The following is a 72,089-nucleotide window of genomic DNA, read 5'->3' as shown; positions in this document are numbered from 1 at the left end:
TTAGCTAAAATACTGTGATTGATGAGTGGAGAGGTGGCTTAGGTGCATCTCTGGTGGAATGTTTAGGCATGTTTGAGTTCTTGGTGTAGCATTCTTACATTTTTTGAATAGCCTTGTTGGAATTTCGACTTTCGGATGCGCCTCTACAATTGAGATTTATTAGAGTGCAATTCCTAAAAGTTGAACCAGTCAAATTTAAACTCTAGATTCACCTCTTTTAATGTGAGGTCTTCTTTTCTTTTTTGCGCAAGTATTTGAGACGAGTCTCGAGTCCTTTCCACAGGATAAAAATGTTGAAGCTCTGTGCTTGAATGATGAATAGTACTGCAAGAGGTAAGCAAAATCCAATTAAATAGCACTTTGGAGGGTTTGATTTTGTGATATTGTAGTATGAGGGGATATTGGGAAAAGATGGAAAAGCATTATGTGAATATGGAGTGGATTGATACATAGCATGAGCTATTGGGGCACAGATGCATTATAGAAAAGCACATTGACTTCTCATAAAGGTGATGTAAACAGAGAGCAGAAAGTATTAGCTCAAAATGGCACAACTTTAGCCATGCAATACTAAGCCAAAGGTGTCCACATGCATATGCATATGACTACACTTCCTTCTATGACTTTTTTTTACTTCCTTTTTTCGAGATATCGGTGAATCCACGAAGGTCTACTAAAAATAGACCATATTTTAGGCATGTTATGACATACATTTGTTATTTTTTAATGTTTTCGGGTATAAGAATCTGTATTTAGGCACAATAACTTCAACTCTAGTTCATGTACCAAGAACACCTATGAAGTTGCTTAACACCTTCAACATAAGATTAAGAATAATCTTTCCAAGAAGTATGTTGATTTTCAGAAATAAGATGAAATAAAATTTTTAAGGCCAAGTCCCCCGACTTCACAGAGTGTCCTTAAGGAATAATTCTCCTCACTGTATCCAAGGTTATAGAATCTTCCTCCCAGGATAAAATGACCTTCAATTCAACAGTAGCGGTACCTCAAATTGCTGGATTCTTCGAACTCACTCAACGGTTAATGATCACACAGAGTTTTTTTGTAAAATAGAAAAGCGTTTATGCTGTCAAAAATCATATTAATACCTGAGGAATACGTCAGATATTTACGGTCTTTAAGTGTCCTTTCAGAAATGATGCGTTGGTTCAGCAAAAAGGCACATATTCAGTACAGTCACGTCACTTGCCCCCAGTCTGTGCTGGACCTGCGCCTGATCTGCGGCCGCAGGTGACACTGTCCGAATTCCAGTGAGCAACTGCGCTGCACCTGCGCCCGCAGGTTCTCGAAGTGCGTGCACAGATTGCTTAACAGCGCGAAACAGTGTGCCTTTTACCTCGAAGGGTCGCATCCCTTCGAGATGTGTTGCGTACAAAATGTGCCCGCACATCAAGAAAAACAATTCCATCAGATTTTTGGATTAAAATTTCACTTGTTCATCTAGATTCAAATAAATTTTGTCTAAAAAGTAGATCTCATTGATCAAACAAGCCAAAGCAACAACAACAGCACAAGACACCTCTTGGTTCTTGCCTCACTTATTTTATGGAGTAAGTGTTCCACAGTATAAACACCTTAAAACTTCTTTCTCCCACCAATATGGGAGAATTTAGTAAGCTTTCCAATAAGAGTACACTTTTCATTTTAGTGTCTTTCTTTCCCTCCACTATTTTTCCTCCATTTTCCATTCACATACACATAGATTAAGGCCTATATATTTTCGGAGATTTATATATACGCCTGTAGAAAATATGAAGAAGTTCTAGTGTTTGTTTTGTATAATATTTGTTTGATATGAAGCTAAATGAATTGACATTGTCAGTGATTGAAATTCATATATCCAACTTCAACTTGTTTGAAATAGAGGCGTAATTGATTGTTGTTGTTGATGATGATGATGGGGTGGTGAAGAATGTTTCATCGAGTACTTGCTATCTCCCAGTAACACGATCCCTAGATAATTTTGTTGCCCAATTATGTTTACGTAAATGAGAAGGAATCACGTAGCATTTTTCATTTCTTTTAAGATTTGAAACTCTATCTTTTATGATTTTCACCGACTTCATTGACGGATGGCAGCATGTTAATAAGGTGCACTAGTGTTGGCTCTATGGTTGATGTAACATGTTAGATATGTAGTAAATTAGGTATCATATTAGTGCAACTTTGACTTATTGTTTGTGGCGTATAGGTATTGCAACTCATCATGATTGTATACCCCTAATGGGTGGGATGCACCATCAACACACCCCCTCCCCTCCCCTCCCCTCCCCTCTTCAAAACTCACAATAAAAAGCCCTTCACTACTCTCACTCCAATTCTCAACTTCTATTCTATTCTACTAATTTAGCTAAGTCAGCTCATAGTAGAAACTGAATAAGCACACAACCATGAAATCCACTTCCAAAGCTTTTGTTCTACTTGTTTTATTTCTCATCTTTGTGTCATCAGGTAATTTAGATACTCCTTCCGTTTCAATTAGTTGGACCTTACTTTTCTTTTTAGTCCGTTTAAAAGATCCCTTTATCCACTTAAGCAACTCTTCGATCCAACTTTCCACGTGACATGTTTACGGCCACAAGATTAAATGTCATTTTAGTACATTGGACATATCTTTAAATTAGGACTACAAGATTCAAAAGTATTCTATATTTTCGACCAAACAAATTAAAATGTAGGGAGTATACATATATTAAGATGTTATTTTGCTAAAAATGACAATTAACCTTTAATTTCCCCACTAGCATGTAGCTTAAAATGTAGTATTATATAATTTCGATTAATCTTGTTTCCTTTTGCATTATTTAGGTACTGTTGAAGGCTTGGGAACTGACGTAAACCGTATTCACAAATTTCAAAAGGTATTAGAGATTTTGTACGACGGAAGTCATTTTTTGTGAAATATATTTCATATGAGGAACTAATTTTTGAGTGTTTGGTTATGAGGAAAAAAAAATTCTATACATAAGGGGAAAAAAACAAAGACGGAATGGAAGTCATTTTTAGTACAACTATACTAATTCTTCACATCATATATATTACTTGCTCCAACCAATATTTAGACGTATCATCGATTTTAAACACTCAAAAGTTTCATTAAGACACTCTTCGATTTTCTAATATATTTAAAAGTTAAAAACTTGTATTTCTCACAGCTTATATATAATTTTTTTTCCTTCGTATGTTTTTTCCTCGTTTCGTTTTTGAATTTGTCAATATAACAAGAGAATAGAAGATTGCTTAGATTCATATGCTTCTTTAACCTTAATATTATTGTTAGTACATATATAGTATATACATAGAAAATATATTTTCAGGACAAAAATTCACTACTAGAAACACAGACTTTTCCCACCGCGAATCAATAGAAAATTTGTGTTATAAAACATGATTTTTCCATCCATTTCCTATATAACAAATCAGCTCACTGGGAAAATGCATGGTGAAAAACAGATTCTCATTGAAACACTGAGAAGCTTCCTATTTTTTCCTTGTGAAAACACATCTATTTTTCTTTTCTCCCTAAATCAAAATATCTGTACGAATTGCCACTGAAGATACAATTCAAGGAAAGGCCATTTTGCTGAGTAGTTAAAATTATTTTTTGTTGCAAAATTTGTTCAGAAGATGAGAGAAATACCAAGAAAGTTGATGGGGGTGGATGCAGTGTTAGATTATGACTATGCAGGACCTAATCCCAGGCATGATCCAAGAAAGAGAGGTGGCAATCACCCTTGAAGAATATTACTCTACTACTTTAGTGTATGGAAATTTTGATCAAAACATCAAATTCCAATATTAGAATATTTTGCAATGTCTTTGTTGCCCCTCTTGGGCATAATAATAATTGCAACACTCCCTTAGAGATAATGTTGCTTGAGTTTTGGCTAGTGCATGCCTCTGTTATGTAAGCTAGATATATATATATATATATATATATGTAGTACTATACGTTATACTATATATGCTGTTTGAATTTTGAAAAAAGTTGAAGAGTTGCATTCTATTCTACTGAAATAAAAAAGTTGTTAAGCTTTATTTACATATATCAAACCGAATATCATGATTATACTTCGGCCCTTATATATATCAAACCGAATATCATGATTATAATTCTATTCTACTCATCTTTCTATTGATAAACCCTAGCTTGCTTCGACGATTTCAATTTACTATAGAACCTCCAAGCTTTCCTAAATACTATAGATTTTTTTCTTTTAAATCTTCTTTGTCTGAAAATAAATTTGATTTGCTTCACTAATACAATTTCTACCAATTCTTCTTTTATTCATCAGAAGTTTGATGATGTCCACTCGAACTATGTGAGATGTTTGTGGATTAAGGATATCTTTGATATGACGGAAGTCATTTTCGTAAAAAAGTAGGAGTACCTTTTTTTTTTTTTTTACAATTTTGAAGATTATTTATTACCAAACTTTTGCCTGCCCTAAGAACATATTGCTTAACATGTCAATAGTCAGACAACATTAATTCCATGATTAATGAGACAACTATTAGTCTATAAATTATAAATTATAAATTATGCACAAAGGAAATATGCTAACTGCAAAAGCTAGCTAGTAGCTTTTGTGTTTTGATAGTAGTAACTCTGGTACTAGCTATTACTGGAGCATTCGGTCGAATGATTGTTATTCCTTTGTTTTTTTACGAATTTAAGTAAATAGTGTATCTAGGTAGGCCTTATCTTAACAATCCTATTGAGGTAACAATGTTTTTATCTAAACCAAGCTACCGATGTACTTAAAGTCTGACGAAAGATCATGTGAATTATGTAGAAATCGAGAATTGACCCTCACTTTCACAGTTACATTGGATTTTTACGCGTTCAGAATATTTCCAGAATGCTCCATAATTTGATTACCTTGACCAACAAATGTACAAGGTATAGTTGAAGCTTCTGTTCCTTTCATATGTAAAAATATATACAATTAATAAATACTATCAAACTTCTAAGGGGAAATCATGGTTGATAACCATATTCCAATTGACACAAAACTGATTGTGACTAAAGCCTGTCCCAGTTCTAACACAACATTTTGTTTCTGCACAGGTAAATTTCTCCAGTCCGTCCTCCTGTTGATATGTCAAAACAAATATAAAGCAAGTATATAATCACTGTGATACATGGTGCTAAAATTATTAGAAAAAGAAAGTATAACATCAAAATCTTGTGGATATGTAGACCACTAACTACTATAAGAGACTGAAAAAAGTCAAATCTTTACAGTTCTGCCTAACACATAAATGAAAAAGAAGATCAGCCACTACAACTTGAGTCAAATTGCTTATGGCCTTTCTTAATGGTGTGTAATCACATCACTTGATGTCTTCATCAGAAACTTTTTTGTATTCCCACTATGACTTATATGACTTTCTTGTAGTTGACAATGATGATTAAAAGGAATTTTATAGCTAAATAAGTTTGATCATACAGGCAGGGGCAGAACTAGGGGCGCAAGGGGTTCATCTGAGTTTGATCATACAGGCAAGGGCAGAACTAGGGGCGCAAGGGGTTCATCTGATCCTTTTCCGCTGGAAGATCAAACTGTATATAGGTCGAAATTATTTTTTATGTATTTGTGGTAGATGTTGAATTCCCATGGATTATTCCTGTGTCTACTATACTTTTGAGTTCCCTCAGTGAAAGTCCTAGTCCTGCTACCTTTACTCGGGGGCAGATGGATGATAGGTACAAAAAACTATCTAGCCTAAAAGAAAGTATTGCGACTTTCTCCATGAGCAAATTTCAGAAACTATTAATTCCATTCTCAGGTCACCTGCCAACACCTTAGGTTTCTCAAATAGCAGTAAAATCACATTGGTCGCAAAAGGTCAAGTGCATACCCCAAATCAGCAATGACAATGCTGACATTATCTTGTGTACGTCGGTCCTGAAATGCAAAATCAAAATGTTAAGCATTTATACTTGTATGTGTGTCTAGAGATCATTAAAGTACAGAATGTAGAATATTTTCTTACCAAGGCGGTCCGTGCAAGAGCTTCACAGGCCATCTGTTGGGGAAAAAAAGAATCAGGTTATATATGGTGCCGCAACTTTGCACCAAAGCTAATTAGGCAGAGGATTAAAAAAAAAAACCTGAACATTGCCATGCTCTCGAAGCTGGTTCCTAACGAAATCTACTATTTCAGCGCTGAAATAGTAAGAAAAACTCTAATGAGATCATGATCTTTGTTAGATTCAATTGGCTGTAGTATGTAATAATCCTTTTCTCAGACCTTTTCATGCAATCCCATAATCCATCAGATGCTAATACTACAAATTCGGCGTCTGATCCAAGAGTCACCTGTAAAACATCTGGAGATGCTGTGACCAAGTCTCCCCTGAACTGAATCCTAGCAAAGTAGAAAAAGATATTACATTTACTTTCAAGAAACCATAATGATGTACTGTGCTGTTTACTTAGTTGAGTTCCCTAATTCTAACTAGACAGGCTAATCTGCTATATAAAATTCACAATTAAAATCTCATAATCAACAAATCTAGCATGGAGGATAAATTAGCTAAGTAAATTTTACTTAATATCAAAGCACTGCTGCCAATGAGGAGTTAAACCATTACTATGCTCTTCTAGATCCTAGTGTTTGTTGGCTGTAGCTAATGCATAAAACAAAGTTGAAAGCATATTTTTTCAAGCACCATTAGAAACAGCATTCATAAGATTGTCTGAGTCACCTAATCAGTGTGATCCATTCTAGGTGCACAAGTTGTAGTGTGAGGACATCCACTGATTTCTTGCTTATGATTATAAGGTGAGAGTTTCTGTCACTAATATTTATATGTTATTTGTCCATTAGGTCAAATGCGGTTTGTGAAACTTATCGCTGTAAAATCAGTGAATTCTTGCAAACCTCTTCAAATTTCTTAAATCTGATTGTACAATATTGAGAATAGACAGCTTGTACTGCTCGGTGATGCATGTGCTAGCTAGTGCAGCCTTATCATCAGTAGGATTTGCAGCTCAAGCAAGAAATGGAAATTACCGAGAAATAAACTTTTCAGACCATCTGCCCTCTTTAAACCCTTTCTCCAGCATCCTAGTAAGCAATGATCAGAATGAGCAAGTTATTTTATTTTTCCAGGGCAACTAAGAAACGCAAATGAATAAAGCATATGCTTCCAATCAGTTCAACAGAAAATCAGAAAGAACATACTCATTCTTCTTTGTCTTAAATCTCGTATCACCAAAAGCACGGGATACTGAAATATCTCCACAAATTCTTCCATTGACAATCTGCGGACATAATATACATCCTATGTCAACACGGATGCTGACCAATGTTCATCCTGAAAGCAATAGTACTGTAACTCCTAATTTGCTCTTTCTCATGTATATTTCTCGGCAAGCCATTTACTTGTTGCATTTATAGATATTGAGTTTTTGACCAGCATTTCAAGAAAGAACTCTGAATAGAAGCAGACGAATAAAACAATCGACTATTCTTGGGGACGCTGGGAGGGGTCAAGTATAGGAAACACACCCATCCACCTGCTTCATTGATTCTTCTGATTTCTTGGAGAGAAACCTTGTTGTTTCCATATGGCCTGTGTGAATTGGTCAATGCTTCTGCTTTTCCAGACCTTGACAACACCTGCATTAACATACAAGGCTCCGGGGGTTAAAAAACACCTATCACCCTCGAAGAACATCTCAACAACAATCATTTCATTGTCAGTAGGAATGGATGGTCATGTACCACAGATGAATCTCCAACATGTGCGATAATCAATGTATCAGTCCCAACAAATAGAGCAGTAGCTGTCGAACCGGATTCATCTTCCTTTTCGCTACTCTCAAGCCTTTTCCAAAATGAAACAGCATCTAAACCTCTAATACAATCATATAGAGTATGAAACCACATGGATTCTATTTCTTCTTATTTACATGCTGCAGTAGCTTACCAGTTCAAGAGTTTCCTATCCGCATTTTCAAAAGCTTCTTGTAGTGACTTCCTGATTGCATTTAGGTCTTTTCTGTTCAATAGCTGCCCACCTTGTAATGCTGTAACGCATTCTTTATACAGCTCTTCCCTATTGATATTACATGCATTATCCAACTATACAGAACTTCAAAAGTAAATCTTTCTTTAAGAAGTAAACCACATAGAAACTACATAAATCTCTCTACCAAGTAAAAGACGGTCAAAAACTAAAGGAAACGACATAACTTGTGTTGAATCGTATAATACCTTTATATAAAAGCTTATACTGTTAGAGAGAGTCACTTTTATTTACTTAATCATATCTTTAACACACACCTCATGTGCGGATTTGATTCTGTAACAAACTAAGGTCTTTATTGATCAAAAAAGGAACTTACAAGCAGATCAAAGAACAAAAGGAAAATAGAAAACGGAGATGCCACACTGCTTTTATAAAATAGCTAGTGAAAAGAAAATAACATATTAACTCTTAGCAATAACCCTAAAGGTATAGTTCATCTACTATATATACGCAACTTAAATGCACAAGATCATTCCTTTAACCGATTCTACTGGGGGATCTCTACAATGAAGACGGGCCTTTCTCACTGAGGCAGTAAAATCCGTACTACCAGAGTCCCAAATGTAATTTAACAGTATATCAATTGGGTCCTCCACCGTGGCTAGATTTGTAACAGATTCTTTCTTTTAGGCTAACCACGCGATTCCTCTTTTTACTACTGCGCGGCAGTGAGACTTGAATCTAGGACCTTTCTTTATCTGCATTGATACCATATTGAGTTGTGTGATCATCTCAATTAAAGGGGCATAAAGCTTAAAACTTTTGGGCGAGACAGAAGGGCCTAAAGCTTAAAACTTTTAGACGAGATAGTCACACAATTCAACAGCTCAACAACAAAAGGCCTAAAGCTTCAAACTTTTAGATGAGACAGTCACACAATTCAACAGCTCGATAATAAAGGGCCTAAAGCTTAAAACTTTTAGGCAAGGCAGCCACACAATTCAACACCTCAACAACAAAAGAGACTAAAGCTTAAAACTTTTAGACGAGATAGTCACACAATTCAACAGCTCAACAAGAGAAGAACCTACTACATATGCTGCTACAATATTGAAATACCTAAGGAACTTGACAGAGGAGAAGCCAGCATGGCCATCAAAAACAGCAGCATAAGTAAAGCCATCAAGATCATCGGATTGAACGATGACAGCATCATCTTCCATCTCTTCACGTGGACCTTGGATCATAGTTGAGCCCCATCTTATGCCAGAAACACTGGTTAAAGGAGCCGGCGCATCAATTGCAATTGCAGAACAGCATCTTCCTCTGCCTTCTCCACCTCCACCAGCAGTCTTTTGTATTATGTTCTTTTTGTAGCCATAGTTGCAGCAAATTTTGTTTAATAGAAGAATTTTTTGCAAGTGGGGATTAGATAAGGCCATTGATGAAATAAGGGGAGTCTTGGTTCTCAACAAGACTGGAGTTAGTGTAAGATTTTTCCTCAAGTCAGCAGAAAATTTGCTTGGTTAAGGTTAACCAAGGATAAGAAAACTTCCAAGGCAGAATCCAATAACTGATTTTAACCAATTATTGATTGACAGTTGGGTGCTTTTTGTAGATTCTGGGCCAGAGAATTTGGGCTGAAATTTTTGTTAACAAAGCCCGTGGAACTTTAATGGTTAACAGGTTAAGGATGTTTACCAGGATCAAAAGACATATTTTCTTCAATTATTGTGCACTGAAAGAAGACCAGACTCCAGCATCAGAAGCTATATGCATCCAGTAGTGGTCCTATGATTGGAGTATTGTGCCACAATATTACATTAAGTTTTAAGGAATTCTTTATGTATATTGTATATACCCCCACCCCCACCTCTACACCCCCTTTCAAATTATCTATCATGATTCTTTTTAACGACACCCTTAAGAAACATTAATTAGGAGAGATTGAAGGGTTTGTAGTCTTTAATTACTACTAAGGGTAAAATAGGAAAAAGATAAGTTTATCTTGGAACTTCTAAAAGACAAATAATTTGACACAACTACTTGTAGCAATCACAATAGATAATAGACGGGAGGAGTATTATGTTTTACATACTGATAAACCAGATATCTGTCTTAGCTGCTATGGAAATGAATATGGATCCAGATAGAATGAAATAGATGTAAAATAAGCTTTGGTGGTGCAGTTCTGACTACTTTTTGCAGTGCATAATTAAACACTGTGGGTCGTTTGGTAGAGTGTATTTAAAAAAATAATGTCCGCTAATACCTTATTTGATATACTTTTTCTTTTTATGTATCAGTAATGCTTGCATTAGTTCTACACTCTATTTGGTATAAAGGAGTGTATTACTAATGCATAGAAGTTCATGTTATTAGTAATGCAATGGATTCTAATGCATGCATTAGTATCATTAGTATGATTAAAACTACAATTGTCCCTCAAAATCTTTTTCACATCCAGCACACTTATTGGAGGGCATTTTTGTAAAATAAAAATATTTTCATTTAGAAATTATGTAATTCATGTTAGTTAAGAAAAATGTAAGCATAACTAATGTAAGCATTAATAACGCAATCATTACTAATGCATGTATTACTAATACATAATATTTTGCATTATTCTTATACACCCTCTCAAACGACCGTATTCTACCTTAGAAAAAAGATTTTTTTTTTTTGGAAGTGCTATGGTTGATTTTTACCTCTACTAATTTGACATTGAACCCCGGATAAGTGTGTACATAGTGCCTACCAAGTAGAGAAACTCTATAGGAATACAGAAAGTATGGCTAACTAATCATCTACAGTAGTTCGTCTTTCAAATATCCAGGGCCAGGCTTGAAGGGGTCAGATTCCATGTATGCCTCTGCGCGATAAACTCCAGCATCATTCATACGATTACTAAGCACATGAAGGATAGCCTTCTTTGCACCATATTCATCTCGGTTGTTCTCAACATATTGTTTGGCCTCTGCTGCAATCTCATTGACAAAATCAAACCTATTGTCCTCGTTCAGTAATAGTCTATGAATGTCCATTGTCAATAGTTTACCACCATCCCTAATCTTCCTCACTTGTTCCTCAAGAAATGGAATCCTTTCCATTTTGGCATCTAATGTTTCATCCTTTTTCATCTGAAACCAAAAATAGAATAAGTAAATATACATTGAGCCCAACAGTCCATAAATATAATGGATAATGAGTTTTCAGCATGATTCAAAACAAACATTAACGATGAAGACTAGATTCTTTTCTCCTTAGTCCAGGTTTGCTGACCTTCCAACAAAGGCTAAAAGCTTTTAAATCCTAAATCTACAAAGGTACCAAGTTTTACTTTGACAAGTTTAACCACTGGAATTATTATTTTCAACAAAATAATTAGTATACCCCTCTCCATAAGTATGCAATCTGGCCGCAATCATTTTAACCAATATCAAGGAATAGTACTGTTGTGTTGATATTATAGGGGCTTGGAGGAAGTTAATGTTTTGCCTAAAGAGTACCAGCTGAGAAAAGCTACATAACACGCTTGCACACAAAGCTTAGAGATGTTGGAGCTAAAGATTCCATCCTGACAAAGATTGAAATCAACCAATCAGCAGTGCAAATTAAGATAAAGCCCCGAGTGACAGGTCCATCAAGAGTCACGACTTGAAAAACAACCCATTATAATTGGAAGGTATTGACACATACAAAATTCCATGATCATATAGTTCTTTGAATTGCAGAGAGTTCACCTTTTAATTAAAGAAAATCAAAAGTTATAACTTACAGGTTATCTTGAGTTCCATAAGTTTGATTAAAGGGATTAGCTATAGTTGGAAGTCGAAATAGTCAAAGTACTTATTTGTAATTACCTTAATATATATTAACTTTAAGAGTTAGTTTCATGGATTAGTAACAGCTCAGTGTTAGTACTACAAAGCTTAGAGACGCAGGTGTGTTACTCAGGTTTTCAAAAATAGAAAATACCTATTTCTCCATAACTTTCTCTGAGCTATCCCCTTTTTCATGAACTCAAATATTCTATTTAAGAGCTATAAAGATGTTCAATTAGACAACAAACCCAGCTGTTCACTTTCAACGCATGCTTTCAAAGTAAAATACACCCTATTCCTAGTGATGACCATAGGAGATCACCAAAGGTTAGTGGATCCACTTGAGATGGTTCACTGTATTAAGTGAGAAAAACCAAGAGATGATGGCTAGTTTGCGGAAGGGAACAAAATATGACAAACCCCAGAAGTTGTGCAAATAGAACTTGACAGACAAAAAGGAAAATTTTAGTAAGGCCTAAAAGAATTATGTGTTTGCCTCAAGAATCTAGAATTATGTGTTTGCCTCGAGAATCTAACTTTGAAAAATCCAGGTAAAAGGCTCGGAGACGTTTGGTTCACACATAAAACCTTTTTGGGTTCACATGCTATGAAAACCTAATAGCAGGTAAAAATGCGAGACAGAACCATCCACCAAGGAATGGCTTCTACTAAATACAGATTACTGCTTAAATTCATTTACAGATTGTAAAATATTTTGCCTTGGCAGCAACCACAATACCAGAATATTTGAGTATGGACATGATCAACTGTAAAAAGAACCCAGCCAGGACTTAGCCGCATACATTCAAAGACCACTGCCAGATCAGATGACTTAATCTTGACATCTAGAGCCGCAGATTAACTCAGTCAGGATGACATGACAGTACAACTTGGTATGATCTACTTCCAGGGTCCAAACAAGATTAGCACGTAATGCAATACAGTTAGTTCATCATTTCCCCTGCCTTTAATTTCTAGTGGGTCAAGTTTTGCATTAGGCATCAAGACAGAAGTGATGTACTGACACAAAACTTGAACCCCTGATATGGGAGACCTAATAGGTTTCAACATCTATCACTTTGTCTACAGTGGTTAGTAGTTAATGAATACATAAAACCCAAGCAAAAAGGAAAGATGACTAGCTTGATATGCCAAATAAAGAGGATGAAAGGAATCAAGGATCCTACTCAGATCAAACGTGGATATGATCTTTATTCTAAAGATGATACAATCAAGCTCAAGTAACAATTCTAAGAATTCAAAAACTAATTAGCCAAGAAACTTCGTGCAAATCAAGGCATTCAAAATGAAAAAAAAATAAAAATAAATACAAGTCCAAACTTTAAAACAAAAACAAGAAGCAAGAGAAAAGTGTTATCAATCTATAATATTAGATCAAGCGTAGTCTAATATGTCTACCACAAATATGGTTTTCACTAGAGTTATACTAAACACAGTAACGGTGTAAGAAATACAATAGCATACCCAGTATAATCCCACAAGTGGGGTTGGAGGAGGGTTGTACGCAACCTTACCCTTACCTTTAGAAGGTAGAAAGATTGTTTCCGATAGACCCTCAACTGAAGTAAGCATGTTACAAATCAAGTATCACAGAAAATACAATAGAAAAGAAGTCATGTCCAGAACAATTAAGAAGAGAGCAAGTACCAACACAAATCATATGATAATTGAAGCAAAGGAAACAACCGATACTAACACATGAACTAGACAACACTCAACTACCTACTTTCTATCCCAATCTTTGACTTCCGTATCTTCTCATCGAGGGTCATGTCCTCGGACACCTGTAGGTGAGTCATGTCTTGTCTAATCAACTCTATCAAGACTTGCTCACCTCTACCTCTCCTAATACCCACTTTAGCCAGCACCTCACACCTTCTCATCGGCACATAGTACATCTTCTCTTCACATTCATCTTCTAGAATGCCCACACATTCCATCTCAAAACTATTTATGCAATTTAATCACTTAAAATCCAACTACAAACAATCGTCTATGTCTATGACTCTACAGCAAGCATTACTTCACATAAGTAACCTACCGAAATCAGTGAAACTGAGCACAAAATTGACTCGGCATATAAGGTTAAATCCTTTCAACTATAGCTATACAAGGCAAACACAACACTTCCGAAACTAGATACTCTTAACATCTAATTCCAATAATGCTAAACAGAATGAAACGAGAAAGAAAAAGCACGAATAAAATTCCTTCACTTACCAATTTTCTTCGCCTCCATATTCGCCTTTGTCCACGGCCTTCATTTTTCGAATTCGACGCACTCTGCACATCAAACTAAAACAAAATTCACAAACACTTGTGTTAAATTTTTTTTACAGCTGCTCAAACGGATAGAATAGCAAAGTGTTACCTGCGACCGAACGGAGAAGTTCACGCGTTTTGTATTTTCAACTGCTGCAATTCTCTGCATTAAAAACAAATTATCATTCTCTTTATACACAAAATAAGAACAAAGCCACTTTAAAAAGACGGCGACTCAAACTACAAAACCGGCGAATACAAAGAGACAAAAAATAGATGGAAGACTTTACGGGGAAAGTTTGTAGAGTAGAAAAGGTACTGAAGGTGAGTGTTGATGCTGCCATTGTTTTCGCCCTTCGATTGAACTATGATGGAAGGGGATAAGAAAGGGACCAATTATGGCATTCAACTAGTATAAATGGTCATCCTTTATAAGTTTGAATTATAGGAGTGTCAATTATCACTAACTTGTCACCCCGTTTATTTGTGGTACACTTCAACTTTGACTACTCCAAACTTATTCTTTTAGTACGGTATATTAGCTCTTTTTTTATTGACATAACAAAATATTTGGTTTTACACTGCTCACGTGTGTGATAGAGTGATTTTTCGGCAAAAGTAATATTTTCAATGGTTAAAATACGAAAAACAAAATCCATTTCTCTTTATTTTTTTCAAAATATTCAACTACCCCTTTTCCTATTTAACTTTCAATCTAACAAAAAATAAATCATTCTATTACTTTTACTTTATCTATTTATTTTTAACTCTATGAATGATAATAGGAGACTTGTTTGTGTATGTGAGTCTCCTTCAATTGTGAAAATTTCATGGTCGGATCATAATTTCGAACGTAGATTCCTCGGTTGTATACATTATGGTGTATGTAGTTATATTGGTTAACCATTTTTAGTCCCTAACGATTTGATTTTCGATTTCACCGATAAAAAATACTCATAAAATAGAAAAAGTAGTAACCAACAGGAAAAGAAACCGAATCTTAGTTGCAACCAAAATCCTACTTGTTGTGTAAAATAATAATTTAGCATAAACTTATTGGGTTATCGATTTACCCAATAACCCAATAAAAAGAAATCAAAATCGAATCAATAAACCAATAGTTTTTTTATAAAATCAATACAAAATCATTAATCCAATAACTATAAATCAATAACATTTTTATCAATTCAATTTTTGTACACCCCTAACTTAAATTGTAATTTCTTACTCCATTAATTATAATAAGATACGTATTTGTGCATGTAAGTTTCCTCAAAATCCTAATCGAAACACTAATCGGAAACTACTATGAAACGCTAACCGAAAAAAATAATTTTATATTTTTAACACAAAAAAAATATATAACTTTTTCAGATAATAACTTACTTGATTGACGAAAATTTAATCTTTCACTATTTCGGAGTAAAAGAAAACTAAAAAATATATTTTTTTTAGAGAGAAATCGGATAATTAAGGGTAGAAGTGGGTTATTTTTTAATATAAGATCAATATAAGGGAAGTGGATGGTATTTATCCACGTGGACAGACACATAGGCATTATTTTTCAGGTGTACACACGTGTATTACACGTTGTGGTCCATCAACAAAAAAGGGTCATGTGATGTTGCAAAACAACAAGTTCGGGGGTACTTAGGACAAGTCAAAGTTCAGGTGTACCATGAATAAAATATGACAAGTTCAAGGGGTAATCGATACTTCTCTCTATTGTTTTTGAAAGTTTGACTCGTGGTTATAAAAAACTCATTCGCACTATTTATATCTACTAGTCAAGTGTGCGTGCTTTGCACGTGTATATGAAGATAATAATAAGTGTATATAAAAGAATAAATTACTATTTATATCGAATAATATAATTGATCTGCCTTTAAAAGTTCCACTATTATGAATCAGATCTATTTAAAGTCACTTAAGGCTAATTTCTTGATAGAGAAAAACTTACCCTTCAAAAGATCTTCCATTTCTCTCTTTCCATACCACCCACGTCAAGGCAAGTAAAATCATATTTCATGCCATGTGTCTTCATATCCAAGACTAATAATTATAAATTATGAAATAAATATATAAATATATGAACAGACAATTTAAAAAATAAATATGTTGAAATATCAATTATTTAATATTATACTTTCAAAGGAAAAATATATTTTAGAGTCTTGATGACGACAGTAAAACATAAATCGAGCGATGCAAATTATCTTTAGTGTCTATCTCTAAGTACCTGATGGAAAAATGAAATAGGCTATAAATTTGATTTGCTAACTCATGAAATCTCTAATCCCCGTTTTGTTTATCTTCTAGCTAATTAAAGACTTTGTATTGATACTTGGTTGACACTATAATTTGTCTATTATGATGACAAATTACAATTTTCAGTTATATTTTTGTTTCAATAGTTTTTTTTATGTAAGTATGATTCTGACAAAAGTGTATTTACTTGAATTACGCCTTAATAAGAAATATAACTAACATGAATAAGAAATAAAATTTAGAATAGGAAAAACATACCTTAAATTCACTCGTAATCGGCATGAAGTCTCGTTTGCACGTTTTACATAAATCTTTCTTCATCTGCACAAACATATTAAAGAATAAATCAATAGTGATCAACCAATAATGATTTATTTTACAGAGGAAATAATTTAAGATTATGAAAAAAATATCTTATAAGTTAAAGGATATTCAATTTTGCTATGGCTAATTTAAACCAACAACAAAAGAATATAAACGTATCTTGAAAGTAAATTTAAACAACGATGAAAAGACATCAAACATAAGCTTAAAGCCCGGCCTCATAGAGAAAAGCTCACATTTGTAAAAAAGAGAAAAAAAAATAAAACATAAAAAAGAATTTGGATATAGGGGTTGGAACATATATAGGGGTGTGCAAAACCCGAACCGACCGATAAACCGAACTGATAAAAATGTTATTGGGTTAACGGTTTTTTATTGATTTTATAAAAAATTTCATTGGGTAAACGGTTTGGTTTTGATTTTAACTTATTGGGTTATCAGTTTAACCGATAACCCAATAAGGATACACTAAGTTATTGTTTTACTCCTATCTGTGTTATATATATAAATATTTATATTACTAATACACGCACACACACACACATACACACACTACTTATTCACGATTCAGAGATTCACAAAGTATTAACCTATTCAGGGCAATAAAGGCACAATACAAAGCTCAGGTATTGTCGTATTGGAAAGCTTGAAGCATTTAGTAGTTTCCAACAATTAGGATTCAGTTTTTTTCCGAACTAACATTCAGTTCAAGTTTGAAGATTCTTGTAAACTACAACGCATTGCGTATGATTTTGGCGGCAACTAAGATTTCATTTTTTTATTTTAGTTGTTACTATTTTTATTTTATGAGTATTTTCTTATTGGTTAAACCGAAAATCGAACCGTTATGCACCGAAAATTGATAAACCGAAAACTGATAAGAAAATATCTTATTGGTTGGTTATTGGTTTTGCATATTTAAAAATCGAAAACCGATAAACCAAACCAATAACACAAAAAACTGAACCGAACCGATCGATGCACACCCCTAAACGTATATGTCAAGCCTATATATTTAATTAAAATAAAATATAATTCTTTACATATATTTTAGGACCGTTAATTTCTTTCCATATATTTTAGGATTCATATGTATTTTAGAATTCGTATATTTTAAGTAGTTTAGGAGTCATAATTTCTTTCCATATATTTATTTTATTAGGATTCTTTCCATATATTTTAAGAGTTCTTAATTTAATAATATAATAATTGGAGAAAAAAGGTGAAAAGACGATTTTATCTATTGCAAGGCGTCTTAACGGAGGGTAAAAAGTTTAAATCACTTTTCTAAGGGTCTTTACACTTTTAATATATTATAGATATTTATATTTATAATATATTAAGGGATTTAGAAATATTGTTTGAATTTTTTATTCTTTATTAAAAATTTTACTTTAGACACAATCATCATCTTACTATTCTTTCCTAATATTTAAGAATTGAAAATTAATTAAATATATTTATGATAAAAACTTTTCTTATTCGAAGTCATCAAAATTAATGACAATTAATATTTTTTTATCAGTTTAATAATTTTAAATCAACTAAATTTGATTTTAAGAAGATCTAAAAAATCTAAAAATAAATATAAAAGCTTTAGAATAAGAAAAAATTAAGAAGTATCAAAGTTTTAATTATGTAATACGAATGTAATAAATGATTTTATAAAGATTTGACTTTAAAAACAAGAAAAGATTTTAAATATAGAAAAAAATAAGCATGTCATAGATGTGATTCAAATTGATGTGTCTCTCTTGGTCTCTGAAAGCAGGAAAAAGAGATACTGCATGGCAAACGCAAAAGTGATGATCTATCAACCACTTAAAACTTCTGGCGGTAAATATATATCTATGCCTAGACTAAAATATATATGTTTATTTTTACATTATTATATTAAAGTTTGAAGGATTTGTTGAAAAGTGATTTGAGCTTTTTACACTTTATTAAAAAATTCTGCAATAAATAAAATTATTTAATTTTAAAAATCAAACGTTATATGTGTGAGACATGTGTGGTTAAACTAGTACCATATTAAAAGTGTGAAGCACTTAGAAATATTGTTTGAAATTTTTGTCCTTCATTAAAAGTCACTACTTTAAACAAAATTGTTATAAATGTACCATATATAGTGAATATCTACTTTACCATATATAGTAAATACCTACTTTACCATATATTGTGTATGTCTATTTATGAAAAAGTTACAAACCCCAAGGTTAGTTTTTCCCTATAAATATAGGGGTTTTCCTTCATTATAATTCATCCCTCAAGAGAAATAAGAATTACTATCTATTCTCTCTCTATTCTTCTTCTTTATTCTTTATTAGTTTATAACACGTTATCAACACGAGATTCTGCCAAATAAGGTGACATTATAAATCTAAAGTAATTTCAAGGTTAGTAATTCGTTATGTTATTTGTCTTTTGCTACTAATAATATAATTATTGTTGGATTTGAGGAAAAATAATTCGTTTGGAACCATTTATGTTTTAAATTTATTCCTCAAGAATAATATTATCAAAAGGAATGATAATATGTTGGGTTCAAGTCGATTGATTTATGCCTAAGATGTCTTTATATGGATAAAACGTTGAGTTTGAATCTCAATGCACCATATTGGTGATATAATGATGGCTAAGGCAAAATAATGTGGTTTTTATGAAAAGTTATGAAAACATGTCCCATTGAATATGCTCCATTCCAAGAAGTGAATGTGGTAGCAATATATGATAAGTCTGAAAGATGACAAATTGCTCTATTCTTGAAGTGAATGTTGTAGCAATGTATGATCTAAAGAGATTATAAGCTATCATAATTTGATACGCTTAATGCACGATTATATTTCATTTTTGGAGAATAAGAATTTTAATTATTATAAATACAGATCTATACCCTGGGGGTGAATGTGACTGTATATAAATACAAGCGTGCACTTGATTGTGATGGTATCATAACTCACCTCCGAAAGAGGTTGAATAACTGAGAAAAGTTATTTTGAAATCTACTTCTAAAGTAGTAAAATCTGAAATTTATTCATATAATAGTAAATCTGAAATTTTCTAAAGAAAAAAAAGTATATGTCATGTTAAAACTTGGAGTTTGCTAGAATAAAAGTTCATAAATTGACATGAATAATTGCGACATCCAAAGATGTGCATACTGAGTATTGAACATATATTGAAGAATTAGAAAATTCTTCATTACTTTTAATGTTGCTTGTTTTCATGATAATTGGTTGGACCAACTAATTTTGGGATTGGTTCCCTTAAAATCTGAAAAAGGACCCGTTCACCTATTATGTGATATGTTGAAAAGATGCATCAATAAGATGATCACATGTACATTCATTGTCAACCTGCGTTTGACATTCATAAAGTTGCTTGCTCAATAAAATTGAGTTAAGAGCATAACTTTAAGATTGTGTAATCAAGACAATTCATCTTGATGATGATGATTTAGCATTAAATGCCTTCGATAAATACCTAAACCATTACTAATGAGAACAAAGTTTCATGTGTTGTTCTGAAATATGATATGTTGTATACAATAGCACTTGTATGCATTAGACCAATAAATTATGATTATTTCTTTCCTCTAAATTGGTTCAAGGTTAGAAACCAACTATTCCATCTAATAGTTTTGATGTGCGGTATACGATTAATGAATATACCATGATGCAAAAAGATGGATTCCTCAAAGAAGATGGAGGATGTATATTAGTTTTCCTAACATAAGGAGGAGATTATAAGCAGCTATGAAATATGTTAGGAATTATCATCAGATTCTCATTCAAAAGATAATTCAACTCAAATGCCGAACGCATCTCATATTTAAGCTGCAAATGCTCCTATTTTGTGTTCATAAATGACAGTCTATGCATGCGTGAAGCGTGGTAGATCAATCGATTTCAAATGAAATAATTCTTGAAAAGGATAAGGAGCAAATAATCATAATAAGAAAATAATGTGCTCTTGAAGAGCCTACAAAATAACACTTTATGAAACCTTATGAGAGGTTCAGGTACCTGAAAATAATGAAGTGATGAGATCTCAAAATGTTATGTCACATTATGAACCGATACGAAATGATATATCATCAATATCTTTCATACAATATTAGCAAAATATTGTGAAAGATTATGAGGATTTGAATTCTACGTTTATTTAAGCATGCTGACGTAGAAACATTTATCAAGTGGCATAAAAGGATGCATCTTGGTAAGTATAAAACTTATTTGATTTGCAGTCCAGACACTTGAAGATGTCACATATAAAATGTTGAATATTGTCACTTGACAAAATTTATATGAAACTTTCTAATGATTCAAAATGTTTGAAGTTTCTGGGAAACTTATTTAGAATCCTTATATTGTATAAGCTTATAGCTTGAAAATTATTGGAACTCTTGGAGAGTTTTTGAAAACAATAGATTATTTGCTGAAATGAGAAATATACCGAATTAGATTGGTTATGAAGTGTCATATCTCAGTGCAAGTGGTGCACTCATGTATCTTGCGAATATTACAAGGCCTGGTATAGTCCTTTCAGTCAATTTGTTAGCAAGAGATAATGCAACATGCATAGCACATCTTAATGGAGGATTCATAAAAGGAGATAGAACGAAGCACACTTCATCAAAGCTTTTCTACATACATGAGCTTCAAAAGAATGGTGATATTAACATGCAACAGATTCGTTCAAGTGACAATGTGGCTGATTTATTCACCAAGTCTCCTTCAATTACAACTTAGAAGATGGTGCATAAGATCGAGATGCAAACGTTCAAGGATGTTCTCATTAGGGGGAGTTAATACGCGTTGTACTCTTTTTTCCTTACGAGATTTTTTCCCACTGAGTTTTCCTTGTAAGATTTTTAACGAGGCAGCCTATATGCGTATTGTTAGAGATGTGTACTCTTTTTCCTTCACTAGATTTTTTTCCACTAGGTTTTTTCTAGTAAGGTTTTAATGAGGCACATTATCTATCAATTAGACATTCAAGGGGGAGTGTTATAAATGTACCATATATAGTGAATGTCTATTTTACTATATATAGTAAATACCTACTTTACCATATATTGTGTATGTTTATTTATGGAAAAGTTACAAACCCCAAGGTTAGTTTTTTTCTATAAATAAAGGGATTTTCCTTCATTGTAATTCACCCCTCAAGATAAATAAGAATTAATATTTATTCTCTCTCTACTCTTCTTCTTTATTCTTTATTAGTTTATAACAAAAATCGTCTTTTCACTATTTTCTAATATTTAGGAGTTGAGTAAAATCTTTTCTTATTAGAAGTCATCAGAATTAATGGTAGGCAAAATGGTTCGATGGACTCCTGTACTATGTCCTTTTTATAAGTTGGACACTTCTACTTACATGTTTGTCATCTGGATCCTTGAACCCATTAAAAGGCAACATTTTAAACTCTTTTTTCGGTCTACTCTGCTGTACGTGTTGCACAATCACGGACACATCATTAAATATTTGTAAAATAATTTCTACGTATGAAATGACGTGTCTAGAGTATAAATAGTAAATTTTGATCGAAATTTATGCCATTTGAGACCCTTCTTCTTCGCCCTTCGTCTCTCTCATCCGAAACTCGAAATTACCCCCATTTTATGTTAATTTAGGCCAATTGTTGTTGATGTTCTTGCAATCTGTGTAAGTATTTAATATTTTGGTGTAGTTGTACTATTTGGTAGTTTATTTTGAAGCTTCTTGTCGATTTAGTGGAATCCGTTTTAGTGGTTTTAGGGTTTTTGCAATTATGAACTTTTTTCTTCAATTTTTTGGGTAGTTTTGCTCTGTTTTGTATGTAGTGTTGTTGTAGGTAGTGTTTGTAGTGGTGATATGCCTTCAATGGCATATATCGGGATTTTGATTAGAATTTTGGATTTTTTCGTAAAATGATAATTGGATTCGAAAATTTTAGGACTTTTGATTTATTTTTTGTCTAATGCTCCTATTATGGCTATATATTGTAGTTTTATGTCTTCAATGGCATGTTTTGTTATTTCGATTACATTTTATGATTTTTTTGGTAAATTCAGAATTGGGTTCAAAATTTTGGGGCTTTTAATTTTTTTTTTTTTGGTTTAATGCTCTTATTAAACATATGTATAGCATTTTTGTGCCTTCAATGGCACGTTTTGTTATTTCGATTACATTTTAGGGTTTTTTTTGGTAAAATCAGAATTGATTTTTTTGTTTCTTTATTTTTTCTTTAAAAATTAGGGTTTTGTGGATAATTGACTAATGTATATGTTATCTTGTCATTGTAGTAATTGTAACACTTCAATTCACCTATGGAGGTGTCTTTTTGTTAGACCCTGATCTAAGGTATGCAAATGGAGTTCGTATTCCTGATAAAATTAGAGTAGATGTTGATGAGCTTTATGTTATGTTGTTTCATAACTTAGCAGCAGATTTTGATGTGGAAAAAATTGAAACCTTTTGATGTAGAGTAAACAAAAAGGGCTATTATTACAAGTTATAAAATGATGTTGATGTTTTAATACTTATCAGTAGTTTAAAACATGGAGATTTGGTTGATGTATATGTTGTTCACCAAATTAGTGAAGCTATAGTTGGTAATGATGAGTGGCAGCCACTCCACCATTATTACTACTTAGTAATGGTGATGTGGCAGCCTTTTTTAAAACTAATAGGGTTGATGTGTCTTCATCTCATCCATTGGATATAAATGAAGATGACTATTTAAATGAAAATTAGCCTCCTAGGGCAGGCAAAAGAAAAGCTACGATTTCTTGTGAAGACTTAGGTGAAGGTCAATTTAATGATTTCTCTACATACCATCTTCAAATATCTGATTCTGAATTAAATTTTGATATCACTGATTCTGATGGTGATTTACTTTATGATATTGATGAAAACATTGAAGAGTTGAGTGATTTTGATGAAGAGTTGCTTCAAGCTAGGAAGTCTAACATTGAAAAACAAGCAAAAGAAAAGGCTGATAGGGTGAATCTAGATGAGATATCATCTATATCAATAGGTATAGATGCTGGTTTTGAGGATATTTCTAAGAACAAGAGGGTTAGATATGAAGGTAAACTAGGTGGGGATGTCCCTTATTTTGATAGTTCAAATCCGGATAGTAACATTAGTGATGAAGAGGAAGGAGATCATGTTGATGATGATGAAGTGTTAGATCCACTACCTAGAACTTCATCTAGCAAGATCTACTTTGATAAAACTACAAAGAAGGTATGTTTTTAGTTGTATATGGTTTTTTTGAATGCTATTGAGTTTAAAGAGGCACTGAAGAGTTACTCTATTAAAAAAGGTGTGAACCTTAAGTTGAAACCTAATGAGAAGGAAAGGGTAAGGGCTAAGTGTAAGCATAAGGGTTGTTCTAGGGTTATTCTTGGAAGTGTTGATAACACAGGAAATTTTAGTGTGAAAACTTACTTTCCTGTACACAAGTGTTATAAAAGAACAAGAAATAAGATGTGTAACCCTTTGTGAATTAGTAAGCATTACAAGGATAGAATTATGAGTGATCCATCAATAAAATTGCATCAGATTCAAGCACTTTTAAGAAAGGACTATGGGTTGTATGTTAGTAAAACAACCTATAGAAAGGAAAAAATCAGAATTGAGAAGGAACATTTTTGTGATTTTGTTGAAGAGTTTGCTAGGTTGTATGACTATGCTGAATAGTTGACGACCACCAATCCTAGTACCATTGTATATATTAGGACATCTAAGAATGCAATTCCAGGAAAAAAGGTGTTTATGGGCATTTACATTTGTCTTGGGACCTTAAAAAGTGAATGGAAAAAGGGTTGTAGAAGAATAATTGATTTAGATGGTGCCTTTCTCAAGGGTGTATGTAAAGGTATCTTGTTATCTTACATTTTCAAAGCTGGAAATAATCAAATGTACCCTGCAGCATGGGTTGTAGTTGATAAAGAAACCAAGGACACATGGTCTTGGTTTCTTAGGTGCATCAGCCATGATTTGGAACTTGAAGAAAATGGGGGTGAAGGTTTAACAATAATGTCTGATATACATAAGGTATGACTATTCATATATTTATATTTTTTAGTTATTTATCTTTTAGTTTGTTGTAGTGATGTCATTAATGTTTAACTATTGTTTTACATGTTTTGATAGGGTCTTGATTTGACACTTACTAATCTACTGCCAAATGCTGAGCATAGATGGTGTGCTAGACATATATGGGCCAACTGGAAGCAAGTTTGGAGTGGTGAGAAAAGGAGAAAAAAATTCAGGCAGGTTGCAAGGGCCTCATTTGAAGTATATTTGCAAAAGAAACTTAATGAAATGAGTGAGTTGGGTGTTGGAATTGTGGAAGATTTGCTCAAGTACAACAAAGAGGCATGGTGTAGGGCCTTTTTTAAGGAACATAGTAGGTGTGATGTGGTTGAGAACAACATATGTGAGACTTTCAATAGTTGTATTTTAGCTGCTAGGTTCAAGACAATTATCACTATGTTGGAGGAAATAAGATGCAAAGTCATGGAAAGAATGATTCAAATAAGAGATTATTCTAAAAAATGGATCAGTGATGTATCACCAATGGCTATGGAAGTTTTTGCAGAGAATGGTGAATCACCAATATTGGCGATCCACCTTATACACATATTGTTAATGTAAAGAGGAGGCAATGTAGTTATAGGTCATGGCAACTAAAGGGAATTCCTTGTGCATATGCAATTGCTGCAATGCATTACAAGGGATGGAATGTGGAGTCATTTTTTGATCATTAGTATCAAAGGGAAACATACCTGAAGGCATATGATAAGTATATTCAACCAATGACAAATATTAAGATGTGTCCAAGAAGCACAAGACCTCCAATTGAGCCACCTGAGATTACTCTCATGCCAGGAAGGCCAGGTAAAAATAGAAAGAAAGCTAAGGATGAACCTGTTAAGAAGAAGTTTGAAAAGGATACAAGAAAGGAAAGAAAAATGACATGTTATGTGTGCAAGTCTATTGGACACAACAAGAAAGGATGTCCAACTTTGGTAAGCTAAATCTTTTCTTATTGATGAATTTTACTCTTTTTGAATGTGTTTTTGACCTTTCCATATTTTTTTGTAGAAAAAAGATTTCAATAGTAGCTGTGGCAGTCAACCAAGTGTGTAAGGCAACACTAGTACTGCAGTTGCTGAGAGAGATGCAAATGCTTCAACAGAAGAAGAGATGCCTACAAATGCTTAATCAAGCAACAGAAGGCCTGTAGGAAGGCCTTCAAATGCTCACAGTGTACCAAGAGGTGCAAGAAGGCCTGCACATGCTCATAATGCACCGAGAGTTGCAGGAAGACCTGCAAATGCTGCATCAGTTGGTGGTGTGAGGCCTGCAAGTATGTCAACAACTGATATAAGGCCTGCAGTTGTTGTCAAGCCCACTACCACTTCAGCAGTAGGTGATACTGCTACACAATCTACAACTCAGTAGTCTACTAGTGGTGTTGGTGCCCAAAAGAGGAAGACTAGTACAACTTTGAGAGGTGGTGCAAATCTGACATATAAAAGACCAAGGCAAAAGAAGCTGGTTTTAGTGTGCTGTTTGGACCAAGTCGCAGTGTGGTCGAAAGGGTAAGTTTCAGATAATGTAATTTATATTTAATTGGTATTAATTAGTGCATCTATAACTGTTTTTTTTTATTTTTAAAGTCTGGAAGTACTAATAGAGTGTTGCATAGTCCAACACTTTTTAGTTCAGTTCTAACCAATATTGACTTGGGTTTCAAACAAAATGGACTAAGGTGGAAAGGTGGAGCTGCAGTAACTCAAAGACAACTACAAGAATAGAGTTACAAAAGATCAAAGACAAAATTATCTACAACCACTCAAGCCACATCAAGCACTCAAGCTAATAAGAATCTGTCCACAACAAGAACTCAAGGAACACATTAGTATAATTCTCTTTCTGTATTGACCCCAAGTGTTGTTAAGATAATTTTTTTAAGACTTCTGGTGTTGTTCTCATTTAAGATGTTGTTAAGACAAGCTTTTTGATGACAACTCTTGTTAAGACATTATAGATTACAGATTTCTATGTTGGAAAAATGGTATTTGTCATTAAATTTGAATTTTATTTTCATTGCCCATAGCAACTATATAGATCAAACCATCTTAAATAATACAACAGATAGAAACCAAATGATAACAATAATGATAACAGTGATATCAATACTAATGCTTGATCTTTCATGTCTTCTGTTCCTTCCATATCTTCCCAGTCCTTGTTGTCTTCATTGCCTTCAATGTCTACCTTTATATTGTTCATTTTCATCAGCCCATTGAAAGAATCCACAACCAGTACCAACTTCATATTTTTGACAGCCCCAAAACATTCTTCCGGGGTTGGTTGGTGTTCTTGACATCTTAAGTTCCGTGTAAAGTCCACAATAACGAGTTCGAACTGTCATGGTATTGCAAAAAATTAACTTTCCAATATTACAAACATAGCAGGAAAAAAATATTAAAGACCAAGAACTTAGAGAGAAAAAAATGGAGAAGAAGAGAGAAAAAAAGCTCAAATTGCTCGAACAATGGTGTTGGAAGCAAATGAGGAAGAAGGACCATTTATAATGTCCGTTTTGACCGTTGAGGGCCCTTTTTTGATGGCTGACGCGCACTAGGAGCCTAGGATACACACTCCTATGTGGTCGATGCCACATAAAAAATGTGTTTAAAATGTTTCTTTTTAGTGGGTTTAGGGGTCCAGATGACAAACATGTAAGTAGAAGTGTCCAACTTACAAAACAGGCATAGTACAGGGGTCCATCGAAACATTTTGCCTTAATGGTAACTAACACATTTTTAATTAGTTTATGAATTCTAAATCAACTTTAAGTTGATTTTAAGAAGATTTGAATAATCTAGAAATAAATTTGAAAGTGTTAGAATAAGAAAAATATAAGAATTACCAAACTTTTAAAAGTTTTAAGCAAGTAATCAAAGATTTTCTATAGATTTAACTTTAAAAATAAGGAAAGATTATAAATATTGAAAAAAAATAATAATCTATATCTATAATCTATAATATATATAATATATTAAAAGTGGAAAGACCCTTAAAAAAATTATTTGAACTTTTTGCCCTTTATTAAAAGATTCTTTTTTAGACAAAACTGTCTTTTCACTTTTTTTTTTTAATTTAATAGTTAATTATTTTTTATTATATTAACTAGACTTTCTAAAATACATGAGACTCCTAAAATATATGGTAGGAAAATTAGTTAATATTTTTCTTTTTCTACTAGACTTTCTAAAATATATGGGACTCCTAAAATATATGATAGGAGAATTAATTAATATTTTCTTTTCTACTGTTCAATTAGAAAAATACTCCTAAAATAAGACTCTATTAAGAAAATACTTCTATAAATATTGATATATCAGTTGAACTAGAGAACAAACTGGTTTGCCTATTGAGAGAATATGTTTGATGATCATCTAACTAGATTCGATTGCATGTCAGATTGGTGGATGCTTGATTTTCTAACCCTCAACTTTTTCACTGTTTTTATCAGCATATAGAATTCAATATGTGTGTATATATATCTCTTCTTTGTTTTCATTCAAAATCATTCTTTAGGTCAAAATTTTCGCTCAGACAAGAATTAGTTGGATCAAAACCAAAGCTTTGTGATCACTATTATATTTTTTTAATAGTTTACAGGTCGTAGATGAATGTCGGTTGGCTTTAAAGAATTTTTTGTGTAAAGGTCAAGTTTAATTGTATTGTTTTGATATCTTTATTATCTTATTATTTTATTTTAATTTACAGATGAAGCTTCTGGAGTTCAGAGTGTGTACCATTTGTTTACTTTCCTATTTGATAAAAGTACACATACTATTCGTTCACTTTCCTATTTAATTTTGCCATCTGTTTAATTTATTTGGGCCGAGACGGGTTTAGGCCATATCAATGACGAGTTTGGGTCTATATTATATGTATGAAATGTTTGAAATTTAGTATAAAATTGTACTCTGTACTTATAACTTATCAAGTGTTTTAAATATGTACAAAATTTTAAAACGAATGATTACAATTTATGTTTTAAATTAAGTTATATATTTTCTATTATTATCAATCATCTCATTACAAGTGAAATAGAAATTTTAATTTATTACTAAAGTACATAAATGACTAAATTTCTCTTTAATCAACTATACTTTTTTAACTTGAAAAATTATACTCTGTTTTTTTTTTTAATTTTTGTACTTAATAAAATAACAGACGCACAACTAATGCATTTTTTATACGTTTATTCTTAAAAATGCATGATACACGTGCAACGCACGTACACTATTCTAGTGCTATAAATATGGTTGAATCGATGTGTTCTCTCTGAGTGGGGCTTTGGGCTACAGGTGACAAAAAAGTTTTAAAATGAGGTGTAGGTGATACAAGTCTTAATAATTGAGTGGATGTGACAATTACTTAATTATGGATTAAGAAATTTTAAAAAATTTTAAAATAACCCATAAGTTTTTAAATTTACACTTTGATCCAAATGTTAGTTAATATAACGGAAAACAAAGGGAAAAAAGATGCGTTTTTCTCTCTTCTCATCCATTGTTATTTCTCTCTCTACGCGATATTTGTTTTTCATTGTTGTTGTTGCTTTATTCATCATCTTTTGATTTATTATCATCATCTTATACTTCATTATCATCTTCATATTCTTCTTGTTGACCATTGTTGTTGTTGTTACCGCAACTGCTGCTCTTTGACCTATTTTCTATGTCAATTTTTTTTTCGTACATCACTTTCAACTTTGGCATTTACTTGAGAGGAGACTTTGGTAAGTCAAATTATGTTTTTTGGTAAAATTTGTCATCTGGCCATTAGTAAGTCAAATTATGCTTTTTAATTTAGTCAAATTATGCTTAAATTTGACCATTGGTAAGTCAAATTATGGTTTTTAAAGTAGTATGTTGTTTTTCAACAATAGTTAGCACGCGAACATGAATGCAATATAAGGGCAACCTGTTTAAACAGATCCATCATCTGTGGCACTAGATAAGTATTCTATTGCAACAGTAGATTCATGTTGGATTCATTTTTATGGTTCTAGGTGCCCGTAATGTGAATCGAATAGATGGGTATTCTGTTGCAACAGATTAATAATCTATTGCACTAGATTAGTTATCTGTTTTAATAGATTAATAATCTGTTACACTAGATTAGTAATTTATTTCAACAGATAAATAATCTGTTGCACCAGATTAGTTAGTTGTTCCAACAGACAAGTAATCTGTTGCAACCGAATATATATCTGTTGTAAAAGAATATTTATATATTGCAACAGATAATTATTCTATTGCAACAGATGAATAATCTATTTTGAACAACAAAATACAGCTCCTGTCACAAACCCTACAGATAACTCAACCCATATGTTGATCTCTTGCTATTGATACTGGATTTAAATTATTTCTTAATTATAGACATGCCATTTGTTGAGAAAAAGAAATAGACAACATGAAAATTAAAACGTCAAATGCATCAAACATAAATTTTTTATTAAATAAAAAAATTTGAAATACATAGGTAAAAAAAAAGCTTAATTATTATTAATATCATTATTATTTGTATGGTCAGCCGGCCAATTTTCAACCGGCAGTAGCAACGCCCTTCTCAGCTTGCAGATCTCCCGCAGCATCCTTACTCTGACGGCGGCCAACTCCCACTGCAGGTCATGAACCTCCTTCTGCAGTTCCTGCATGGCTCTAGTAAAATAGCGACATCCCATACTGGATCAGCCATATCTAGAAAACACATAAGTTGACAAAACACGCACGTAAAAATAAAAGTAAAGAAAAGAAAGAATTCGAATGTATAAAACAACGTATATTTACACAAACATCAAGAAAAAAACTTACCAGAGACAGGAGAAAGCTATCAAGTCCTTGAAGAGAAAGTAGTTGAAGGTGTAACAAGAGAAAGGAATAAATAGAGTGTAGTAGAATGAATGATTGAGTAAGAAGAGACCTATTTATAGAGAATTGAACTTGAATATGTTAGGCAAAAAGTCACAACTGTTCACCTCTATTTATTAATGACATTTTTTTCTTACTGTGAAAAGTTATGACTTAATTAAATTAAACAATATTGTAATAAGTTGTGACTTTTCAAGTTATTATTATTAATAATTAGTTCTTTCCAGGAACTGTTTTTATATTGAGTTATGACAACAGATAATATATCTGTTGCATCAGATAACTTATTTGTAACAACAAATATATCCTCTGTTGCAACAAATATATAACCTGTTGCATCAGATAATGTATCTATTGCAACATATAATCTATATATCTTTTTTTTAAACTTATCATCATGACACCTAATTTTTTTGACTTTTTAATTATATAAATTAATAAAACAGATTTAAAGGCACAACTGTTCACCTCCATTTATTAATGACATTCTTGATTACTTTAAAAAGTTATGACTTAATTAAATTAAGCAATATTGTGATAAGTCATGACTTTTAAACTTATTATTATTAATAATTAGTTCTTTCCAGGGTTCTTTCCAGGAACCGTTTTACATTGCAACAAATTATATATCTGTTGCATCAGATAACTCATCTGTGACAACAAATATATCATTCGTTGCAACAATAGATAACCTGTTGCATTAGATAATCTATCTGTTGCAACATATAATCTATTTTATTTCAAAAAAAATTATCATCATATCATTAATTCAAATTTACTGACTTTTTTATTATATAAATTAATAAAACAGATTTAAAAACAAAAATATTTTTGGTGTACTTTTTACGGTTTAAATTGTGTTTATCATTTATTTTCTTATTGTTTTCTTTGAAAAGAAATGACTTAATTAAATCAAGCTGGTGAGATTTTTTATTATTGTGACAAGTCATGACTTTTCAGCTTATTATTATTAGTTAGTTCTTAAATTTAATAACTTTTTTCTCAATTTAAAAATAGAAGACACCAGATTTTCAATAATTGTTTCTTTAATAAAATAATAACCATTTTTTATTGAGTTATGGCAACAGATTGATATCTGTTGCATCAGATAACCCATCTGTTGCAACAGATATACTATTATAACAAATCGACCATCTATTTTAGGAACTTTTTTTATTTCTTCTAACAACTGATTCATCAGTCGCAACAAATGAGAAATTTGATGCATCAGCAGCATTGTTTGTTTTTGTTTGTTGAATGTGTTTAGACAAAAAGTTAGAGTCACGACTATTCACCTTTTTCTTAAAAATCATCATATAACTTAATTAATCCAATGTTGTGACATTTTTTAAACTAAATAATCTTTCTTTTACGGTTATAAATTGTGTATATCATTAAGTTCCTTATTATTTATTAATGAACCATTTTTAGGAGAATCATGACTTTTCACCTCCCTATGTTGCCACAAGTGGTCATTCCCTACCTCCAACCATCAACATGTTGAGAATAGGGAATAAATAGAATGATAATTAAATATTAAATAAGAATTAAAAATTTAAAGTCGACCAAACCCAATATATACATAGATTTTTGAATTCCTTATAGGTAAATCCGATATAAAAAAGAAAGATACATACGCTAAAAAAAAGAAAAAACATAACCTAATTATTATTATTACTATTATTATTATCAATACTATTATTATTGTCAACCGGACAATTTTCATCCGGCATCAGCAGGGCCCTCCTCAGTCTTGCTCCGAAGTCTGCCAAATCCCTTTGGAGTTCATCATACTGCCTTTGAAGTTCCTGTAAGGACTCGATATGAATCTTCTAGTAAGAATCTGGATCAGCCATATTTGTATTGTAAGTGTAGTAGAATGAACGAGTGAGAGTAAGGAAAGGAGGCCAGAGGGACCTATTTATAAATGATTGAATTGGAAGGGTGACTTAGTCAAATAAAAAGCCACGACTGTTCATATCCCTTAATTAAATAAAACTGGTGACTTTTCAAATATGTAAATGAAAAAAATGGATCTAAATACAACATTTTATCTTTTTATTGTATTTCGGAAAGAAAAGAAAATTGCTTTAAAATAAATCTAACAGATGGGTAATCTATTGCAAAATATATTTCATCTGTCAGATAACTTACAACATATTGAAAATCTGTTGCAACAGATGGATATATCAGTTTTCTTTTCCAATAGATGTGACGTCTATTACAATTTGCTAGTCATCTGTTTATTCAATTTAAGCCATGGATGGGCTAGGAAGAATAAGGTGTGTGCAGATGAATCCACTATCATATGTGTGGGAGTTAAGAAGTATTACTGATAAGGTCATTCGGACAACACACATAAAGTATAATATTTTGTGAATACAACTTTTAACCGATTAGACACAGATGATTCAAATAAGATTCTGCATTGTACAGTTAAGTTTGATGGATTCGAATTGATAAGGCTGAGGGCCTCATGAAGATGGTGCAGATACCCTGTTACCAATTACTGACGGTTATTGCTCGTGTTTATGCGTGTCAAGTTTTGAGAAGGGATCAATATTTGGTGTCATTGCAGAGAACCAATAGCGATTGGACTTAACTTTAAGTGTGCATTGGACTCTGAGAACACCTTCGAAGCCTCGCACTACATCAAACAAGAATAAAAAATAAATAGAAATTCCCCTGGCCTAAATTTATATGGAAGGGTTGATCGAGAAAATAATAATATGCCAGAAGGAGTCGAAGGAGAATGCCTATGAGAAAAAGGGGAGTTGATGGAAGACTATATCATCTGAAAGCTAATTGAAGAAGAGACATAGGGTAGCAAGGAAATTCTAGTGAATTTGACCGATGAAACTATCTTAAAACATGAGAAATCTGTATCAAGTGCAAATATGAAATTTTATTCGGTAATGAAACATCCGTCTGTAGTCTCTCTAAAAGAAAAATAGTGCAGATGAACACTTTGCTAGGGAGCTGCGACTAAGTAGCGTGGTCGGGATTGTCACCTTTATAGAAATTAGAAGAAGACCAAGAAAGCAGCCTCACGAGCATCGAGGGTTGAAATGATGTACAACAAGTCTAGAAAACTTAGTCCAACAACGACTACATTTAAAATAAGAAATCTAAGTAAAGGTAGTAATTTCTGAATTTTAAATTGCATCTCATGCCTTCTTGTTTGGGGTTCTGATCAGGTCCACTGCTTTGACCTGATCGAAACCACAAACGAGATTGAAAGATAGATTGAGTGTCATTACTAGGGTGGGCGTTCGGTTTCGGTTTTTTCGGTTTTTGGTTTTCAATATAGGTGTACCTAAAATTGAACCAAAATAATTTGGTTCGGTTCGGTTCGGTATAATAAGCTCGGTTTTTCAGTTTTGGACATCTTTAATGGGATAATTTCTAATTGGGCCTGCTAACTCTGAGATTCAGCATCTCAGTCAATTTGTATTTCCTGTACCTGTTTAACGGGCTAATTTCTAATTGGGCCTGCTAACTCTGAGATTCAGTAGCTTAATCAATTTGTATTTCCTGTATCTAATATTCTAATTGAGACGAGGCATTTAATCTTAATACTTAATAGTTAATAGGTCACATTTAGAGAACGAAATTATATGCTTTCTTTTTCCATTTACAGATTCTTGGTTGGATTTCTCTAAAAGACTTCTTCAAGCTTAGTCTCAATTCACCATAAACATCATAGCAATCTCTTGTTATTGTTCTACGAGAAGGAATTCGAAACAAAGGTTGGGATTTACTCATAAACTTCTTAAAGCCTTCATTTTCTACGAAGCTAAATGGTAGTTCATCTACAATTATCATCTCAACTAAAGCTCTCCTAACTACCCCTTGCTCAAATTTCCAATATTCTCCTGATGAATCCTTTGTTTGAAAGTTTAACAATGTTTGACCACCACTAGACGGGGTGGGCGGGGGCTTATACATTTTGCATCTACCCAAATGTTGTCTCAATCCATTTGTTCCATTTCTAGTTGTATTAGCAGCATAATTCTGATGGCAATGCAAACATCTTGCTTTAACTAATTTACCATTTTCAAATATCTTTTTGAAATGTTCCCAAATAGTAGATCTACTTTCCATTTCTTTCCTTTTCTTTGCATCCGTAGTGTCAACTGAGTTGTCATTACTATTATCAGGTACACTATCAGTTGAACCATCCACACTAAATCTACTTTCATCAGCCATCTATGTAAAATTTGAAAGAAAAAACTAAATTAAAAGTGTTTACTATTTAACAATCGACCATATTTCAGAAAATCATAAAAATTAATCTACTGAATCACGCAATCAAAAAATCAACAAAAAATATCAAAAAGAAGAATAAAAATAAAAAAAGAAAATAATACCTGATTCACCCTGAGTTGCTGCCTATCAGTCGTTCATCGCTCCGGTGGGTTCGCTGTTCGTCGCTCATTGTCTGGTGTCCGCCGTTCGTCGCTCGCTGTCCGATTTCTGCAGTCGTCGCTAACTGCTGCTAAGTTCTAAATTCTAATGCTGCTAGTGCTAATTGATAAGTGAAGTTGTGACTTATGAATTGAGACCTAGATGGCTAGACTAAATACATTTGGGAATTTGGGCTGGGGTACATCAGGTGGATGATTGGGCCTAAACTAATTGGGCCAGTGTAAATTATTAATACTAAATAATATATGGGTTGTATATAGGCCCTGAAAATTGTATACTAATTCAGTTTAACCGAATACCAAATTATACATGCTCCATAACTGAAACCCGAACCGAATACCGAACTTATATAAAAAAATAAACCGAACACCGAACCGAAAAACCAAATTAAATCAGTTCGGTTTGGTGTTTCGGTTTTTGGTTATAATTGATTGTGTTTTCTAGCCTTAGAATGCTTTCAACATTTCTTGGAGAAGATTAGAGGCTTGATTTAGTATGCGAATTTTGATAATTTTCAAACCTTTCTCTAGCTTGCTAATTTGGTATTCAAGCTTGTCGTTGCCATCTTTGAAGTTGGTATAGAGTTCTTGATCTCTTGTGAGCTCGACTAGGAACACTACCTTTAAAGTTGTGGCATTGTAGAAGCCCTTCAAAACACCTTTTTCAGAAGCCTTAAAGGATACATGAAGAGTCGTTGTGTATATTTTAAGATCAAAATATGTTGATGAACTGTGAACATGTGGTCCCAACAGTTGAATAGCTCATTTTTATCGAGCGTTGCTCAACTACCCTTCAAGGGATTTGATAAATTAATAAGCAAGGAGTTAGTAATGTTTGATCTAAACTGACTCTACCAAGCCTATCAAACGTTACGTAACTCCAGGCTCATTACCCTATCAAAAAACTTTGCTCGAGTTGGTGGAAAAATCAAACAAGCTCAATCTCTCAGCCTTTCTACTGATCGCTCTTCTCCAATTATTGATGACAAGATATCCTCCATCCAAAAGTCTACACCGTCAGCAGAAATACGTGCCACAACGAAAGTCTTCAGAAGGCATGACTAGTAATCTCTCAAAACTAAGTGATATTGAGAGACTATTAGTCATGCCTTTTAAAGACTTTCACTCAGGCAAGAATCTCTGCTAATGACAAGATATCCTCCATGCAAAAGTCTACACCGTCAACAGAAATGCTTGCCACAGCGAAAGTCTTTAGAAGGAATGACTAGTAATATCTCAATATAGAAGAATTGCAAATCCTTTGTCTTGCACTATTGAGCAATGTACAAAGGCCACAGAAGAACAACATGTGAGTTGAAGAAAGTGAGAAGATTAAAAGGGAAAGAATCTGCATTCAGTTTCTCCTTTATATTCCTCTCCTTTTTATCTTCTCACTTTTTTCAACTCACATGTTGTTCTTTTGTGGCCTTTGTACATTGCTCAATAGTGCAAGACAGAGGAGTTGCAATTTTTCTGTCTTGAGAGATTACTAGTCATGCCTTCTGAAGACTTTTGCTGTGGCAAAGCATTTCTGTTGATGGTGTAGACTTTTGCATGGTGGATATCTTATCATCAGCAGAGATTCTTGACAGAGTGAAAGTCTTTAGAAAGCATGACTAATAGTCTCTCAATATCACTTAGTTTTGAGAGATTACAAGTCATTCCTTCTGAAGACTTTTGCTGTGGCAAGTATTTTTACTGACGGTGTAGACTTTTGGATGGCGGATATCTTGTCATTAATAATTGGAGAAGAGCGATCAGCAGAAAGGCAGAGAGATTGAGCTTGTTTGAATTGTCCACCAACTCGGGCAAAGTTTTTTTATAGGGTAATGAGTCTAGAGTTACGTAACATTTGATAGGCTTGGTAGAGTCAGATTAGATCAAACGTTACTAACTCCTTGCTTATTAATTTATCAAATCCCTTGAAGGGTTGTTGAGCAACGCTCGATAAAAGTGAGCTATTTAACTATTGGGACCACATCCACACAGTACATCGACATATTTTGACCTAAAAACATACATAGCGACCCTTTATGTATCCTGTAAGGCTTCTGAAGAAAGTGTTTTGAAGGACTTCAATAATGCCACAACTTCGAAGATAGTGTTCTTAATCGAGCTCATAAGAGATCAGGAACTCTATACCAACTTCAAAGATGGCAACGACAAGCTTGAAAACCAAATCAACAAGCTGGAGGAAAGCTTGAAAATTATCAAAATTCACATACTATAGCAAGCCTCTGATCTTCTCCAAGGAATGTTAAAAGCATGATAAGGCTAGAAAACACAATTAATTATAACCATATTGCTAAGGAAGTAATGACACTCAATCTATCTTTCAATCTCATTTGTGGTTTCGATCAGGTCAATAGCAGTGGATCGGAACCACAAACAAGAAGGCATAGGATTTAATTTAAAATTAAGAAATTGTCATCTTCGTTTAGATTCCTTATTTTAAATATAGTTGCTGTTGGCCTAAGTTTTCTAGACTTGTTGTACATAATTTCAACCCTCGATGCCCGTGAGGCTGCTTTCTTGGTCTTCTTCTAATTTCTATCTGGGTGATAATCCCGACCACGCTTCCTCGTCATAGCTCCTTAGCAAAGTGTCCATCTGCACTATTTTTCTTTTAGAGAGACTACAGATGGATGTTTAATTATCGGATAAAATTTTATATTTGCACTTGATACAGATTTCTCATGTTTTAAGATAGTTTCATCGGTCATATTCGCTGGAAGCTTCTTTATAGCTATGTCTCTTCTTCAATTAGCTTTCAGATGATATAGTCTTCCACCAACCACCCATTTTCCCTTAAAGGAATTCTCCTACCGCAACTTATAGTGTATAATCATCACCCCGAGCAACCCAACCATATAAATTTGGACTAGAGCAATAAATATATTGGTTTTTCATTCTTGTTAGATGTAGTTCTAGGCTTCGAAGTCCTTCTCAGAGTCAAATTCACCCTAAAAGTTAGTCCAATCGCTATTGAATCTCTTTACAATGACACCAAAAATAGATCCCTTCACAATGCTTGACACATAAACATGAGCAACAACTGATATCAAATCTTAACAAGGTATCAGAACCATATTCATGGACCCTCAACCTTATCAGTTCAGACCTACCAAACTTAACTATAATATTACAGATATCTTGTTTGAATGATCTATGACTAATCGGTAAAAATAACATTCACAAAATTAGTGTACTCTATGTGTGTTTCTAAGATAACATTATCAGTAATACATACCTCCCACATATGAAGTAGTTCCATCTGCATGTAGCTTATTTCTCTGAACCCATCTTTACTACAACCTCTTGTGAAGGTCGGGAAAAATTTGATCAACTTCTAGTTCCTTATATCTACAAAAAAGAGGAAAAAATTAATGTCACAAAAAAAACATTATCCATCTGTTGCAATAGATGTAGAGTTTGTTGCATCAGATGAGGAGTCTGTTGCATCAGATATGGAGTCTGATACAACAGATGTGCAGTCTGTTGCAACTAGAGGTAGACATTCGGTATTCGGTTTGGTATTTTCATAGTTTGGATTTGGTAATTTGATAATCGGTAATTGAAAGTAGATGCCAAATACCATACCATTAAACTTTGATTCAGTAATTCGGTAATCAGTAAATTAAATTTTGGTTTGGTATGAAATTCGATATTACAATATTAAAGTTGGACATGCTTATAGTGATCCTATTTGGTGATAATAGTGGTGATTTCCAATCAATGTTTTGAGAAAAATTCAATTTTGTTTGATAGTTTTACAACTCTGAATACATAATTTTACACCAGAAAAATCAATTTTGTTTGGTCTTGTTACACGTTGATACGTGTGGCTCAATTAATGAAACACCATAAAAACTATGTTATTGTAGTTTGATCCAGCTCAACGAAGGGGAGAACTGGATGTAACACGAATAACATTTACATCAAACTGGATGTAACACTAACTGGATGTAAATGTGATGTAAAGTCATACTATTACTTCTTATAAATGTGATGGAGAGCAATATATGTAATGTTTTCTGCCAAGTGCTAAGTTTTTCTTCCATCTGCTGTTGACATGTGAACACAAGGATTAAGAAGGCTTGACCAAGTCCCATTAGTTAAAGCCATATTCTGACCTATGTTAGAAACATTAGAGTTGGGAAAGTGCAACCAACAATGGTGTTATGTATCATGTCATGAAAACATCTTTTCTATTGTTCCCTTCCACACCCTGATTTTCAGTCTTAGCGTGATATTTTCGTCAAAAGTTGTCATATGTTGGTTGCAAGGAAGTTTGTTGTGTAAAGTTAAGAGTCTGCTTTATGACTATGTTTAGCAGTTCAAAGTTTACTTGAGCAATATTCACACAAGTATGTGGCCTATGGGTCACTTAACTATAATTGGATATTTAAGAAATACCAAATGGTAGTAATATTTTTTACCAATCCCGAACCCAAATACCGTAATTTTAAAATTTTACTCCCAAATACCATCCCAAATACCAAATTACCAAATACCAATTGCCAATTTTTTTTGGTTCGATTCGGTAATTCATTTTTTGGTATTTTATGGCCACCCCTAGTTGCAACAGATGTGAAGTCTGTTATAACAGATGTAAAGTCTGTTGGAATACATCAAACCAGCCTTGATGGTTGTTTGATTTCTTTCAACAGTTTCTCCATCTGTTGCAACATCAACAACAACATAAACTACAAAGAAACAACAAATAAAAAACATCAACAACAAAGAAAATAACAATATTTGCTCCAACAACATCATCAACAACAAAGAAGCAACATCCTATGTTCCAACACCATCAACAACAACACACCACAAGTTCCAACAATCTCAACCCCACCAACAACATCAATAACAACATCAACAACAAAGAAACAAATAAAATACATACAAAAAAATGATACTGTCAACAAGGCTTTTAAACTTCTCCCAACAAATGACTTTTTTTGTATATTGCAATAAAAATTCTCAGTTCGTTTATTCAACACTTAAAAGTTCCTTCAAATTTTTTAAATAAATATGATATGGGTGAATGATAATTAAATAATAAAACAGATGTAAATAACTTGCAAAGAAGAAGACGAGAATGAAAGAGTAATAGTGAACCATACCTTATTGTCAAAAGGGGATCAAAACAACAATTTCAGTCGAGGAATCTAAGATATGGATCGGTTTAGATCCAAAAGAATCTTTATGAGAAAGAGAAGAGAAAAGAGGTTGTGATAACCCTAAAGAGGAGAGAAAGAAAAAGACAAGAGATGAATAAAATAAATTTAAGGCTGAAGGAGAGATGAGATAATTTCAATTTCTAGATATAATACCCTTAATATTAAATGACTAAACAAAGTATATTTATTCAAATTTATATTTTCAAAGCACAATTAATAAGGCTAATTTGATAAAATAAACCCCTAATTAATATTTTCTTAATGAGTGTGCCAAGTTAATAGGGGCCAACTAATATGAATGAAACGGAGGAAGTATTATGGGCTTCAATAATCATTAATTAATATTTATTAATAATTTGAGGGGCATGAGGAAGAAAATGAGTGACATAGGATAGACAAGACAAGACTACTCAATGAGATTTTTGAGTAATCCAAGAAATATTTTTTACCGCCTTTAGTAGTACTACTTTATTTACTCGGACAGAAGCTTGCTTTAAAATTAAAAGAAAGAAAAAAGATTTTCAAAGAGATATATCGTCTGTTGCAATAGATATAAATATATGTTTAAAAAATCCTAACAGCTCAGTCATCTGTGACAACAGATACATATGTCCATTTGATAACTAAATCAGATATGTCATCTGTTAGAATAGATATCAATATCTGTTTGAAAATTTTCAACAACTCAGTCATCTGTCACAACAGATGTAAATGTCTATTTGATAATTAAATCAGATATGTCATCTATTGTAACAAATATGATTATTTGTTTGAAAATATCCAACAACTCAGTTATTTGTTGCAACAGATTTCATTGCAATTGATTTAGGTGGAACTAGTGATGAATCAGTTCACAGGGTCAACAACAACTTCAATTGAGTCATTGCATTTGCATGATGTTAATATTACGTTCATTCCGACCCGAGTCGTCGATTGATCACTCTAAGTTAAAAAGATTCTCATTAACTTATTGATAAGATGGTACCTAAATTGATTTAGGTGGAACTAGGAATGAATGAGTTCTCATTAACACCCTGTGAGCTCATTCATTCATTCCTAGTTCTCATTAACTTAATGCTAAAACTAATAGTACCTAAATTGATTTAGGTGGAACTAGGAATGAATGAATGAGCTCACAGGGTCAACAACAACTTCAATTGAGTCGTTGCATTTGCATGGTGTTGGTATTGCGTTCATCCTGACTCGAGTCGTCGATCGATCACTCTGAGTTGAAATGAGTTCTCATTAACTTAATATTTTAAAAACTATATCTTTTGAAATTTTAAAAATTAATTAAGATCAATTTGGACCAAATTAACAATTTCAAAACCTGTTATTCTTTTCCAAAATTACAAATCAACCCATATAAATAATCCATTTGCGGGAAAAACTTTTCCTCATTTCAAATCTCAAGTTGTCGCTTTTCTCTCTCTCTCTCTCAACAATACAGACAACAACTACTCAATATATTGCTCAGCCCTTCACAATAGATCAGTTTTCTTCCCATTTCCGACCACATAGTTGTTATTTTTAACTTCATTCTCGCTTATATCCATCATTTTCTCTATCTTTACAGGTAACAAAGACTTCATTCTCGCTTATATACGTTATTTTCTCTGTCTTTGCAGGTAACAGAGTTTGAAAAGAGTTCTACATTTGTTATTTATTCTAAAAATTAGGGCTTTTTAGTTAATGATGAAACAGAAGACTTTTAGTTGTATTATATTCGAGAATGGGTTAACAATTTTATGTTTTGATCCTAAAAGAGTAGGAAGTACCCAAGAAAATCCTAGTTTTTGTCTCAGTGTTTTATTGACTGTCGTGGTATTATTGGATGGTATTTGTGGTGTTGTTGGTGGCTGTTGTTGGTGGTGTTGGTATTTGTATTTGTATTTGTATTTATATTTTTAGTGGTGGTGTCGATGGTCTTGGTGTTGGTATTGGTGAAATTGGTGGTAGTCTTGATGGCATTGGTTGTGGTGGTGGTGGTCCATCTGTTGCAACGGGTGAAAGATCTATTGGGGGATATTAAATAGGTCTTCAAACAGATTCCCCATCTGTTCCAACTGATGGGTTATCTATTGGAGTATTTTTTTGTAATGTGGCATAGAATAATTTATTGAAATTTGTCTTACATTTTTGTAAAACATTATGCAAACATCAAATGCAATGTATTTTTTATTTTTCTATTGTTTGTAGTTAAAAGATGTCTCCCTAAAGAAAAGAAACTGAAAGTGGAGAAAGTGGATCAACTTCTGATCACCAAATAAAAAAATCTAGAGTACAGATAGATTCAGAGAAACTTTCAGAACAATCTCAGTCAGGGCAAAATGAAGCTGAGGAAAGTGATAACTCCTTCTCACCAATGGGGCGTGAAATAATATCAAAATTCCAGTATGATTCTGTCAAAACCATTAGTATTGATAAGTTTCGAGTTGGGATGCCGATGAATAGCACTAATGCAGTATTTGGTGATCTTGTACTTAAATGTCAGTTGGAGAAACCTTTTGACGAACTTAAGAGTATTATGAAGAATGAAAATGTAGATGGACTTTTTAAGAAGAGCTGCTTTGCATACTTTCTCGAGCTATCTGAGGACCTTACTCTCCGTTTCCCAATGAACATGGTATATGGCCTTCTGAAGTGCGGGATTAAGTATGCAGGGGATGATAAAGATTTGAAGAAGAGAGGAAAAAAGATGGATGAAGTCTGGATCAACTTCTGTGACATGCCGATTTGTTTTGGATTGAAAGAGTTTACCATAGTGACGGGCTTGAGATGCGATCGTCCAGAAGAACCTCTCATCAAGGAAACAGCCCATAAAGGGTACAACAAATTCAAGGTAAAAAAAGATGGGTTGTTGGGCATTGTTGGACCTAGCTATAAAGGGGAGGATTTGATGGCGGATCTCGAGAATAAAAACATACCAAAGCACTACAAGGAGAAATTATGCTTAGTTTGGTTTGTCCATTCCGTTTTATTGGCAAGAGACATCAAGAAAGTCATACAACATGATTTGCTGGCGTTTGCTGATGATTTTGGGAAATTCAACGATTATCCCAGGGGATATAATAGCTACTACTTGACTGTCGAATATTTACTGACAAAGCTATCCCCAAAGACGATCATATTATACGGCTTTCCCTCAGATTTTATGATTAAATTGATCACTATTTTTACTTATCCATTAATTTATATTGAATATAGTTATTTTAACTTTTTCTTGCTTGCTTCCTATTTACATTTTTTAGGCTTGGGCATGTAAGGCCATTCCTCCCCTCCGAAAGTAGTTCAAGGATTTGCTGGATAAGGTTTCTCATCTAAGGATCCTTTGGTGGTTGACTGCAATAAAGAGCAGCAAAAAATATATTAAGAAGGCTGATCTCTTTAACCCTCCAGATGATGCAGTACATTTTCTTTCAACTAAAATAATTTTCCTCAAGGAAAGATATTGAAACAGATGTTCCATCTGTTGCGACAGATGGGTCTTTTGTTGTAATAAATTACCTATTAACTGCAACTGGTGCAATAGATGGGTAATCTATTGTGACAGATGATCCATATTTTGCAACAGATTAACCATCTGTTGCTCTGGTTCTCTGAACCCAACTCAAATGATTACCCATCTATTGCAAATTAAGCAACAGATGGGTAATCTAATGCAACATATTTTCAACCTGTTGTGATATACAGATCAGCTGTTGCGGCAGCTAAATTATCTGTTGCATAAGTTGGTTGTGTTAACATCCATGTAACCCAACTGACTGCAAATTATATTGTATGATTTAAGTGCCTCCTATCTTTTTTTATAGGTTGTGCATCCTTAGATCGTGCCTACCGTTGATGAGCTGGGGATTATTTCTTTTCTTAATCTAGGTCTTGTTGATACAAAAGAAGACCCAACAGTGGAGTTAATAAAGAAGGAATTGGCTGGAGCAACATCCATAAGAAGAGCAATTAGACAAGGTCAGCCTAATGTTGAAGCTCTTCACGACCAACCTCAAACTGCAAAAGATCCGTGTGCTTCTTTTGGAGGTGTTGCTGGTGGAGTTATTGATGATGGTGGCAGCCATCCTGATGTTGTTGATGCTGACTCCAGTTGTGATTATGAGCATGTTGGCGCTCAGCAAAAAATAAATATGTTTGAAAACACCCCTTGCACAGGTCCCTCTCACCCCTACGCCGGTCCTTCTCATCTTTATAGTGGTCCCTCTCACCCCTCTTTACCCTCATGTTCTCATTGCAAATGCAAAGTATGCAAGGAGAGAGAGAATAAACTCCTTGAAAAGCTAGAGGCTATTATTGAAGCTGCTGAGGATTTGAAATCCAAGAGGGGTGTCATACCATTCAATGAGGTAAAGGAGTCATGCACTCATACAATGGCGGTTAGGAGGAAGAGAAGAAAAATAAAACAAATTCTCTCCATTCTAAAAATAGAAAAAATTGCAACTCCTCCCGCTCCAAGAGTTGTTGTTCAGGGGCCGCTGAAGAAGGTGGACATAGTCGCGGCACTTGGCAAGGAGAAGAAGAAGGAACTGCAAGAAATCATGAATGGTAAGATGAAGGTTAAAAAAAAATACACCATGCATTCATTTGCCGCCAAAGACTTCACGAATATGACAAATATGTGTGAGTGGTACGAGGACAATGTAAGTTTACTTTTGCTAACCTAGCCTTCCAATCAACTCCATGAAAAAAAATCTATGCAGCAGATATGTAAATTTTTTGCGACAACTCGGTATTCTGTTGCAACATAATACATATTTGTTGCATAAGTTGCGTTGACTAGGTGATCTGTGAACTAATTTAGAGAAACCTCTGCAATAGATTCTTTCTACTGTGTTTTTGTTCTTTACAATTAACCTATTTAAAAATTATCTTCTTATACCACAGTATGTTGATGAAATTCTCTGCCTCATGAGGGGTAGACAATTAGCATACCCGGATGCTTATGATGGTGCCGATAGGATAATAGACCTCAACTTCTACAATAATTTATGGATAAGTACGATGATATCCGTAAGCTAGCGAATTCTGGTGGCTCAGGATTTGATAAGTTAGTTTTTACATTTCAATGGGATAAAGAAGCTATTAAATATGTTAGAGGGAAGAGGTCATAGCCACACGACAAGAGCTGGACTAAGGCAAAGAGAATCCTTGCAGTTATAAACATGGAAGTCAAATATTTTCTCATTGTTGAAATATTACTCTACGGGGAAAAGATTAAGGTTTATGACTGCAACTTACCTGTCTTCAGTGAGGACAAGTTTTTAACCCACATGCTGCCATTCTTGAAGTTGTTGCCCAAGTGTTGACCCAGAGTAAGCTGATGGATCATTTGTCGGCTAAAGTCTCGATGAAGGAATCATGAGATTTTGAAGGTCGAAATAAGAACATCCAGCTCCCAAAAAATAAAACCGGTGCAGCGTGCAGGCCATACTCGCTTGCATACATCGAGTATTTGCTGACCAGCACAAAAATGACCGATATATTTGACACCGTTATGGAAAAAATGCAATGGTTCTGGGATTATGGGGTACTAACTAAATGGTTGGAGCCCGTGTATCAAAAAGAATATGTACAAAGACAGAAACGAACACGATAATAATTTTTCATTTCAAGTCACTTCACTTTACATATAGTGGCAATAATTTTTATGTCTGGCCAAGTTGAATTTTTATAATACAACAGATTTTATATATGTTGTAACAGATGTAATACCTATTGTGACAGATTGATTATCTGTTGGAATAGGTTGATCATCTGTTGCATTATGCAGATGTTTCCATATCTGTCTGTCGTAACAAATATACAATCTGTGTCAATATATAATCTATTTATTGCAACTGATAGGTAATTTGTTGGAATAAATCAAGAAAGTAGGAAGACCTGTTATATAATTTCCAATAGATGACCTAACTAAATGGTTGGAGCCCGTGTATAAAGAAGAATATGTACAAAGACGAAGATGAATACGATAACAATTTTTTATTTCAAGCCAATTTACTTTATATGCAGTGGCAATAATTTCTCTGTCTGGCAAAAGTTGAATTTTTATAATGCAACAGATTGTATATTTGTAGTAACATATTGTATATCTGTTGTAACAAATATTATATCTGTTATAACAGATATTGTATATGTTGTAATAAATATAGTACCTATTGTGATAGATATAGTACCTATTATGATAGATTGATTATTTTTTGAAATAGGTTGGTCATCTGTTCATTATGCAGATGTTCCCAGTCTGTCTGTCGCAACAGATATACAATCTGTTGTAATATTATAATCTATCTGTTGCAACTGATCGATAATCTGTTGGAGCAAATAAAAAATGTAGGAAGACCTGTTATATAATTTCCAGCAGATTACCTACATGTTGCATCTCATGTTGCAACATATGTCTAAATCTGTTTGATAAAATATGTCTGTTACAATAAATGTGTTATCTGTTGCGTTATTTGAATCTACTATTCCATTTTCATTAATATGTTCAAAACTAAGGATGAAATTATATTCATAGACAACATAAAATAAATTGAAACCTTCGAAAATTACATGAAAAAACTCAACAAATAAATGAAATATAAAAAAAATATTATGGGTACAAATGATCTACTCTACAAATAAATCAACAAGTTAAACAAAGGAGGATAGGTTATTAAATTGATGGAATCAAGCTATAAATAACTAATCAATATGGACAAGTTTTTCTTCATCCAGTGCTACAGAATTCGGCTTTGATCGTCGTGGATCTTTAATGTCGCTTGTGTACGACTTCAGAGCTTTCGTTTCTCCGTATTTTTATAAAAAAGCAACATATCTTTTGCAGATTAATCCAACATCAAGTTCATTATTTGGTACTTGTAATCCATCGCTCAAATACTCGGCGTAAGCGGCACTAAAAGGATCGCAATTCCTGCGTTTTAAAAAATAGATAATCCATATCTTGCAGTTCATGTAAGCGTTGTGAAATTTATGAAATGAAACTAAATCATGATACTTATACTTACAGTCTACCAATGGTTTGTTGAGCAATTCCTTCAATATATTGTACATCAAATAGATTACCCATTTTATCCCGGTATGCTTCAATCATCGACCAATCACTACGAACCTTTTGGTCCAAAAAAGCCACCCATATTAAGGTAAGTAGGTAATATTTTGGCCAGCTTTTGTATCTCAGACGATGGACCGATAAAATTCATCACCACAATTGATTAGGATGTACACTTCGTCGACCAAATGCCAAGGTAAACCAGCTGAAATGCTAAAACCTTTGATGATGTTGATTAAGCATTCCTCATTTCAGAAAACTTTTGGTTGTTGTTGACAATACCTATCATAGGCATTATTGATGTAAACTTTGTAGAAATAATTGCCTGTTATGTATCTGTATTGTTCTTGGGTTTGCAACTCGACCTTCTTTCAGAAGTTGTAAAAAATAACATCGATGTGTTGCGCATATTATCAAATATTTAGGATTACGTGACATAAAAATTAATATGCAAATGCAATTAAATAAAGTATTAATTAATAGTAATATATATGACATTTAAACTGCATCATTCCAGTAAGTTTGGGGTTGTGACATCAAATAGAACCAATTCTTTATTTTGAGATGTGCAACAACAAAATCGAACATATCAAAACTAAGACTCGATTCGTTCACTTTGTAGCGTTCATCATTTTATTTTCTACATGATGATTTATATATGTTAATGTCACGTTCTTACAATAAGAATAGTATAAACCAATATCTTTAAAAATTAATTTATGTACCTGCCAGCATGATGCTTTAACAATCCATCGGCAATCCATTCTGAATAGTTGTTGATCAACTGTGTTAGTTTTTTTGAAGCCTCGTCCGAGATGTTGAACCCTTCAAACGGGTAATTCTTTCGTTCTCCCAAATTGACAGGCTCCATTTTTTCTTCTTCTTTGGAAGCAGTTGATGGATTATCAACTGTGATATTAGGCTCTTCAGTAGTGGCTTCTACTGTGATAACCAACTGAAAAGCCAAAATTATCAATGCTAATTATAGATATACAATAGATTGTCCATCTATTACAACATATGAGCCTTATGTTGCAATAGATGGATCATCTGTTGGAATAAATTTGAATAGGTAAATTAGAGCAGTACGATAATTTTGAACACATGACCCATCTGTTGCAACATAAGACTCATCTGTTGCAATAAATAACGCATCTAATGCAACAGGTTAGACAACAGTTGCAATAGATGTATATATTTATTTGATAATTTTCAGCAGATGTATCATCTGTTGAAACAGATATGTGCCTATTTGTTTGTTAGAACAGATAATGTATATTCACCTTCTTCGGCTCATGTTTCTCTCATGTGGCCCTTGCACACTGAACATTGGTGCAAGATAAAGACAGAGGCGTTGCAATTTTACTTTTTTCGATGCTTGAGGATGCCTTAGAAGTATCTTTCCTTCTCCTCTTAGCCGCCTTGATCTCTAGTAAAGTGCATGAATATGAAATACTCTTTGATAGAATGACACCCCTCTTAGATATCATTTCCTTTACAGAAGCAGTTAGTGCATAAATAACATTAATCACTCCATCACGTTTCGCCTTGCAGTCTTGACATTTGCATGCAGAACATTCTCTAAAATATGGCAAATCTAGAGAAAATCTGTACAACCAGTATGGTCATAATCATAATGACTTATTGTTTCAAAAATGGCAAGAGGAGCATCATTAGCCCCAACAGCAGCATTGCTGCGACTACCATCATCAACAACAATAAGCCCACCCTCTAAAATTATTTTTCTTGTGATGTTTGTTGCTCCAAACAATTCCATTTTTATTCCATCAACAACCTTAAGGTCCGATAAAGTTTGCACAAACTGTAAAGTAAGGAAAAATGACATCTTCAACTCTTGGTTGGTTGGAACAATCCACGGATGGACAATCTAAAATAAATCAGTACATATATTAGAATGATGATGAAATTATTTAAAATAATCATTAATTAAAACAAAAACTTGATTAGAATTGGACTTACTGTTTCCTTGGGGGGATTGAAAAGATCAAGAAATTTTACATTTTTATCGGTGTTGACCGACAACCATCTCAAGATTCTTGGATAGGAAACTTCTTCCTGGTAGTTCATTTGTTGTCTCAAATAAAGAATAGCTTCAAATGGCCAAGCCTATAATATAACGCCAATAAATCAATAGCATTATTGAATAAAAAAATGATGAATCATATCATGATAAAAGAAATATTTACCATGAAGGCCCATGGAAAGCCATTTAAGTTGACTGTCTTTGGCGTTAACGGAGTCAACAAATATTGAATAGTTATTTTGAAACTTTCATAACCCCAAAAATAGCTGTTAAATACCTCAAGATCCTCAAAGAGATTTATTAAATCAGGGCTTATGTTGTTGTTAACATCTCTCGCCCAAACAATATTATGTACAAACCAAATCAAGCACAATGATTGCTTATGCTTCTTTGAGAGTCCTTTACCTTTCAACGCTTCTATCAAATTTTTATTTTTGAAGCTTGGACCAACAATGGACACCAGGTCCTCACGATCACTCGCTTTGCTTTTCTATTTTTTGAGTGTGCGGGGTACTTTTTTCGGGTCAGAGTAGATATAACTTGAAAAGGAGAAAGAGGATAACATTTTAGTCCGGTAACTATGGTAAACTCCTTCCAACCAAAACAAACAGGCATGCCATAATAATTTATCCACACCTCATCCATCTTGTCTTTATTTTCATACATAAACCTACGCTTGAGAAGATCGTATACCATTTTCATCTGGAAACAGCATTGTTGTCCTCTGGCAAATCAAGATATTGCCCAAAGCAACTTTCCCTGAAATAAACATCCAGTTTTTGTTCTCGAAGTATTTTTCTGAAGAAGTCCAAAGATTTTCCCATGACTGACTTAACCACGAAATCACCCATTAAATCTGTGGCACCATCGTACTGTATTCTCACAGGATAATGATCAATGCTGACGGTTTTGACCAAATCTTCTATGGAAGGGCTATTAGCATTTGGATCATCTCTTTTGAGATATTCCTCCTCCTTGTGTTCATTATCTTCTACTCCTGATTGAGATAACGCTTGTAAAGCAAGCTCATAGAGTGGTGAATGTAGCCGAGCTGTCGTACTTGTTCCTTTACTTGGACTTGATTCATTTTTTTTCTTTTGAAAGCCATATTATCTTAAATTAACAGGAACATAAAATAGATTTTAACTGATTAATACATCATTAAAAAGGATAACGGTAAATCTAACATGCACAATGATAAAATAACAGTTCCAATAGACCACACATCTGTTGCACCAGGTATGTTATCTGTTGCAACATATAACCGACCTGTTGCAACAGATGAGTAAACTGTTGGAAACAATAAAAATAGATCACTAATCTGTTGCGCCAGGTATTTTATCTGATGCAATATATAACCGACCAGTTGCAACGGATGAGTAAACCGTTGGAAACTATAAAAATAGATCACTAATCTGTTACACCAGGTAGTTTATCTGTTGCAACATATAACCAACCTATTGCAAGGATGAGTAATCCATTGGAAATAGTAAAAATAGATCACTAATCTGTTGTACCAGGTAGTTAATCTGTTGTAACATATAACCAACTTGTTGCGAGGATGAGTAAACGGTTGGAAATCATAAAAATAGATCACTAATTTGTTGCACCAGGTAGTTTATCTGTTGCAATGGATGAGTAAATCATTGAAAACAATAAAAAAAATAGATCACTAATTTGTTACACTGGGTATTTTATCTGATGCAACATAAAACCAACCGTTGCAGTGGATGAGTAAACCGTTGGAAACCATAAAAATAAATTACTAATTTGTTACACCAGGTAGTTTATCTGTTGCAACATATAACCAACCTGTTGCTACGAATGGGTAATTCATTGGAAACCATAAAAATAAATCACTAATATGTTGCACCAAGTAGTTTATCTGTTGCAACATATAACCAACCTGTTACAATGGATAAGTAATCCGTTGGAAACCATAAAAATAGATCACTAATTTGTTGCACCAGGTATGTTATCTATTGCAACATATATTTGACCTGTTGCAATGGGTGAGTAATTCGTTGGTAACCATAAAAGCAGATTACTAATCTGTTGCACCAGGTATGTTATCTATTGTAACATATAACTGACCTGTTGTAATGGATGAGTAATCCGTTGAAATAATAAAAATAGATCACTGATTTGTTGCACCAGGTATGTTATCTGTTACAATATATAACTGACCTGTTGCAATAGATGAGTAAACCGTTGGTGGTAATAAAAATAGATCACTGAACTGTTGAAACATATCACTCATCTGTTGCAAAATGAGTTATCTGTTGGATCAATATTGTTTAGATTTCTTCCAAATAGAAGAGTCGCCTGTCGCAATAGATGAATGATCTGTTAGATTATTTATCTGCTGCATCAGATGTTTTCATCTATTGCATCAGATTTTTTCATCTATTGCATCAGATGTTTTCATCTGTTGCATCAGATGTCTGCAGCTGTTGCATCAGATGTTTCATCTGTTGCAACACCATTTTTACCAAGACAAACAACAAATTAACCTAGCAACACCAACACATCACACACACACTAAGAACATCAACTATGAACAAAAAGAACTAACAAATCCGAATCAATAGTACGACAACAAGAAAAAAGAAATACCAGAAATTAAGATTTTATTTAGTCCATATTTTAATACTAGAAGAGTAGTTGGCTCAAGTTCCTCTGTTTTTTTTATAATTTTTTACCTGTGAAAAAAATGGGATGACAAAGAACTCGAAGTTGTTGTCGCCGGAGAAGTCTTCACGTCGATTGACGGTTGAAAGTCGAAAGGAAACTCGCCCGACTATTTTTCGTCGGAGGTTGAAGTCGTCAGGTATTGAAGGAAGAATTTTACAGAACTATTGGTTGGGAGAGAGTTGAAAGAAACTGTCTAGAGAGAGAGGAAAGAGACTGGTTGATTTGGATTAAAGAAGGTTGTGGGTTGATTTGTATTTTTGAAAAGATTAGAAAGTTTTGAAAATATTAATCAAGTCCATAATTAACTTAATCAAGTTTCCTAATGATGTTTGGCCCTTTAAGTTGGTCAATGTCACCATTCCTTCATTCAAGACTTAAAAGACACCTTTTCTTCAGTTTTCTCTAGTCTCTAGCAGCAAGGAAAAAAGGTACCACATGACAAACGCAAAAGTGACGCTCCATTAACCACTTGAAACTTCTGGTGGCAAAATATATATGTGCTTACAATAAAATATAGATTATGTTTACATTATTTTATTAAAGTGTAAATTGAAGGATCTTTGAGAAGTGATTTAAACTTTTTGCACTTCATTAAAAATAAATAGACCAAATCGTTTAATTTTAAATAATCAAACGTTACATGTGCGAAACACGTGTGCTTAAACTAGTTATTTTATAATAATAATTTTTGTAAAATAATTTTTACCACGTGGCCTCTTATTAGAGATCCACGTCACCAAATTCATATCAACCAATATCACTTCAAATCAAAAAATAAAAATCATATTCATTAAAATAAATTTTAATCCACACTATTAAAATAAAATCAAACTCATTAATTGTGCCGGAATTTATTTTAATGATATGATTTTTTATTTTAATTCAAGTAATATTGATTGATTTGAATTTGGTGACGGAGATTTCTAATAAGAGGTCATGTAACAAAAATAATTTTACAAAATTATTATTGCAAAATAATGACACAAAAGTGATATTGGGTTGGGTTTGCTCAAATGGGGTATTAATTAGCCCATTAGCTTGTCCTCCTCATAAGTTACCTCCTCATAAGTTAATTAGCCCACTAGCTTATCCTCCTCGTAAACCCTACTTATAATATATAAATACACCATTATGGATATAGAAAAAGAAATGATCTTTCATATTAATAGACGGCTAAGGTTTACAATAGAGAAAAACATTTAGCATCCCCTTATAGGATATCTAGGTCGTGGACAAAGAGAGTTCATCTGCATTCTGGAAATTTTTGGCAATCAATAATACGAGTCGTGATTGCTACAGATCTGCTTTCGCTACGGAGAAATCGGTAAGTCTCTTTAACTAGTATTTACCGATTCAAATTACTATAACAAGTGAGTATGAATTTCATCAGTTGAATTTAAAACTTTATATTACAAATTTAATTTAAAATCCCTAATTTTGTTGAGTCGTGATGCGACTAATATACTTATTCCTTGATTAAATGAGTAATTTTAGATTTTTGAAATCTTCTTTATTTAGAAAAGATATTAGATAACTTTATGATTATGTCATTATATGTTTATTGTTTTCTTAAAATTCAAAATAAGTTTGATTTGCATACACTTATTATTTGAATGTTTGTATACATATGTAACGCCCTAACTTAGGATAAGGAGTCCCACATCGACAAAATACATGGGGATGTTGGGTATATAAGTAAGCAAGCTTTACTTCCCAGTGATGCATTTTAAAGTCGTGCGGGTCTAGATCCAGAGCGGATAATATCACTAAGGGTTGGGCCGTTACCGGGGTCTCTTGGGCCTTAATGGTTCGGGATGACCGTCGCGGCCAGGGCTTCAGCTCGGGTCGTGACAAGAATGGTATCAGAGCTGCTTCTGTGTCAGTCCTGTCGATGTGAGCCAGGGTTTAAACTAATGGTTCGGGATGTCCGTCGCGGCCAGGGCTCCGGCTCGGGTCATGACAAGAATGGTATCAGAGCCGCTCCTGTGTCAGCCCTGTCGATGTGGGCCAGAGTTCAAACTGAGTTTAGACAAATCCCGATAAGAATGGTATCCTAAGCTGAGTATCCCCCAATAAGGAGTGCCACATTGACAAAATATAGGAGGGATGTGTGGGTAAACCTCAGTCCTGAGTACACCCCAACTTAGGTAAATCCCATTCGGTGGAGAAAACGCTGAGTACACCTCAACTTAGGATAAGGAGTGCCACATCGGCAAAATACAGGAGAGATGTGTGGGCAATCAGTCTTGAGTACACCACAACGTAGGCAAATCCCATTCGGTGGGAAAAACGCTTAGTACACGTCAATTTAGGATAAGGAGTGCCATATCGGCAAAACACAGGAGGAATGTTGGGTATGTAAGTAAGCAAACCTTACTTCCTAGTAATGCATTTTAAAGTTGTGCGGGTCTAGACCCAATAGTGGACAATATCACTAGTGGATTAGGGGTATATAAGTAAGCAAACCTTACTCTCTAGTGACGCATTTTAAAGCCGTGCGAAAATGCCAACATTCCACCATTCAGATCCCTCATCCGCGTATCCAAAATCTCGATGATACGTTCATTATCACCCAGAATCAATTCATGCATGCTCACCCATACCCCATTAATATACTGTCTAATCGCCTTAATTAGACTCCCCGATTTTCCTACAACACTAACTGCCTTAACATCATAACGCAAAATTCGATAACTAGTAGTAGTAATCATCAGTGAACAGTCCTGCACTTTTCTTTTTTCGCCGCCACCATCACCTCTTCCAGCAATCGGACGACGATGCGTCGCTGGCGAATAATGATGATTCCTATGAGGGTTAGGGTTATAACTCTGTCTAGTCCTGCGTAAGTTGTCTGATTCCTGATAGATTTATAGCAAAATTCTCATAGTAGCATCAAATGATGAAATAAAACTTAAGAAGGAGGATAGCTTTTGAATAGCATGACAAAACTCAAGCACTCCCTTTTTTGTGAGTGGGAGATATTGGAAAGGGCTATTGGTTTGGGTCCATCTATAAGATGCTAATTAACATGTTAATCCCATTAATCTATTCTTTCCTAATTTCTTATTTAACCTGTACAAATACATTATTACAATTATAGGTGAAAAGATGACCTTCACATTAATAGATGATTAGATTTACAATATAAAAAAATAAAAATTCACATCCTCCAAAAGATATCTAGGTTGGTGGTCAAATGGAATTCCTCCACATTAAATTTTCAAACATGTATTAGTTGCAACCCATGAATATAATGATTGAACCTTAAGGTGCGACTTGAAAAATGCATAACAAATTGTAATAGGGGGAGCGAACAAATTGAAATAAAAGGAGCACATGACTTGAGAAAAAGTTGTACACATCCATATGATCCATCCAATATTAAAAAAATATCGTTTGAATTTTTTGTCCTTTATTAAAAATCTTTACTTCAAACAAAATTATTTTTTCACTATTTTTTAATATTTAAAAGTTAAAAATTAATTAAATATTTATAGTAAAATCTTTTTTTATTAGAAGTCATCAAAATTAATGACAATTAATATCTTTTTCATTAATTTAATAATTCTAAATCAACTAAAGTTGATTTTAAGAAGATTTGAAAAATTTAGAAATAAATATGAATGCGTTAGAATGCAAAAAATATAAGAAGTATCAAATTTTAAAATTTTTAAGCAAGTAATTAAAGATTTTCTAAAGATTTAATTTTAAAAATAAGAAAAGATTTTAAATAAAAAATAAATAAATAATTGTACTATAAATATGGTTCAAATCAATGGACCTCTCTTAGCCTGATAGCGTCCAGCATCAATAAAAAGAGGCATTACATGACATACGCAAAAGTAACAATACATTAACCACTTGAAACTTTTGGTGGTAAAATATATATGTGCTTATAATAAAATATATGTTATGTTTACATTATTATATTAACGTGGGAAGGATCTTTGAGAATTGATTTGAACTTTTTGCACTTCATTAAAAAAATTAATAATAGATAAAATCGTCTAAATAATCAAAGATTACACGTACGAGGCATATACATTTAAACTAGTAAATTATAATAATGCGCTTGTTCAAAGAAAAAACTTCACAAAATTTTAAATGGAGATTTTATATATATATATATATATATATATTAATGAATTGTAAATACACATGATTTCATCTAAGATACAAATTGTAAATAGAAGTTACAAGTATAAAATTCTTCAAATCTTCATACTAAAAATTTTGCTTAGTGCTCTAATTTTGTTTAAGTTATCATGCTAGTAATATTTTTATTCCTTAGTCAAAATTCGCTTGGATAAGATTAAAAAATCTGATCAAATCAGTTTTTAATTTTTTTTTAAAGCTTTTTTATGTTTTTGGTAAAATAAAAATTGTGCTTAAAAAAACTAAAAAATTGATTAAAAAAAGAAAAATGTGAGAAGGTGGGTAACCCCAACTTTTTATTTTTAGATTAATTTTTTTTTTAGATTTGATAAAAATATTTATCTTTTTATCCTTTATATTTTCCTCCATTCTAATAATATTCTGAACTTGTAGCCTTTAAATATATATATTTTTTTCTTTGTCGCTTCTGTTCATTTCTTCCCTCCGATTACCTCTTCATCTTTCTCCATTATTTTCATTGAATTCGTCAGTACATCTAAGATTTGCTCAAAAAAATTATTTTAAAATTAAAAAATTACAAATAATCACTTTATTTATGGTATTGACAACTTTAAGGACATTTAAGTCATTTTGATAACAAAAAAATATTTTTTTACTTGCTTATCAAGCACATGAACAACTTTTTCCTTCACTTCTATTCAAATACTTCTGCTTGATTTATAAACACTTATTTTAAACTTTAAAAATTTATAAGCACTTATTTTAAACTTTAAATCACTTAAGCTAAAAAGTGTTTTTTAATCCTATCGAAACAACGGATTCCAAATGAATAATTTTAAATTCTTGAAATTTCCTTTGTTTTGAAAAGATAATATGACCGAGATTTCCTCTAGGATATTCCAACTCACCATTTTAAACTTTCAACACACATTTATCACAGCCTATAAATATAAAAACTGAATTTAAAAAATAGTTAAACAAATTAAAATAAAGGAGCAATAACGGTACCGTTATTGCTCAAATAGATAATTCCTACCGTTAAAAAAAAAAATGAGGCTGCTTCAATTTTTAATTAAAATACTTTCCTTAAATAACCTTGCATAATACAAATTTAAATTAATTAAAATTTAATGTATAAAATACCAAACACCAAATAAAGAAAAATAGTTGTACTCCAACGAACATGTACTCTCCAATAAACCACCCTAAAAACATAGTAGTATATGAGTATGACTCCAAAGTCTTACGAGTAATGAAGGAAGCTTCTGCCATCACGCAAAACGACGACGTTAAAGCGGTGGACCGAAAGTGAGTTACACGGCCACCGTCTGGGTCCCACTCCCCCCTATATTCCTTCAATCAAACCCCCAAACAGATTATAGCAAGTGAAATCAATTAACACCATTATATTATCACCATTATATAAAGCAGCACAACAAAAGAGTAAACACACACAACAACTAAATTAGCAGCAAAAAGAAAAAAATGTATATGGTAAGTAAAATGATGAACAAATTTATGATGAGGAATTTTGGTTATGGCATTTGCTAGGGTTTTTGAACTTTCAAGTAGAAAAGGACTGCGGGTTTGTCAAGGAAAACCCTAATCTAATAGCGAGATTTGTGATTTGGACCCGAAAGACATGGACAGATCAAGATCTAAGAGGTACTATTATGACCAGGATTATGAATCGGACAACTTACCCAGAACTAGACAGAGGTATAACCCTAACCCTCATGGGAATCATCATTATCCGCCGCCGCCGACTCACCGCCGTCCGGTTGCTGGAGGAGGTGGAGGAGGGCGGAAAATGCAGGACCCGTCACTGATGGTGACTACTAGTTATAGGATTCTGTGTTACGATGTTAAGGCGGGTGGAGTGATAGGGAAATCCGGGAGTATAATTAAGGCTATTAGACAGCATACCGGGGCATGGGTGAACATGCATGAACTGATTCCGGGTGATGATGAGCGAATAATAGAGATTTCGGATACGCGGCGGAGGGATCCGGATGGTAGAATGCCTGCATTTTCGCCTGCTCAGGAGGCGCTGTTACTGATACACGAGAGAATTTTGGATAGTGATGGTGGTGGTGGTGGAGGAGGAGGGTATAGTGGTGGGATGGAAATGGAAGAGGAGTTTAGGATGAGAGGTGTTAGTGGGAATAATAGGGCTGTGACGAGGTTGGTGGTGTCTAGAATGCATGTGGGATGTTTGCTAGGGAAAGGAGGGAAAATTATTGAGCAAATGAGGATGGAGACTAAGACACATATTAGAATTTTGCCCAGAGATCACACTTTGCCCCGTTGCGTTTCAATGTCAGAGGAGATTGTTCAGGTACCATATACAGTGACTTTGTACATCCTTGTTGATAAAGTGACCCAGAACCATACCGTTAATTGAAGCACACATGTAGTTGCTGAACGAGAGAAACTAATGACAAAGATAAACTTTAAAAAAGTATTCTACCATTGGACTAGTAGTCATCTGATATTGCATAAGAAGTTGGAGTGTTAACATGTATCTTAAGTAGACAAAGAACACTTGTTCACTTGACAATGAGACTGATATACCTGAGTTCGGATGAGATTTGAAACACAATGGCTAAATAATGAATGACTAATGATACTTTTATGAATGGCTAATGTTTTAAGCTGTGAATTTTGAGCGCCTACATTTATTATTCTGAGTTTTGTTAATATTGGGATGAGGTTGTAATTACGTATGACAACCCAAATTTTTTTCTGATTATCCTGAGTTGTGTATCTACAAATAGCAATGGTTACTCCTACACTTCAATCCAAGCAAGTTGGTCTTGGCTATATGAATCCTCATGGTCCGTGTCACTCCATTTAAGCTCGTCTAAGCCCAATATTGCTTGGTAGTGCATCTCCCTTCTCTATGTTCAGTTGTGTTGTCAAGAAGTGTGAATAGCATTTTATTATCCCCTTATGTCTCTGACATGCTAAATATGGACCAGTTAATTCATGGGGAGGTTATTTATTTGTGATTCTTTTGTTGATCAGTAATTTAGATGAAAATGTTTCTGCTGTGTGATTAATGATTTGTGATTTTTAGGTAACCACATTGAGTCCTCAAGAAATCCAAATTCCGCTTCTCTTTTTTTCTGTCTTAAGACACCTCTCTCTTCAATGAACCATTGAACCCTGTAATGAAGCAGCAACTCAGCTGATTCTCTTGCAACTGATTGTGCTTCTTTTGAAGATCCAGTCCCACCCCCTCTGTATCCTTGTCTCAGGTCTTTTTCTGGTTTGTTCTTTTGTTCTGAAGGGGATACATAATCTTATAATGAAGAACATGGATGTACATTTGTTCTCAACTTTTGGTGTAACATGATTTTGGTCAAATTATTCAAAATCGGTTTTGGTCGAAAATGTGATGATGACTTAGGCCACATAAGGATAGCAACAAGCTGATGATAGAAATCAGCAGGAGTGCAGTGCACATGACACACCGCACACATACTCAATTTTGAAGTAGACATTGGTCTAGTATTAGTTGCATTTTGCTGTCTTATTTTTCTTACAATCTTGTGTCGGATACTTTTCTTTTGAGCCGAGGGTCTATCGGAACAACCTCTCTTCCTCACAAAGGTAGGGGTAAGGTTTACATACATCTACCCTCCCCAGACCCCACTTGTGGGATTGCACTGGGTACGTTGTTGATTTGTAAGTCCAGGTGATGATTTTGAAAAAACTCAAAGGAACATGGACATTATTACATTTACGCAGCTCATTGCCGTCATTTGAATGTCTAAAAGGGATGCTGTCCTTGTGATTATTTTACCTTTCTATATAGTTGCTCTGATAATTTGCCGGTGTAAGGTGTAAGGTGATTCTCGGATGTTCTCTTAAATTTTTCTTCTGCTGTATTACACAGGAGATTCTAATTAAATAATGTTAAATCACAGCTGCTTTTGATTTATAAGCTGATATTCTTGTGCCTGATGATTCTGAGTTTTTCTGAATCATATCAATCATGATATTTAGGTATAAGGCTTTTTGGATTTGCTTCTAGCAAATGTATTAATGTGGTGTATTGTATTGGATAATTAGTGCCTTCTTAAAAAGCAATCATTAGTAGATCAGGGTTATGCGTTATGCCTGAGACTTTTTGGCTTGCAGGTTGTTGGGGAAACAATTGCAGTGAAAAAGGCTGTGGAAATTATTTCCTCACGCTTGAGGGAGAGCCAGCATCGTGATCGTGGTCACTTTCCTGGTCGGCCACATTCACCTGAGCGGTTCGTCCCTCCTGACGACGAATTTATTCCCCACATGAACAATACAGCTCGCAGGATGTCTGAAAATGGGTCAACGTTTGGATCAAGGATGCCTGCTGGTATGAACAGTGGTCGAAGCAACAACTTTTCTTCATCCTCATCTGGATATGCCATTGAGTCTGGAATCGCTCCCACCAATGATAATGGGCAGATCATGTATGTTGAGGATCTTGTGTTTCGAATTCTCTGTCCAATTGACAGGGTCGATACTGTTGCTGGGGAATCAGATGGAATTATAGATTTGCTTCAAAATGAGATTGGTGTGGATGTCAAGATTTTGAATCCCATTGCTAGCTCAGACGAACAGGTCATAATCATTTCTTCTGATGAGGTACCTCCTCTTCTCTTTCTTGTTCAGGTCTCAGTAAGTTATTTCCGTTTTTTACCATGAAAGTTTTAATTTCAGCTTGCTGTTTGCTAGAATAGGATTCCACTAGCTTTGTTCTTTTTTAGCTTCATATCTGAAATTGGTTAAACTATATCAAGCATAGACCTCATAAAATGATCCTTCCAGAATGGTGCCTAGAAGTTTCTGAAAGATATCTGGTTTACATCTGTCTTTTAGGGTCCAGATGATGAGCTGTTTCCTGCTCAGGAAGCTCTTTTGCATATTCAAACCCGCATTGTTGATCTCCTTCCAGAGAAGGGATATATTATTACAACTCGTTTAGTTGTGCAAACAGATGAAGTTGAATGTTTGGGAGGAAGAGATGCACCATTATCTGACATGAAATTAGCTGGTGCTACTGTCAAGATTCTACCAAAGGAAGAACTTCCACCGTGTCTGTCAAGTACTGATGAAATTGTACAGGTCTGTCAATTTTCTTTAAGCTTCTAATATGATGATACCAATGTAGCTAATTCGATTTTCATGTTCTTTAGTTGATATGTGTACCAGAGGTGGTGCATATTGGGCAGTGCATTCCTTTTGCAAGATGCACAGATTGTGCAATAAAGGGAATCTTGTATCGGCAATTCTATCAGCTGCTACTAATTTTCCTAAATGGCTGTGTCTTAAGTCTAAATTCCTGGTTGTATAGAAGAGCGTTTAAGAGAATTCAAATTATTGTTTAGAGAAGTACTGGGCTCCAGTTGTTGGACTAATTGTGCTATTTCTGGATTAATTCTTTCCCACCTTGAGTATGTTGTTGTTGCTGCAATTTAATTCTTCAAATCTCCAGATTGATGGAGAGATCACAGCAGCTAGAGAAGCTCTTGTTGAAGTGACATCGAGACTTCGAAGTTATACTTACCGGGAGTTCTTTCAGAAGGATATACCCTCGCCAGCAATACCTGCTTCAAGCCCAACTAAGAGTACTGTTGGAGCAGACAAAAATTCTTTCAATAACACATCTCCTTCTCAACAAAACTACGGTGTGAATGATGTTCCATCTTCAATCTTTCAAAATGCACCACCCAAACCCATGGCACAGCCAGTTAAAGTGAGTTATTTCTTCTCTTGTTTGTTCCGGATGAGTCTAATTTTTCTTATCCCAGCCATACTGTTACGTCCTAATTAGCTTTCCAAATAACCATAGTTGTCTCAAAGACATTTCAAGTTAGCAGGATAGCCTGGGATCAATAACCCCCTCTCTATATTCCCTTAAAAACTGTTTATTTTGTAGGAAACTGGGGCATCTGCCGGTGAAATAGCCAAGCAAAATGAAAGTGAGCGTCGCGAAGATACTCCGAGTGGATTGAATAGGTAACTGTTCTCCATTTTACCTTAAGCCATGTTAGTTTGCTGTCTTTAAAACTAAATTTCTCTTTTCCAGAATGCATGTAACATTGGTCACTAGAAGTACATTGGAAGTTGTCATACCTCCACATGCAGCGCCCAAACTGATAACAAAATCAAGAAATAAGCTAGCTCAGATTAGTGAGGTCAGTTTGGCTTCTTCAGTGCACCCACTTTATTTCAGGATCCTTTTGGCTAAAGCAAGTATCACAATTTTATTATTTTTATCGCTGACAGTTATCAGGAGCAAATGTTAATTTGATTGAGGATAGGCCCGAGGTGACGGAGAAGATCATACAAATATCAGGCACTCCGGAGCAAGCAGAGAGAGCTCAAAGTCTGCTTCAAGGGTTTATTTTAAGCAGTAAGTATCTTTATTCGCTGTTCAGCTCAACCCTGAAGTTGGGAGTTAGAGAACGAAAAAAGAGTATGCTAGTACAGACCAACTATTTTTCAGAAAAGTGAATAGTATGGTGATGCCTTATGTGATCTAATTCTTTGCTTTATTTTTCAGCCCTCGAAGATGGCCCTTGAAATGCTGTGACAAGTTTGTGTGGTGGGGAATGCTCCAAGCCTGGAGAGGTGTCTTGCAATTTTTCCTGTGTAGGCCGACTTGCTTACAATTATTCGTTATAGTAGGGTATCCTAGGCCAGCGCAAGGCACTGGCAAGTAAGAATGTATAATATTAAGACTTGGTGCTGATGTTATTTATACTGTTATATCCGTCAAATTGTTGTGTTGTATTTTAGAATGTACTGTCAGCACTCCTGCACTGTACAGGAATTTAAGTGTTTTATGCAAGCTCGGGCTGCTGCTTATTTTTCTGCAAAAAGGAAATGCCTTCTCTATTTGTTTGTTTTTTGTCTTTATATGATGTGCAGGAAGTGGGGAGTAAAGGATGAGACAATCCCATCTTATGTATATATAGCTCATGCAATAATTTGTGAGCTTCAGACTTGCAGAACTTGTTCTGTGGGAATGGTTGTTTTGCCAGAATTGCTCCACTCTTGCCTTCCTGCTCTGAACCCTCTTTTCCCACTTGACGCCTAGCTTTTCGATCTGTCCCACATAGGGGTGGCAAAACTAACCTAAACCTGTCCAACCCGTCTGGTGATTCTACAGGTTGGGTTATGACCCGTGGTTGAGTTGACCCAACAGGTTGTAACCCTTAACCTATCTACATTTTGGGTCAGCTGATGGGTCAATAATCAACCCGTGACCTGAATAGCAAAGTAACACATTCAGCTTCAGAGAAGGTAAAAAGACATCTAGAGGATCATTGTTTTGCTCTCTGTAAGCATTATATTATTAGTGAAAATGGTAATTTCCTAATTGTTTTCATGTTATTCTACAAAGTACATTTTTTTTTTTTTTGTGAAATAAATTCATTAGGATTTTGTTGGTCGAACTTGGGATTATAGGTAAGAGTTTGTTTGTTTTACATAAATAAAAGATTTTTTATTCAGATATAGCGCTCTGCAATTTGAGTTCTCAAGTTTGACATAACTTGCCCATTTGTCACCACTTGTCCCACATAAGAATTTCTGCATCTATGCGACTCTGCAAGCACGAATAAAGCATTCGTTGTCAATGTGTAAAATAACTTGTCATGTTTTAGCTGATGGGTTGAGTTTCATGGAACTTTAGCCTGTTAGAGTGATGGACGTATTAGTATTTGGGGGAGTTCAATCATGCATAAAATCATACCTGACTTTCGTCATAAATTATAGTAAAAATAACATAAATCTCAATCTTATTAGAATTATTTGCACTCTCTTCCACTTCTTTAATTACTTTACCTTCTTTCCCGATTCATATACATCACAAGTATGACAAGGCCGACATATACATAACAAAGCCGATTCATATATATAACAGGGCAGATATATACATAGAAAGCTATGTATATGTATTTTTAGAGAAAAATGGGATTTTTGTAATATGTTTGGAGAGATGAATTTTTTGTAATAAGTGAAACTTAAGTTGTGGATTTGTGTAATTTTTAGTAAATTATATATGTGTTAGTTACACGATTTCTAAATTGCAAATCAAATATTGTACTTTATACATGAATTATTTACCTCTTAATCAATAATCAAACATGATATTACTCATACAAGATTTAATACATGCATAACTCACCTCCAAATCAGCTAACGATCCCTCAGCAGCCCAAAAGTCATCTTTCATTTTTAAAAAATGTTTTCGATGACTTGTGTCTCGTGGAGGTTGCCAAAGCCAACTGAATTGGATAAATTTCGACATGACATCTCTTTCTCTTTCTTCCAAAGCAAATTTTGACATGTTTCACAATGGAAGGGAGTAGTATCAATTTGTATTTCTTTTAGTAATAAATACTGTTAGTGGCGCCGAAAAAGCAGGGTTGACTCAATGAATTTGGTGGTCTAAAGCCAAATTTTAATCAGAGGTTTCAAATATATTCAATAAAATTAGCTTTTATGCATCACACATGTATCTCATGTGCCATCCGTGCATCTCGTGCGATTTACGTGCATCTTGTGCGATTTACGTGCATCTTATGTGCATTTTGTGTGCTATACATGTATCATGTTGTCAGTTGATAAAAATATTTAGACAAAATGGGGCCTCCAAGAAATTGGGGCCTCAGGCCATTGCTTTAGTAGCTTTATGGTCGAGCTAGCCCGGGGAGTAAACATTGGGCGCATGTAAGCATTATCATAGACGAGATTGAATTTCAAAAATGTTGCTTTTAAGTCCTTTGAAGTATTGGGTTCAGAATGATCTCTCTGCTCTAACTTAAACCTTTCTTGTTCCTGTTACATATATTATCATGCTAACAAGCATATCAAAAATCCACAATGATGAATTGATTAGTAGTACTGCAATGAATAAATTGAAGAAAACAATCATAACTTTGTGAACATTGGAGAAGAAATTTACACAACAGCAAGCAAGATGCAATAGAATAAAAATAAGAAATTAACAAAAAATTTAGGAAACTTCCTTCTCACCTTGGACCTGATAGGACCGAAGGCAGTAAAGGGGTTGAATCTGCAAAACTAATATTTGGTATTGCATGAATAGTTTGTGGATTAAAGCTGTAATCTAGATCCTTTTCAACATCTAGCACACCCTCTATGGCCTTGACCACCATCGACATTGATGGCCTCTTTGTGTAATCACTTTGTAAACACAATCTGCATCATCTTTATTACTTCTTCTTTGTAGAACTGCATATCTTCACCGTGCTTATCAATAAGATCCACCAACTGCCCTTCTCTGTTTTTTTCCTGAATAAGTTCAACATTATCCTTTCCTCTCCAGTCTCTGATGCCTCAAAATGTCTTCGTCTCCTCAAAATTTCCAAGATCACAATGCCAAAGCTGTAAACATCTACCTTTTCTGTTATAACTCCACTAAGCCATTCAGGAGCTAAATAACCAGGAGTACCTCTCATTATGGTCATGACTTGGCTCTGATTCCGATGAATTAGCTTTGCAAGCCCAAAGTCAGAGAGTTTAGCGTTGAGCTTCTCATCTAGGAGTATGTTTGGTGGTTTAATATCCAAATGCAAAATCTTTTCCATGCATTCTTCATGAATGTAGGCTAATCCTTTGGCTACATCTTGAATAATCTTTTTTTGCAGTTCCAGTCTAGAATTCGCTCTTGTTTCTCATGGTAGATCCATTTTTCTAGTGATCCATTGCTCATGAACTCGTATACTAAAAGCCTATGAGATTTCTCAACACAAAACCCAATCAATTGCATCAAATTTATATGATGTATGCTGCCAATAGTTTCAACCTCAGCTAAAAATGATTTTTTGGCTTGTCCTATTCCATCAAGACATTTCACTGCAATCTTTGTGCTATCTTCTAAGCACCCTTAAAAAATCGACCCAAATCCTCCCTCATCAAGCTTCTTAGTAAAATTCTCCATTGCAACCTTTAGATCATCGTAAGAAGATCTAGTCGGCATTTCTGGCACATGATCTAGATAATCCTCCTCTTCTTCATTGGCCTCTCTCTTCCTCCAGAATATGAAAATTGTAATTCCAATTATGATGCCTAAGATGGAAGATCCTATGATATAGCCCAGTATAACACTACTTAAAAATGTTTTAGGAATATGAGTTGCGGGTTCAGGTTCCTGTTCTTTTATAAATGCCTGAAAATCATACCGTGTCCTGTTCATCTCATTATTCGCTAGTGAAAAGATCTTGGATGGTAGGTAGCAGTCTCCAGTGGATGAGTTTAAACCACTACGAAATAGAGCAGCTTTACAGGAACAGTTCCTTAAACAAACATCTTTACAGGTATTCGTATTAATGTTTCTAATATCTGCAATAAAAAAATATTAGACATTTGACCAATTTATTCGCTAATTTGTAATATCAACCTGGGATGATACATAAAGATCTTTCTATATTTGACTCAATTTATAAATTGTACATCTACAATCCATGTGTTGTGCCTAAATAAATCTAATATTGAGGTACATATTGCTACCCTGCCATATTTCAAGAGGAGGACAAAAGATGGTACTAAAAGCTTTTCCTGAAAACTGAGATTGTGCATGATCATTGATTTTATTTCTCTATGTCTTATGATTTTATAATCTCGTCTATAACAATAAGGTAAAAACTTGTGCACAACGGTGTTTAAACTCATTCGTCACCTAACTATGATTTAGTAATATGTATTCTCGTTTTAATTTTTAAATGCTATAGTTAAATTGCTTGGTGAGTAAATAGGGCTGACTCAACGAATTTGGTGGCCTAAAGTCAAATTTTAATTAGAAGTTTCAAGTATATTCAATAAAATTAGCTTTTGTGCATCACACATGTATCTCATGTGCCACCCGTGCATCTTGTGTGATGTACGTGCTGTTGACACCTAATTTTTACCCTCCACGACTAAATGTAATCCTAAGTTTCTTTAAGTTTTAATAAAATCAAAATGTTTATTCCATCCGAATAAGATTTTGAAAAGTATATTTATACGTGATTTTGTCACTTTAAGTAGCAATTATATATTGTCGTGATCAATTATGCGATATTATACAATTTGATTACTTAAATGTTTATTCTATGGAATATCGGATTTTTAGTTAAAGGTTATTTTGAAAATAGATATAATAATTAAAATCTTGATTTGAAAATGATCTACTTCAAAAATGGTTTATTTGGACAAATGTCTATTTGATTTTATCGGATCAAAGAAGCTCGGGCTTAAACTAGTTACTAAATTCATTTCAAATCTTGATTCAATTTGATCAATTTATTAAATTAGAGTTAATTGAAGTTGATTTGGCTACGATTGTAACACAATTGGCTGATTAATCTTCAATTAGGTCAAAATTTAAACACAATTGACCAAATCCTACCAATAGGCTATTTGATAAATAGTCCAAACCTATTCAACCACAACTTTAATCAGCCCAAAATTTACCCAATTTAAACCATTTTCCCTTTAATTTCAGTTAGCCCACCAAACAACAACATTCAGCCCCCTCCCCAGGCCCATAAATCAGCTAACCCGGCCCAAACCCCTTGTTGAACCCTTTTCTGCTCCTTCATCAGTAAAACAACAACAATATTGCGACAATTCCAAAGATAACTTCGTCAATTTTGCGATTCGACCTATCATACTCAACCCGAAATCGATTTCAATACCAGCAACATCATCCATGGCAAATGACCAACTCAAATCCAGCTCTAACCCGTCGTTCGACGCCAACCCAATTCCGTTTGAGTAGACCCTAACCCATATGGACTCGCAAAGAAGATCCGAGAAGCTTCTAGAATAGGTCCAGGTGTCTCATCCAACGTCCAACTCCGCGAATCTCTGGATAATGGTACTAATTGGTACTTATTTTGGTGAATTCCATTGGTTGGAGGGAGGATTCCGTTTCTCCAATTTCTATTGGACAACCCATATCAAAGTCGTTGGAGATAATCCAAAATTGGGTATGTTTTATTGATGAAATCCAAGCGGTAGAAGGATTCGAATTTGAATTTCAACAAATTTCCCATTTTCTAAAGTCCCTAAAATACCCCTATTCATCTTCTATATAAGAGGCCTTTCATTCTTTGTTTTAGAGCAGGAAAATTTTAGGTCTGGAAAAAGGGGAAAAAAGCCTTAGGTTCGAACAATTTGAGAGGAAAGACAAGAAAGAGAGAGAAGGAAGAAATAAAAAGAAAGAAAATTCTTGAGAAAATGCAGTCTTGAGTAGCAATTCCGTTTTTGTTCATCGGCTAAATTAGAGTTTTGGGTGACGGTGAAGAAGTTTTCGGTGGTTGCAATTCTAAATGGAGCTCGTTGTCCTGTTTTGCTGCTCCCGAATAGGTAATATCCCATTCCATTTGAGTTCTATCTATGTTATGCTTCATCTCACCATTCTGTAGATATAACGATATTTGTGATAATCTTCTGTGCTGGGAATTAGCTGCTATAGAGGCCTTATAGGCCATAGGTTCTAGCGAAAGCTATATTGATTGTATGATATATGGTTTTCGTTGTCTTTAATTTGAATTCATGATTTGCCATATATTCGAGAAATTATTGATCGTGCTAATGCTCCTATTTTGTGTACTGCTGGTGGCAATGGCCGGAAAGTTTGTAGCTTTGATTGTATTCCATGGCTCTAGCCATGTGTTGATCTATTCGTAATTGATATGTAAAGGTATTTCAACTGTCATTATTACTGGATAGTATCGTAGTTGTCAAGCTGGCATGTTGCTGGTAGAGTTACCTCTCAAGAGTCTTTGGTTTCTCATAAGTCAAGAGGATGATGAGTAAGGTCCAAAATGCCCTAGGAAGTCTAAGGATCCCTCGATATCCATGTCGTTCAAACTAGAGGGAGGACCGTAATGATGTGTTGACTTATTTGTCATTACTGTGTGACAGTCTCAGATTGTTTTTTTTTGTTTAACTGGTAACACTACCCGAAGGACTGCCTCGAGAGCTCCTCTGGCTTTCCAATGCCAAAAGGAATAATGAGATATGTCCAAAGTCATACCAGAAATCGTATAATTCTATGATGACCGTTTTGATTGTTAAAAATATCGTATTTTAGAATTCATTGAAAAGAGGATGGAGGTGAGAACAATACCCCTGCCCCTCCCCTGCTTTAATTTGATAGTTACGCCTATTTTGGTATCAAAATTTGAAATTAATTTTCCGTTCTTTCTTTAGACTTTTATCCAGTTGGATTTTTCCTTTTGTTAGAATGATAAATGCGATGTTGCCCTGTTGATTTGCTAAACACTTGAGTATGCCTGTTCGAAAAGGATGTTTCAATTCTGTCGTTAAATTATGTATGCAATTTGTGTTTAGACTAAAGATTCTCGATGATTTTTCTTGGAAGAAAGAAGGAATGAAGTCATAGCCCCTTTTACTCTCGAAAGCGAGGTTGAGATGTGTAGTAGAGCATTACAATTATCTACTTCCATTTTTGAGAGTCTACTACCGGTGTCTCCTTTTGGTGAATCCAGGATCCCCAAGTGCTTTCCCGTCTTTGTTTGCTTTATTCGGTTATCACGTAATAACTGCCCTAATCAACCTATGATTTTATATGCCGCAAGGATTTCATTAAAGCGCGATTTACATTCCGATAGGTTGTTTTCCTCTAGCCCTGTTGATATCCCCTTAAATTTTAGTTTAGAAATTAATTCAACTTCTCTTTCCGTTACTGCTTGGAAATCCGCTAGTCGTCCATGCTGCTGTTTTGCCTTTATGAGCATATCTCGGTATTCACTAATCGAATTTAAATTATTAAAAATCTATGTCATAATATGTCCTCAATCGGTTAGGTATTAGGTTCCCCGTATCCTTTTCCTTCGTTATATTGATCCCATGTTAGTTACCTTAATTCTTCTACCTTGATTGCACCTATTATGTGAGATGATATGTGTGTCCTATCATTCCCAATTATTTTTCGATCATTTGTTCGGACCCCTGTTTCTTTACTTATGTAGTGAATATGTACAAATTTCCTTCATGTTTTCTTGCCTCTTTAGTTGATTATGTATTAATATGTTCTTTATTTTCTTGCTTTACATGAATCTACCTTGGAGGCGTAAACCACCTCGTTGAACTATGCCCAAGAGAAGGTCCAAAAGCCCATCGTTTGGCGTATGGATACGAGAAGACGGGAGGAAAGGAAACAAATTAAAGTCCTACATTGGGAGCGGCTAAGAAATTCAAAGTCTCATTTTTTAAGCATTGTCGTCTTTGTTTATTTTGTTTATTTATTTATTCATTCATTTAGGCCTCGAAGTCAAAGTTGTAAATTTAATACAGGTGGAGCGAGATTCGAGCCAAACGCTCGAAAACTAGATTGGGACAGGTGAAAATGGGTCAAAAACCCAACTACATTAGGACAGGGTCGACGGTTTGGGTTTAGAAGCCTAAATCACTACTTCTTCCCTTTTCTCTTTCCCTTTTGCTCACTTGTTTTACGTGCTTTGCGAACCTAGTTAAATCCTTAGTCAAGTCGCTAAAAAACTAGTTTTGCATAAAGACCAAAATATTTCCAAAATCGATTTTCTTTTCAAAAAAATTAATCACTTTTCGACAAAATCAATCTTTTTCGAAGATAATCAAAAGACGATTTTCAAACAGTCCGGATAACCACAAGTTAGCGGACGTTTTAGGTGCCTAACACCTTCCTAAAACGTTAATAGGAACCACTTACTCAGAATCTTCAAAACTTAAACGATTTTTCTATTTTGAATCATTTGAAGTAACTTTTAAAGGTTTCTTAATTCCTTTTCAAAATTAAATGGCGACTCTTAATAAGTCAAAATTTCCGCAAAACAGAAATAGTGACTCTGCTGGGGATCTTTAACTAGGTTCTAACCAAACGTTTCATTTTTGTCTTTTGATTAGTTGTTTATGCATTTATGTGTTTTGATTCAGTAAAGTTCAATTATCGCATCTCATGGCATATTCCTACATTATTTAAACTGTTTTGGGGTTTCGTGGGTATCCCGGCCCCTATTGATCAATTCCCAAAATGTGTTGGACATACAAACAGTTTATTAGCACGTGAGTCATCTGATGGCTGTTTGTATTTTCAAACTTAAGTTGTCCGCTTGAGAACCAGTGTTCAAACCCACTCTAGATACCTAGGATAGAGCGAAACCAAAACCCTATTTCAGTCATAAGCCTAGGATGACCCAATACCCGAGTGGGGCATTGGGCTCATTAGAAAACATGCCCTGCATCTATTGACACCGAGTCAATTACAGACGAGTCATATTTATGTGTTGAAGAAATATATGCTTGTCTAATTCAACCCATTACCCTTTGGGGGACGGGGGAAGGCTTATCTTTGTTTGCTTTCGTGTAGGTATAGCTCAATTACATTCCCACGAGAAGTTCAAGATGGTTACTAAGACCGACGATTACCTGAAACTATGGTGGGACTATATGAGCGCAGAAGAAAGAAAAATTGTTAGAACACACATAGAATACCTGCCTTCATTGATCGAAATAGATGCTTGGCCCGAAATGATCCACGTGCTTACCACTTTTTGGGATGATCAGAATATGGTGTTTCACTTCGGGGATGTGGAATTGACTCCTACCATTGAAGAAGTGTTAATTTGATATGAGAGTATTGAAATGTGTTTCAAGAGAAAGGAAAAACCTGATAAGAACATTTTAGTTCCTGCCGTGTGGGACCATCAAATAATCAAAGAGGCTTTTTTAACTGATGACGACACCTGGCTAGGGGAACGTGATGGAGCAAATATCACTTTTCGGGAGTTGTATCATCGGTTTGAAAGATTCAATGCCTTCCACAAATTTGGACATAAATTTGAGTCCGAAGCAAAATGGAAAGAGATGAGAAACTTTGCATTTGCGGTAGGTC

At 34.0% G+C, this 72,089-nt stretch overlaps 5 protein-coding genes and 1 pseudogene across 7 annotated transcripts; 2 read left to right on the top strand and 4 right to left on the bottom strand.

Annotated features, from left to right (window-relative positions):
• The first annotated feature begins 2,250 nt into the window (after positions 1-2,250).
• On the top strand, positions 2,251-4,067 carry LOC107866116. 2 transcript variants are annotated; one of them, XM_016712299.2, is made up of 3 exons: positions 2,251-2,472; positions 2,830-2,882; positions 3,649-4,067. In XM_016712299.2, exons 1-3 carry the CDS (start codon positions 2,412-2,414, stop codon positions 3,757-3,759), a joined length of 225 nt encoding a protein of 74 aa, XP_016567785.1. In that variant the 5' UTR covers positions 2,251-2,411; the 3' UTR covers positions 3,760-4,067. The 2 variants fall into 2 exon arrangements, with proteins under 2 accessions (XP_016567785.1, XP_016567784.1); XM_016712298.2 differs by having other exon boundaries at positions 2,319-2,472; positions 3,646-4,067.
• Positions 4,068-4,875: 808 nt separating this feature from the next.
• On the bottom strand, positions 4,876-10,139 carry LOC107863092 (protein phosphatase 2C 57). The gene is made up of 11 exons (XM_016708858.2): positions 9,125-10,139; positions 7,964-8,092; positions 7,759-7,861; positions 7,543-7,653; positions 7,216-7,295; positions 7,045-7,098; positions 6,280-6,396; positions 6,140-6,194; positions 6,022-6,054; positions 5,887-5,933; positions 4,876-5,115 (listed from the first exon to the last, which is right to left on the bottom strand). The coding sequence occupies exons 1-11, from the start codon at positions 9,445-9,447 to the stop codon at positions 4,992-4,994; spliced, it is 1,176 nt and encodes a 391-aa protein (XP_016564344.1). The 5' UTR covers positions 9,448-10,139; the 3' UTR covers positions 4,876-4,991.
• A 429-nt stretch (positions 10,140-10,568) lies between these two features.
• On the bottom strand, positions 10,569-14,562 carry LOC107863093 (protein PLASTID TRANSCRIPTIONALLY ACTIVE 7). 2 transcript variants are annotated; one of them, XM_016708861.2, is made up of 4 exons: positions 14,403-14,562; positions 14,222-14,275; positions 14,071-14,145; positions 10,569-11,145 (listed from the first exon to the last, which is right to left on the bottom strand). In XM_016708861.2, exons 1-4 carry the CDS (start codon positions 14,454-14,456, stop codon positions 10,813-10,815), a joined length of 516 nt encoding a protein of 171 aa, XP_016564347.1. In that variant the 5' UTR covers positions 14,457-14,562; the 3' UTR covers positions 10,569-10,812. The 2 variants fall into 2 exon arrangements, with proteins under 2 accessions (XP_016564347.1, XP_016564348.1); XM_016708862.2 differs by having other exon boundaries at positions 14,071-14,133; positions 14,403-14,558.
• Positions 14,563-54,546: 39,984 nt separating this feature from the next.
• On the bottom strand, positions 54,547-56,697 carry LOC107865041 (RNA-binding KH domain-containing protein RCF3-like). Its single transcript, XM_016711404.1, has 2 exons — positions 56,680-56,697; positions 54,547-54,930 (listed from the first exon to the last, which is right to left on the bottom strand). Exons 1-2 carry the CDS (start codon positions 56,695-56,697, stop codon positions 54,547-54,549), a joined length of 402 nt encoding a protein of 133 aa, XP_016566890.1.
• Positions 56,698-57,287: 590 nt separating this feature from the next.
• LOC107863094 (RNA-binding KH domain-containing protein RCF3) lies at positions 57,288-63,060 on the top strand. Its single transcript, XM_016708863.2, has 8 exons — positions 57,288-58,526; positions 60,335-60,820; positions 61,055-61,300; positions 61,671-61,931; positions 62,115-62,194; positions 62,265-62,373; positions 62,465-62,591; positions 62,742-63,060. The coding sequence occupies exons 1-8, from the start codon at positions 57,831-57,833 to the stop codon at positions 62,759-62,761; spliced, it is 2,025 nt and encodes a 674-aa protein (XP_016564349.2). The 5' UTR covers positions 57,288-57,830; the 3' UTR covers positions 62,762-63,060.
• Positions 63,061-65,217: 2,157 nt separating this feature from the next.
• On the bottom strand, positions 65,218-67,900 carry LOC107865042 (annotated as a pseudogene).
• Positions 67,901-72,089: the final 4,189 nt, after the last annotated feature.

Source organism: Capsicum annuum, chromosome 3 (genome assembly GCF_002878395.1).
Source record: "Capsicum annuum cultivar UCD-10X-F1 chromosome 3, UCD10Xv1.1, whole genome shotgun sequence".
Classification (NCBI taxonomy): Eukaryota; Viridiplantae; Streptophyta; class Magnoliopsida; order Solanales; family Solanaceae; genus Capsicum; species Capsicum annuum.
This window is presented reverse-complemented; position numbering and strand designations above follow the sequence as displayed.

Coding starts and splice junctions, on each gene's coding strand:
- LOC107863092 (XM_016708858.2), bottom strand. CDS start 9,447: ATGGCCTTATCTAATCCCCACTTGCAAAAAATTCTTCTATTAAACAAA. Junction 5,934..6,021: donor CTCTTGCACGGACCGCCTTG/GTAAGAAAATAT, acceptor TTTGCATTTCAG/GACCGACGTACACAAGATAA. Junction 5,116..5,886: donor ATTGTCATTGCTGATTTGGG/GTATGCACTTGA, acceptor ACATATCAACAG/GAGGACGGACTGGAGAAATT.
- LOC107863094 (XM_016708863.2), top strand. CDS start 57,831: ATGGACAGATCAAGATCTAAGAGGTACTATTATGACCAGGATTATGAA. Junction 60,821..61,054: donor TAATCATTTCTTCTGATGAG/GTACCTCCTCTT, acceptor TCTGTCTTTTAG/GGTCCAGATGATGAGCTGTT. Junction 61,301..61,670: donor GTACTGATGAAATTGTACAG/GTCTGTCAATTT, acceptor TCAAATCTCCAG/ATTGATGGAGAGATCACAGC.
- LOC107863093 (XM_016708861.2), bottom strand. CDS start 14,456: ATGGCAGCATCAACACTCACCTTCAGTACCTTTTCTACTCTACAAACT. Junction 14,276..14,402: donor CTACTCTACAAACTTTCCCC/GTAAAGTCTTCC, acceptor TTTTTAATGCAG/AGAATTGCAGCAGTTGAAAA. Junction 11,146..14,070: donor TATGGAGGCGAAGAAAATTG/GTAAGTGAAGGA, acceptor TTTTGGTTTCAG/ATGAAAAAGGATGAAACATT.
- LOC107866116 (XM_016712298.2), top strand. CDS start 2,412: ATGAAATCCACTTCCAAAGCTTTTGTTCTACTTGTTTTATTTCTCATC. Junction 2,473..2,829: donor TCTCATCTTTGTGTCATCAG/GTAATTTAGATA, acceptor TGCATTATTTAG/GTACTGTTGAAGGCTTGGGA. Junction 2,883..3,645: donor GTATTCACAAATTTCAAAAG/GTATTAGAGATT, acceptor AAATTTGTTCAG/AAGATGAGAGAAATACCAAG.